A 69,792-nucleotide genomic window follows, 5' to 3' on the forward strand; every position below is an offset into this window, starting at 1 on the left:
CGGTCATTTCACTTCTCTGCTTCCTTTGCTTCGAGGCAAGGCTCCATCCTTTCCAGCACCGTTGGGGACAAGATGGGCTCAAGGGGAGTCCTCCCTGTCTGCGGTGGGTGCTCCCACGAGTCATGGCTGCCTGCCGGGTTGGATTCTCCAGGCTTTGCGCCGGCTCTGCGCTGGCTCCCATCTGGGCAGGGAAGGACCTGCTTTGACCTTAGCTCTCCAGGGAGTCCCCAGCAGCTCCCACGCCCCCGCCGCTCGGACGCCCTGCCATGCAGAAGTTTTGGTTTGAGTCCTGCTGGGGGCACTGCCTCTACTAGCCCCAGGCGAGTGACCTGATTCCCCCGACAAATGGAGGCAACTCACCTACCCCCCCCAGGCAGCACCCACCTGTCCACCCAGTCCCCTCCCGCCTCCGTGTTTCTCCTTACTCCCGGGCTCAGTCCTTTGACTCCTGCTCCACTTCTTCACCGAGTCATTCATTCCCTCTGCTGCCCAGTGCAGGGTGGACACATGGCAAACCTATTGTCCAGAGGGCTCGCTCGCTCATGCATTTGCTGCCTTACCCAAGCTTTCTCTTGGCTTTCCTGAGCCTGCCCTCAGACCTCCCTGTGCACACCAGTTCTGTTAGCAGTAGGCGCCCCAGGCAAGAGGCAGAGAAGAGAGTTCCAGGGACTAGGAGGGAAGCTGGGGGCTGCTCTGCTCCAAGGTGTGGGGCCTCTCGGAGCTGGGCTGGGAAGAGCCCCAAGGACTTGGAAACGTGGGAGGGGAAGGTTGGAGGTTTCATTCATTCATTTAGCACCAGGCATCCTGGAGCCCATGGTGAGGTGGGAGGGGCCATGAAGGCGAAGGGGCAGGAGGAGGGCCAGGCGGAGGAGGCCTAATGTTCAGGTGCCCCCCAGGCGCTGGCCAAAGCAAAGAGAGAAGTCCCAAGCTCCATCTACCCAGACTGGACCCAAGGCTCAGCTGGTGGCTGGGGCGGGAGGGACTTGAGGGAGAGCCCCCTGGTGGCAGCATACCCAAATTACCGACTAAGCCTTGCAAGACTGGCCGCCTCTCCAGGAGGAAGCGGAGAGGGGTCTGTGCCTGCCAGGGGGAGAACGGGGGAAGCAGCAAGGAGCAATGGCCGCGTCCACGGGGCTCCTCCATGGCCCCCATGAGTCTGTCTGGCCCCCAGACTCTTTCCCCCCAGTGCTGCTAACCGCCATGCAGATCCCACTGAGGGAACTTCCCGAAACTGGGCCAGCCCCGGGGTGGGTGGGATTCGGAATGGTGGAGGCCAGGGAGGGTGGGCGGGGCTCACTGTTAACCCTTCCGTCCCTGGACCCGATCCAGTGGAAAGGCCCATCTCTCCCCCACAAACCTAAGGATGAGGGGAAGTCAGGTTGCCTGGCGGTGGGGAAGGGAGCAAGGTTTCCTTGGCCATGCAAGGAATTGTGGAGAGCCAAAACCACCTGAAGAAGCCTTTGACTTCTTGACTTCTTCCCGTGGGCATGGCGCCTGGACTGGGTGCCTAGACAGGAGCTGGGGTCATGGGTCCCACCGGGCCAGCCATGTAGACCCTCCCGGCTCCCTGCTGCCGGGCTACCTGCCCCCACAGTCAGCCTTGACTATGCTCTGTCTGAGCGCCTCTTCCGGCCCCTGCCCATCACACCATCACCAAGGATACCACTGGCAGTGACTGTGGGAGTCCAGGCTGTGTCCAAAACTCTGCCCACATTCAAATTCCTTTCGTCTTTGGCACAGGTGCTGTTGGAAATCCACTTTGCAGATGGAGACACGGAGGTCCAGAGAGGTTAAGAAACTTACCTGAGGGAACACGTCTCACAGGTTACAAGTGTCAGAGGGTCACGCCCACCTTCTTAATTCCAGTGGCAGGGGCAGGAGCTGGGGTGGTGTCCCTAGCTGCACTTTCTTCTCAAATTTTTCAATTAATTTACTTTTAAAACTTATTTGAAGGGGCTGATGTGGCATACCGGGTAAAGCCACCGCCTTTGGCACCGGTTCGAGTCCCAGCTGCTCCACTTCTGGTATAGCTCTCTGCTGATGGCCTGAGAAAGCAGCAGAAGATGGCCCAAATGCTTGGGCCCCTGTCCCTACATGGGAGACCTGGAGAAGCTCCTGGCTCCTGGCTTCAGCCTGGCCCAACCCTGGCCATTGTGGCCATTTGGGGAGTGACCCAGCAGATGGAAAATGCCTGTTTGTCCCTCTCTGTCTTTCTCTGTGTGACTCTGCCTTTCAAATAAATAAACAAATCTTTTTTTAAAGAAAACCCTTATTTGAGGAGCTGGTATTGAGGTGAAGTAGATTAAGTCACCACCTGAGATGCCAACATCCCATATCGAAGCTATGGTTCAAGTCCTGGCCGCTCCACTCCCAATCCAGCTCCCTGCTAATGCACCTGGGAAAGCAGCAGAAGGTGGCACAGGCGCTTGTATCCTCACCACACAAGTAGAGTCCCAGGCAGAGTTCTGGGCTCCTGGCTTTGGCTTGGCCCAGCCCTGGCTGTTAGGACCATTTGGGAAGTGAACCAGTGGATAGAAAATCCACCCCCCCCCACTCTGTCAGCCAGCCTGCCTTCCAAATAATAATAAACAATTCTTAAAATATTGACTTGAAAGGCAGACACACACATACACTAGCACAGACACACGGGGCGGGGGGTGGGGGGAATCCCGTTCACTTGTTCACTCCTTAAATGCCTGCACAGCTATGAAGCTGGACCAGGCTGAAGCCAGGAGCCAGGAACTCCATCTGGGTGCTGGGTGTCCCCTCACCTGCTGCCTCTCAGGGTGTGCGTTGGCAGGAAGCCGGCGTCGGAAGCAGAGCTGGGACTGAAACCCAGGCACTTTGAGGTGGGCGTCCCAGGCAGCATGCTCACTGCTGCCCCCAACACTGCCCGCGGCCGCGCTATCAACACCGGTTTCTATTCATGACCTGCGGAAGGCAGGCTGCTGGGCGGTAGGAAAACCTGGACGGTGACAGAATGCCGTGGGAGCCCCAGGCTGGGGCAGGGTTGGGGGTGGGGGAAGCCGGCCACCTTCAGCCCAGGAGCCCTGTGGAGTGTGTGTCTTGCACCAGTGTAGCTGCGGGCCCGGGACGGGGCTCCCCACGAAGCTGCATCCCTGTGTGACTGACATCCTCGTGGCTGCCCAGCCCCACTGCCCGGCTCAGCACTTCCCTTGCCCAGGAGGCCCCTTGCCATGTGCTGCCTTCACATGTGACCCCGCCGTTGCCCAGCCCAGCCTGCAGATCCGCATCTCCTCTGCCTTGGCCCCTGCCTGCCCAACTTGACCACGCCTCCTTCCTCCAGGCCGCGCCTCTCCCATGGGCCAGCCCTATGGACTCCCCGTCCTGAGCGTGCCCACCCGTGCCACTCTCGCCAGTAAAGCAGCTCTGCCTCCCCTCCCCAGCCCCATATCCGAGCCCATGTCATTCCCCCCACCCAGAAAGTCTCTCTCCGCTGCCCTCCACCTCGACTCCCTGACACCTGTCCACCTCTGCAATGCCCCCTCTTCCAGGAAGCCTTCCGTGTCCTCTCCTCCACTGAGGATTCTTTTTTTTTTTCTTTTTTCTTTTTTTGACAGGCAGAGTGGACAGTGAGAGAGAGAGAGAGACAGAGAGAAAGGTCTTCCTTTGCCGTTGGTTCACCCTCCAATGGCTGCTGCGGCCAGCACGATGCAGCCAGCGCACCACGCTGATCCGAAGCCAGGAGCCAGGTACTTCTCCTGGTCTCCCGTGTGGGTGCAGGGCCCAAGGAGTTGGGCCATCCTCCACTGTACTCCCTGGCCACAGCAGAGAGCTGGACTGGAAAAGGCGCAACCGGGACAGAATCTGGCACCCCGACCGGGACTAGAACCTGGTGTGCCAGTGCCGCAAGGCGGAGGATTAGCCTATTGAGCCGCGGCGCCGGCCCCAAGGTATCCCTGAAGGCTTTTCCTTGGAGTCCTGTGCTCTCTTGGAGTCCCAGAACAGCTTCCTAGCTGCTCTCCTGCCCTCTGTCTTGCCCCGCTAAAACGTGTTCTCCATCCCACAGATAGAGCGAACCATGCAGCATACAAATCCAGCCTTCCTGGCTCAGCCCTCCGATGGCTCCCTTTCGCTCTCAGGTGAGAGACAAGCATCTTAACCTGACTTAGGAACTACTCATGGTCAAGGACCTTGCTGACCTCACCCGAAGAAATGTGGGGTTTAGAATGAGGACCTCAGGCCGGTGCCGCGGCTCACTAGGCTAATCCTCCGCCTTGTGGCGCCGGCACACCGGGTTCTAGTCCCCGTCGGGGCGCCGGATTCTGTCCCGGTTGCCCCTCTTCCAGTCCAGCTCTCTGCTGTGGCCCGGGAGGGCAGTGGAGGATGGCCCAAGTGCTTGGGCCCTGCACCCTATGGGAGACCAGGATAAGTACCTAGCTCCTGCCATCGGATCAGCGCGGTGCGCTGGCTGCATCGTGCCAGCCGCGGCAGCCATTGGAGGGTGAACCAACGGCAAAGGAAGACCTTTCTCTCTGTCTCTCTCTCTCACTGTCTACTCTGCCTGTCAAAATAAATAAATAAATAAATAAATAAATAAATAGAATGAGGACCACAGAGAAGGGCAAACCTTACCCCCTGAGAAACCCAGTGTAGGTCAGAAGCTATACCAGGTTCAGGGTCTGGGAAGGCAGGAAGAGTCATTTCTTTTTGGAACCGGGGTAATGGGGGTGGTCTCTGACTTTGGACAGAGTCCCCAGCGCCATGATCAGAACAGCGGTGGAACCCAGCAGAGCACGGCGACATTAGGCTGGTGCTGCGGGACCCAGCTGCTGCTTCTCAAAGGCCCCTGCCAAGGTGAGAATGCCTGCCACCTGTCTCGCTCGGGCTGTGTCACTGCAACAAAGTCCCCAGTGCCGGGCAATGCCTACAGAAGAGAGGCTTGCCATGGTTCGTGATTTGCTGGCTGAGAGTCCCAACATCCCGGTGCAAAGATCTGATGAGGACTCCCGGTAAGAGCGTCCCATGGTGAGAGAGGAAGCAAGAGACAGGGAAGGGTTTGCTATTCTCTGATCCATTCTCTAGGGAATTTACCCATTCCAGGAGAGCAGCATCAGCTCCATCTGGGGTGGTCATGACCCAGTCACCTCCCCCCAGGACTCACCTCTTCAAGTTCGCACCATCTTTCAAAGCTACTGCACGGGGTTCCAAGCCCCAACATGAGTTCAGCAGGGGACAAGCCACATTCAAACCACAGCAGTGTCTGATCTGCAGCATCTCCCTCAGAGGACCTGTGGTTGTTTTCTACAAATGGATGATTCTGCTGGATTCTCTATTCAGTGTGGTTCTTAAATTTAAACATGTATCAAAGTCCGTCATGTCCATAGTTTGAAAAATCAACTAGTGCTTTAGGGCTTTAATAGAAAATAGCAGCCCACTTTTCTATCAATATATTAATTTTTTCTCCTATAAGAAAATTTTGCTCTAGTTATTCCTCCCCATACATATACAACCCCCTTCCTTTCAGGGAGTTCTAGTTCTATAAAATAAATTTGGCTAAATTCACATTTTAGTTTCATATTTTTAGAGGCTTACAAATATCCACAGCTGAAACTTACACTATGATGATCTTTCCTGCCTTGTGCAACTTTTGTTTTCACTGAAGTTAGTGATTGCCTTCAGTTTCCAATTGCTGGGTTGCTCTGTACATAACTCTAATCATCCCCAAACTCAGCCAAAGCTGTAAGGTCCCTGTCGGCATATTTTTGCATTGCTGTGTCTGGAATGCTGATCCCTATGTGATCTGCCTTCATTACCCAGGGAAGTCCACCCCCACCCCCATCCCTGTTCTGTGTGGAGCTCTTGTTCCTACATCCAACTCTTTGTCTTTCCTGATTTACTCTCATTTTGGTGCACACATCCCCCAGTTGCCTCTTGAGAAAAGTAAATTTTGAGAGCGCGCATAATGCCCAGTTTCACCGTGGCCCTTAGTCTTCATTAGTTTGCCCATATACAAAAATTCCCTTGGAATGTTGCTCCACTGTCTTTCAGCTTCCAGACCATTGCTGAATAGCCCAATGCTACTCTTTAACCTTATCTTTTATATGTTACTTTTTTTAATCTCTAGAAATGTCTCCAATTGATGAGCCATTTTGACTTCCTGTTCCTCTGTAAACATTTCTGCTTTCTTTACAGGCCTAAATAAATCAACCCTTTCTCATCTTCATTCAAATTTCCAGAATTTTGTCGGTGCCACCTGCATCCCACTCTTTGTCCTAGTAGTTTTTTTTTGCCTTTGAAAATCTCTATGCCATCCTGCGAGAATGTTTTGGAGTGAGTATAGATGAATATGTGTGCTCCATCAATTGCATTGGACGGAGGGAACCCTTCCATGCCTGGGTTGGGAATGTGCCCTGGCTACTGGTGTCAGTGACATTAGCCAGAGCTGTCCCTGTGGTGACATGATGACTGAGGCAGGGTCTTGGAGAGGCTAGGAAAGGAGAATGTCTCAGTCCTGGACGGGCAGTCAGATTTGCAGTAGAGGTGGGAGGTCTAGCCCACACTAGGGATTGGGCAGTGGGCACATTTACATGACCTGGCTCTGCTCTGGACTTGGCTTCTCCCAGAGTCCCTGAGGCAACTCTACTCAAGCCACCAAAAGCCTGTTGGGTGTTAACTGGTGCCATGGTGCATGTGGCAGGGATCTGGGAAGAGGCGCTCTCACGGGCTACAGGGCATCCCCTTCAGGAACTCACAGACTGATGGAGGAGGCAATGCTTCAGATAATCAGATGGAGGAAGGCAAGAAGGAAGAGAAGGCGAATGTATTTACCGGGACACTTTTGAGAGCGTAGGACAGGGCCGGCACCATGGCGTAGTGAATAAAGCTGCCATCTGCAGTGCTGGTATCCCATATGGGCGCCGGTTCAAGTCCCAGCTGCTCTACTTCCGGTCCAGTTCTCTGCTATGGCCTGGGAAAGTAGTAGAAGATGGCCCAAGTTCTTGGGCCCCTGTACCTGCGTTGGGACCCTAGAAGACACTCCTGGCTCCTGGCTTCAGATCAGCCCAACTCCAGCTGTTGCAGCCATTTGTGGAGTGAACCAGTGATGATGGAATCTCTCTCTCGCTCGCTCTCTCTCTCTGCCTCTGCCTCTCTGTAACTCTGCTTTTCAAGTAATAAATAAATCTTAAAGAGAGAGAGAGAGAGCACGCGTAGGGCGTAGGGTGTGTGGAGTAATTCGGCAGGTGCCATGGGTGTCCTGGGGTTTGCTCTGGGCAAGCTGGCACACAGGCCCTCCTCCTACTTCTCCCAAGATCTCAGTGACTCCCTAAAATGGTGTCTAGTGATCGCCTTGTGACAGAACAGTCACTCCATGAAGGTGCTCATGTGCTCAAGGTCACAAAGCCAGAGCTTGTATTTGACCTCCAACAGCTCAGATTCCTGAGGCCCCAGCCTTTCCACGCCTGGGGAATCGAGCGAGCAGACCATGTCCCGGGATCCGGCCCCGCTCCAGGGCCCCATCCATGGTGCCCAGGTGCATGCCTGCACGAATCTGCATGTGTCATATCAACACGGGAGCGTCAGGCCACCATCCGCCTGACGCAGGTGCAGCCCGCCAGAAAGGCGGCTGTGTGAAGATACCCACTGCTGATGCCACAAGGATACACACGTGTCACTGCGCACATATATGCACATCTGTGTCCCCCCCTCCAGCACGTGCACACGGGCTTCAGGCTGGGGCTTCCAACATGACAACCACCCCCCCCCAGCCTGTCCCCTGGGAACCCCTGCCCCCTCACCAGGGGTGGCAGCCTTGGGTCCCAGCCTTTGTGCAAATGCCAGGCCGTAGCGCACTCTCTTTTCTCTTCTCTCTAATTGACTGTTTTCCCTGCTCGCTGGGCCTGCAGGAGCCTGGGGTCGGCATTCAGAAGGGCTCTCCCCCCACTGCCCGGCCCCTCCGAGCTGGGCTCCCGGCACTTTTAATCTGGTTACTTTTCCATCAACACACTGGGAGAGAGCCACAAAGGGCCACAATCGTATCCGTGGCTGTGGATGCTCAATTAGCCACATAACCTTTAGGCTCTTTCGCACTCTGCCCCCCCACTCCCCTCCCCCCTGGCCCCGGCCTCCGGGCACCGCAACCCCTCCTCCAAGCCAGCTGCCCCTAGGAGTCTGACACCAGCTCAGGCGCTCAGGAGCGTCCCTGCCAAAGGCCCGGCCTCCTGCCCAGCGGAGTCGCCCCAACTTTTAGGGTAGAGAAGCCATCAACGCACAACCTCCACGCCCTTTCCATCCGATCCCCTGCCTGCCCTGGCCCTGGAGACCCCTGCGGGCCAACTTCTAGCAGGCGCAGAGCGAGGGGTGCCCCTGGCAGTGGGCACCCCGCAAAACTCCCCGCTTTCCGGCCCTTGCCTGGGGCGGGCAGCTGTCACTGGCCGGGCGTCCCGCTCTCTCCACTGTACCATGCTAATTTTTCGAGGGGCAATTTTTCGACAATGAGTCCTGCAGCCCGAACAGAAACTCTTTATGGTGCCGGCCCCGGGGAGGCCGCGGCGCTGCCAAGCCAAACAAAGGCTCATTGCTGCGGCCGACCCTGCCCGCGTCGTTCAGGGCGGCGCGGCCCGCGCGCGGTGACACCTGGCCCGCCGGCCCCTGGCGCCTCGTCAAGACATCAATCACGGCGCGGGGCGCCCCGCGTGTGCAGGTAACCGGCCGGCCGGGCAGCGGGGGCCGCCTGGCAGCGAGCGCCCGTGTCTGGGGAAGGGAAAAAAAAAAAAAACAAGCCCCAAAGCTGGAGCGCTTAATTAGGCTGATATCATCCCGCACAAATGTTCCTCGGAAAGGAGCGCTTCTGGGCGCCAAAATTATTTTGTGATTAAAAGCGAAAAGGCAGGGCAAATGATTGTGGCTGCGCAGAGCTGCGCGGGGCGGGGCGCAGGCGGGAGGCGCGGGCCTCCAGCCACCCCAGCGGGGCCCGGCGCGAGGCGACGCCTGCAGCCCGGTCTGGCATGTTGCACGGCCTGGGAGCGCCGGGCCACGTCCGCAGCCCCGCACACGTGCTCGTTGCTCCACTTCCCGGACGAGGAAAGCCGACTCAGAGGGGGACAGATTGCCCGGCGTCCACAGACGCTCAGGCGCGAGGGGGCCACTGCCCTGGAGGACACCGTGCGGGGACGCGGCCGCCCTTCTCTCCTGCAAGTCTTCCTGCATCACGGCTCCGGAGAGGAACGAACTAGGAAAGCCTGGTCTCAGGCCACGCCTCCTTGGCGCTTCAACCAATCCCGGGCCGGAAAGACCGCGTTGGCTTCTGGCCCCGCCCAGCGCGGGACAGGTACAGCGCGCAGGCGACCCACGGCGCTGCCTAGGGTTGCAAGGAGTAAGCCAGCGGCGAGCTTTGGCTGCCTGGCAGACCTCGGCTGGATCTTGCTCGTACCCTTTCCTCGCCCTGTGACCTTCTGAGCTCCAATGGCCTCCTTGTAGCCTGGGTTAACGGTAGCCCCCAGCTCAGGGCGCCCTTTGAGTCTGGAGCGAACTCTTTCTGCACAGCAGGCTCGCTCCAGGGCTGGCCAGGGGCGCACTCAGAAAACTCTGGAGGCAGGCCTGCCCCACCAGCAGGGCCTGCTGGCTGTGCCCGAGCTTCGCAAGTGTCCCCTGCCCCTCTGGTCATCTCGGTCCTTGCGTGGGACGCGGCTCCCTGTCTTTCCCAGGATTCAACTGTGAAAGGGCCAGGCAGGGGATGCCCAAGCTGATCCAGTCCTACAGCACGGCACTCCTGATTCATTGGTGCCCATACTACACTGGCTGCTAAATATTTTTAATATTACCCCGATTCTATATACATTTATATATATATATATATGACAAAATGTTGGCAAAGACACTGAACATGGGCCAAGTCTGATTCAGTCAATGCCAACCATTCATTCAGGCCCCAAGATGCATGTTTGGAGAGCTTGTCACGATGGAGTCCCTGATGCACCTGTTTCTCTGCATGGTTGCTCACAGACTCAGTTGTTCGTTGTGCTGCATCCATACCACCTGCATTCCCAGACCACTTATCATGGGCAAGGGGCACCAGATGGGTGTGGTGCAGACTCCCTTTTGAGGACCCCACTGTGCACTGTGGCGCACCAGGTGTGCAGAACATCTCCAAACTCACAGCAGGTGGGTGGCCGTCCAGAGAAAGGAGTTCTGGGTGTTCATAGGGAAGGCTTGGGGGGGGTGGGGGAGCTTCCTGAGGAGGGGGCTGCTGAATTGAGCTTTGGAGGATGGACAGGACAGGGACATGAGGGTGAGGGGCTCTCAGCAGATTTGGGCGGGCCCATGGAGGTGGTCTGAGGTGCATTTGAGGCAGATCCAGGCTGCGACAGTGCCTGCTGGGACAAGAGCATAAGATTTGGGGCAACTCTGCATTCTAATTTTATTTCTTAATTAACCTGCTAGGGGCTGGGGCCCAGACAGGTGCCTCAGCTATGCAATGAGGCCAACAAGCCTGCTTCCTGCAGTGGTTGCAACTTATTCTGGGAGGAGTGGCACTGTGCGCCAAGAGTGGGACACACAGTAGGTGCTTTGTCACACAGCACATGCTCAGCCAAGGGCTGTTATTGCTCCCGGAAGATGGAAATGGGGACCAGAGAGCAGAGGGGACACAGGCAAGGATAAAGGCTGCTGTGACAGCCGAGACCTCAGGATGAGGGGAGAAGGGCAGGCCCTGGAACAAGGACCCACTGGGACAAGCAGGGTTGCAGAGCGGGCCAGGTTGCTGTGACGACTCACTCCAAAACGTAGTGGCTTCCAGCATCGACAGTCTCTGGGTTAGAAATCTGGGAGCAGCTTAGCCGTGCAGTCGGGGTCTCTCGTGCCGTCAAGGAGCCCCTTGGGGGCAGGCAGCCGTGGAGGGCGATTTCCTTGTGGACAAGCTGGCTTTGAGAGTGGTGGTGGTGGGCCCAGCCAGGGAAGATCAGGGCACTGGCAAGGACCTGGGAACATTCTGGGTGTTGTCATCATGCCGATTGCAGCTCCTGCTGTTCTTGCTGCTGCGGCCACTTCTGAGCTCACCCCCTTTTCGTTCCTACTGTGTACCTCACAGGAGCCAGGCTGGGCGCTCCTGTGTGCGTGCTCCTGTTCAGCCTTGCAGGGACTCTCTGAGGTCAGGGAGTTACCCCATTTGCTGGATAAAGAAACTGAGGCTCACTCTGCCCTTCTGGCTCAAGCTCACTCACTGCCGCCTTTGTAGCACCAAAGCAGCCAAAAGCAACAGCCTCACACCAGAAACAATGAACGTGATGGCATCCTGATAAAACTTTATTGACAAAAACGGGCAGCAGGCCAGATCCGGCTTGGGAACCATGCTTTGTCGATCCCTGAATTGTTGCAAGGCTGATTTAAAATTTCCTCTCCTGTCTGTGGTAGACACAGAGAGGAGCCACCAAGGTCCCCTCCAAGGACAAATGTGCTGCCCAACTGTTGGGAGTGTGGCCGGCAGGCGGCTCCGACTGTCAGCTTCCTGGCGGTGGCCTCAGCCACAGGGAGCTGCCACAGCTGCGGCCAGGCTCTCCTCCAGACGACAGCAACGTGGGCTTAGTCATCCTGACCAGAGCTTCCTGCTGTTTGGCCAAGGCTTTACTGGGCCTGTACCGGGGGTGTCCAGCACTGCTCCTGCCATTAAATATGCAATCCTTAGAGAAAGCTTTAAAAAAAACCCCAAATTTGTAATATGGGTGATGAATGGATCAATACTGCACCAGTGTGGTGCAAAGAGCAGCTGCTCTGAAGGGCTGGAGGAAGAAGGGCAAGGCAGTCAGGGAGGGCTTCCTGGAATCGGGGGCATTTGAGCTGTCATTAAAAGATTATTTCCCCAGTTAAGCTGCTGTGGCAGGTGCTAGGTGGGCTGGCTCCTCTGGGACAGTGTGCCAGGGGCATTTAGTCGCACGGGGATGGATAGAGATGGTGGTGTGAGGATGACAAGGCCACGCTCCTCTAAGGAAGGGTCTGTTCTGAGACAGAAACAAGTAGAGTGCTCACGGGGGTGGGAGGAGGGCGGTTCTCATCCGGGGCAGGGCTTGGTGCCACGGCCTGGCTGATGCCCCTGGGAATTCTGCACATGTCCACGATAGGTAGTGGCTTCGTGGCTGGGAGCCCCTCGGCCCTTGAATTTCCAGGTCTCAAGGCATTTCTGATTTTGTACTGTTCCCGGAGCCGGTTCCAGAAAACACTAGAAGAGCCCACGCCCCAGTGTACCCACGCCCCCTACATCATCCTCAGTCAATTGTTGCAGAGCATCTTGGGCCAAGCTCTCTGCTGAGGCTGCCGGGGAAGTCAGCCATGGCTGCTCTTCTCAAAGAGGTCGCTTGCAACGAGGGACACACCTGGGGATGATGTCACAGGATCCAGGGCCTCTGGGAAGGGCGCCTAGCCAGTGGGGGCGTGCAACAGGGTGAGTGCCAGACACCAGACACCTGGGGAGAGGGCTTGGTGTGGGCACAGGGGCCAGGACCCCCTGGGGTGAGGGCGTGGCCAGGGTGAAGCTGGAGGATGAGCTTTGTCGCCAGGTCACGGCCGGCCCGGTCACCACAGGGGAGTCTTCTTGTTGGGTTCCTCGATGGGACTTGGAGCCCCCCCAAGTGGTTACAGGGACAATTAGGGGTCACTCCCAGGGGCAACGGGAAGTCACCCCAAGAGCCATTACGTCTTTTGTGGTGCCCGTTTTATAAACGAGAGCAGAGGAAGTCAGCAGCCAGGCCAGTTCTGCCCCAGGTCAGGTCGCCCCTGCCTCTGGCTCCGGAGCGGAGTTGTCTTCAGCCCCATAGCTTGGGGCTCTCTCTGAGCTGCACCTGCTGGTCGCACAGGAACAGAGACATTTCCCCCCCGGGCCCCGAGGCCTCTGGGCTCAGGTGCACCTGGGTACCCAAGACACCTGCTCCCACCACAGCCAGACCACAGACATCCAACCATGCACCATCTGAATGGCCTGTGAGAGAGACGGCCCCCGGCACCTGGCAATGGTCCTACGATGTCAAAATGTGGGGCGTGAGGAGGAAGGATTCCAGGGTGAGCGAGGGAACACACCACAGACCCAGACGCCCCATGCTTGGAGACTCCTAGACCCCAATGTTCCTTTACCAGGAAATTAGCCAGAGGCAATAGCCATGGCTGTGCAGTGACACTGGTGGGACCAAGCCTGTACTGGGGGATGCCAGCAAGGCAGGGCCACTCTCCAAGGGGCAAAGAATCAATGTAATGACCATGCAGTATCTTGAGTCGCCCCAACTGAAACATTTGGGATCAGGAGAAGTGCTTTGTGTTTGGGATCTTCCAGATCCAGCAATCTTTGCAGAGATGGAATGAGACATCTTGGGGATGGGCTCCACGTCTAAGCATGACATCTCTTAGCATCTCATGTTTACCTTATTCGGATAGCCAGAAGGCAGCCTCCCACCATATTTTAATAGTTTTGTGCGTGAAATGAAGCATCCGGAGTGGCGTTCAGGGGGCCTCGTGTCGCTGCAGAAAATGTTCTGAGTCTGGAGCAATTAGGATTTCAGAGTTTCAGGGTTAGGGAAGCTCAGGGCGTCAGGGGAACCTGGAGATCTGTGGGATGTCCTTATACAGAGTCCTCTCCTTGTCTCTTGCTGGGGTTGGGGGCGAGGGGGGACGTGCAGGGCTGTCCCATGCTCCGAGGCTGCCAGCGCCTTACTCTGGCTCTGTGGAGGGTCACGACCAGGTAGCTGCATGATTGGCTGTAGAGGACTGGGCAAGGTAACGAAACCCTGGGAACAATGCCCATGCCAGCCACAGAGGATCAGATATGCGACGCCAGGGGATGCTGGATGATTCGCCCAGGGTAATTGTTAGGAAACAAGTGAGATACTTAAAGTTTGGGGACACAGAGCAACATCTGTGTAGTAGGTACCAACACCATGCTTGTTTTCACAAAAGATTGATTTATTTGAAAGGCAGAGTGACAGAGAGAGATCTTCCATCCACTGGTTTACTCCCCCAAATAGCTACAACAGCCGGAGCTGGACCAGGTTGAATCTAGGAACCAGGAACTCCACCCAGGTCTCCCCATGGGTGCAGGAGCCCAAGGACTTGGGCCATCTTCCATTATTTTCCCAGGCGCATTAGCAGAGAGCTGCATGGGAAATGGAGCAGCCCCAGGATTCAGACAGACACTCTGATGTGGGAGGCCGGCACCGCAGGCGGCGGTGTAACCTGCTGTGCCACAGCGCCCGCCCCCCAAAAACCGTTCCTGTAATCCACGTTGGTTTTCTGATATTTGCTTGCTAAATGCAAAGGCATAGAGCAGCCTGCAGGGCTGTGAGAAGTGGACATCTCAAGCCGCTGGAATTATAGGTGGTGCTTGCTGTGTTGTATGTATCTGGTCACTCTGATGTGTTTTCCTAATGTTCGAAATGGATCTACGTGCCTGTGGTAATTCATGTCAAGGGCAAGGTTTGCAGTGAGGCAGCAGCCCAGCCCCTGCAGAGTTCAAGGTGAGGCCTTGACCTGCCTCTTCCCAGCTGGGTGGTGTGGGGCGATGGTGGGGTGGGCTCAGTGCTGCAAACAGAGCGGCCCAGAGCGCTATCTGTGAGCATCTCTAGGCACAAGCGCTCCCATTGAAGCAGCTGGTATTTCTGGAATGAGGTGCCCCACGCCGGGAGAGGGAAGGAAAACACACAGCCCACAGGCTTCAGTGCTGGTGTCCTGCCTGGTTCCCTGCCCTGGGGAGCTCCGCACACCGAGCCAAGCCCCCTGCAGCGGGCAGCCCTGCCATCCCGGCTGGTGGGGCCACCCCCAGGCAGCCCCGATACAGCAGCTCAAGGGAGGCGCCCAGGAGAGCCAGGGGATGCCAAGCTGAGACTGGGAGGCAAGTGGTCGTCTCAAGGCATCAGGGCTGGACTGGCAAAGCCGAGCTCTCCAGCTGTCCATCCTCCATTGCTCGCCAAACTTTGTTCAGCCTTGGAGCACAAGCCAGTGTCTTCGGGAGGTGATGTGGATCCCACCATAGTTAGTGTTCTCTGAGGGCCTTCCCTGGCTCAGTCTCTTGGGAGCTGGCCTCGCTCCTAGGGCATCCTGGCCTGGAGAGGGGAGACCTGGCTGGCACGTGCACCTGTGTATGTGTACGCATGCATGCATGTGTATGTCCATGTGTGTGCATGTATGTCCATGTGTGTGCATGTATGTCCATGTGTGTGTGTTCATGTGTCTTCAGGCATGTGTGTGTGTGTGTGTGTGTGTGTCAGATAAAGCAGCCCAGACTGCAGCCCCAAACCAACTTCTCTTCCGATCTGCCATGGCTTGTGTCTAGTGCCAGATAATAGCAGAAGAGGGACTCAGTGTTGCCCTGAGTTAAATGAATAGTCACCGCCTCTCTGCCCTGTGCCTACTGCTATTGCAGGCACAGGGTAGAAGGTGGCAGAATAATTTAATCAGGGATATTCTTGGAAAACAAAGTAAAACTATGAAGAGTCTTGGGATAGATGGTATACTTGTGGTTGTACCAGGGAGTCAGTATATGATACCTGTTGTGATAAACAAGAAGGGCTTCCTGATGGAGGTGGGCCTGAAAAGTGAGATCAGGAAAGGCAGGGGAGGCCGCTTGGTGGATGTTGGCGGTGAGGCCCGGGGCTGCGTGGGGCCGCAGGTGCTTTGGCAAAGGCCAGGGCTTTGGGGTCAGGCAGACCCTACAGCCATCCTAGCTCTGCCCCATTAGCAGCTTGCTGACCTTGGCCAGGTTTCCAAGCCCTTGGTGCCACTTCACTCATCTGACAAATGAGGCTGGGGATCCGGTGTCCTCCAATGGGATCTTTCTCCCCGCCAGTGCCAGGCCCAAGAATGGCAAGGAAGCAGCCAGTGGGGCTCTGAGATCAGGGTGTGGAGGGAGAAGGAGCGCGGGACCAGTTTACCGCCTCCCAGATGTGAGACCAATGGGGAGGAAGCTGAGGTGGCCCGTGCTGCAGGTGCTATTACCCAGATGAGCACCTGACACTCCAAGCTCATGCACGCCGGCCCCGGGCCTCCCTTGCTTTCCTCCCCGTCTCCACCCCCAGCTGGTGCAGAGGGAACCTCCCCAGCGGCAGGGCTGCCCCGGGCCAGGAGAGACCTCCAAGCACCTCCTTCCTGCACAGGTTACCCCCTCGGCCCGCAGCGGGCGCAGGATGATCTCTTTCTTACCTTGTGCAGGTGTCCACTCCACCCTGGCGCCTTGTTATTTGATGTCCGGCTTTTAAGACATTGCCTCAGCTTCCTTATCTGTAAAATGGGCATAATACTACTCTACTCAGTTATCAGGGCGGAGGGGGTCTGTTAAGGGTTAGATAATAGTTTAGGTTTCCCCCAAAGGTCTATGCACTGGGGACGTGGTCCCCAAAGTCGTACGGTAATGGCCAAAGGGAGACAGATATATTTGCGGTGTGTAGCACTCCCACTGGGGGGAGTGTCCCTATAGGTCGTTCTGGAGAGAGGGTTGGCTGTTTGAGCTGAGCGTGGCCCAGCAGCTCTCTCTGCCTGCCTTGTGGCTCACTGTGACCCTCCCACCATGCGTGTTCCACCGCCCCCAACATATGCCAGACTGCGTGTTTATTTTGAAAGTCAGAGTTACAGAGAGAGAGGGAGGGAGAGACAGAGAGAGAGACAGAGAGAAATCCATCAGCTGGTTCATGCCCCAAAAGGCCACAATGGCCAGCACCGGAGCTGGCCAGGAGCCAGGGACTTCCTCAGGGTCTCCCACATGAGTACAGGGGCCCAAGTACTTGGGCCATCTTCCTCTGCTTTTCTCAGGCACACTGACTGGGAGCTGGATGGGAAGAGGAGCAGCTGGGACACGAACAGGCACTCCTATGGGATGCCGGCACTGCAGGTGGCAGTTTTACCCTCTACTCCACAGCGCTGGCCCCTCCAGCTTCTTCAAACCTACCTCATTTCAGACTGTGTCTCCAGGGCTGGGGTGGATGCCCCTCCAGGCTGCAGTAGGGAGTCTCTGGACTGTGCTAGGACAAGGCTGGAGACCCTTGGGGGAGTGGCCACCTGCCTGTGGCAGCAGGGGCCTGAATGCATAGGGCTCCTGGCCTCTGGAAATGGGACCTGAAGGGAAATGGGGCAGGGTGGTGCTCAGGGGTTCTGGGCAGGGGGCAGTGTAGCCTGGCGCCTGGCTGGAGGAAGAGGCCCGCAGGAAGGGTTGCTCAGTTGACACGTATGGCACTCAATGGGAATGGCGAGCTCACTGGTCCCAGCCTGGGGGATCTGATGCCCTTGAGAGGCAGGTGGCTGGCTCAAGGTCACAGAAGGAGACAGGGCACAGGATCTGGGGCGTGGCGGCCAGAATCCCAGCAGGGAATTGTTCTCCTCCTCCAGGGGCCTCCCACAGGGCAGCACTGGGGGACTGTGGTCAGAAACAGTTGGTATTGGTCAGAAATTAGACTCTGGGGGCTGGCGCTGTAGCATAGAGGGTTAAGCTGCCACCTATGACACCAGTATCCCACATGGACACTGGTTTAAGTCCCGGCTACTCCACTTCCGACCCAGCTCCCTGCTAATGTGCCTGGGAAAACAGCAGAAGATGCCCCAAGTGCTTGGGCCCCTGCATCCCCCTGGGAGAGCTGGAGGGAGTTCCAGGCCTCTGGCTTCAGCCTGGCCCAGCCTGGCTGTTGTATTTGGGGAGTGAACCAGTGGATGGAAGAACTCTACTCTCTCTGTGACTGTGCCTTTCAAATAACTAAATATGTACACTTTTTTTTTTTTTTTTGACAGGCAGAGTGGATAGTGAGAGAGAGACAGAGAGAAAGGTCTTCCTTTTGCCGTTGGTTCACCCTCCAATGGCTGCCACAGCTGGCACGCTGCGGCCGGCGCACCGCGCTGATCTGAGCTTCTGGAAAGACAGCCTCCCTTCCCCCACCAGGCTCACCACCCATGTATTTTGCACAGAGGTAGGTGCCCTTGACCTCGGGCATGTGTCCATCAGGGCCAATTGCAGTGATTTCTGAGCGGGTCCTGGTGGGTGGGGCAAGATCTGCATTGGAGGTCGGATTGGCTGGTTTGGGGGTCATCAGGGGTCTCACCTCCTTGAGCATCCAGCTCCTACCCCACAAGCCCAGTGCAGGGCAGGGGCTGTGAATTCAGTGAATCGAGGAATGAATTCGTGCGTGGGTTGTTACACATGCAGAACCGGGACAATTCACACGCTGGCATGTCCAGATCACCGAGCAGGTGGCCGCCGTGTCCGTGCGCACAGGACCACATCTGGCTAATGGCACAGCTTCCTCCATCGCGTCACCAGGCGGGCAGCCGTTCAGAAAGTCACATGGGAGGCCGCATTCTTTCAGCACAGGAGCCGTCACGCCACTTACTGGAAAGATGTCAGACAGACGTGGCCCGTCCACAACTCTCTGAGCCAGGGGGTGAGGTCACACAGTAGCTGTGCCAGAGGGTGCCGAGGTGAGAGACCGCCTGGGCCCGCCATCCAGGGACGTGGCCTTGGCTGTGGCTTTGATAAGCAGGGTGTCCTTAAAGCAGCCCGGGACCCACGGCCGATGACGACGAGGAGTCACTCTGCTGGACAGGAAATTCCTCAGCCTCAAGAGCCATAGCAGGAGACTTGGAAACAGCCAAGAGGAAGTGCCGTGAGGGCTTCCACGCGGCCAGAAGTGACGAGCCAGCCGGGAGACTGTGGGAACAGCAGAGTCTGGGCAGAGAAGCCTCTGACCATGCTGCACCCCCATTCTTCTGGCCCAGCCCGGCTGTTCCACCCCGGGTGTTCCACCCCGGGTCTCAAGGTTGCTGTTGGTTGGGTTGTCAGAGGAGGCACTGTCAAGGTCAGATCTAGTCTCTCTGACTCTGGGAAGGTAGAGTTTACCTGGACTATAGAGGGGAGGGACTGGGGGTGTACCAGGCCGCTGCATGGTCAGAGCAGGTGCACAGGTGGAAAAGCCAAGAAGGGATGGTAGGGGACAGGAGTGGGAGGATGGACCACCCAAGACCAGGGAGGCTTAGCCTGGTGGGGCAGGAAGTGAGCGGGGGAGACCAGAGGAGTGAGACTGTGTGAGAAAGAGCCTGAGAGAATGGAGAAACGGAGGCAGCCACTCAGCCGCCATGAGGCAACAAGGGCCATGGGACAGTCAGGTAATCTGAGGCGTCACACCCAGGGGCAGGGATTAATGGGCCTGTGACGGGGGTAATTTTCTGCTAGGCAGTCAGGGCGGGGCTTCTATGGGCCAAGGTGGGCAGCTGGGCCAGAGGACTAAATACCAAAACCACTGTGAGGAAGAACAAAGGGAGAGAACGACCTGATTCCTTCCAAACCACAGCAATCAAGACAAGGTGGTACTGGCAGAAAGGGTGGACACGTAGATCCATGGAGAGCGCCCGGTGTCCAGAAACAGATCCACGTGTGTGAGTCGTGGTAATTCATCTTCCACCAAGAGATAAGGACAACTTCCTGGCAACAGGAGAGCCTTTTCAGCAAATGGTCTGGAGCAGTCAGACATGCGTGTGCCTGAAAAACAGCTTTGACCCACCCCTCACACCACGTTTCAACACGGACTCAAAACAGATGCTAGGTCTAAATGCGAAACCTAACGCTACGAAGTTTCTGGGGTAACATCTCCGTGATCTAGGTCAGGCAAATGCACAGTTCATAATAGGAAAAGCTGATACTGAGTCTGTCACCGCGTGGAACTTCTGTCCTTTAGCACGACATTATGGCAGGTGCGTGGTGCAGTGGTTAAGACGCTGTTGTGAGGCTCACCTGTCACGTCAGTGTGCACAAGTGAGTCCAGACTCCACTTCCACATCCAGCTGTTTAAAAAAATCATTTATTTATTTGAAAATAAGAGGTACAGAGGGAGAGGGAGAGACAGATAGAGAGATCTTCCATCCACTGGTTCATTCCCGAGATGGCTACTATAGCCAGTGCTAGGCCAGGCTGAAGCCAGGAGCCAGGAGCTTCTTCCAGGTCTCCCATGTGGGTGGCAGAGGCCCAAGCACTTGAGCCATCTTCCACTGCTTTCCCAGGTGCATTAGCAGAGAGCTGGATGGGAGGCGGAGCAGCCCGGACTCAAACCAGTGCCTATATGGGATGCTGGTGGGCATTGCAGACTGCGGCTTTGCCCGCTACACCACAAAGCTGGCCTGATTCTAGCTTTTCTTACCCTGGGAGGCAGCACACACATATGAGACCCTGAGTCCTTGGCCCCTGGTTTCAGCCTGGCTCAGCCAGGCTATTGTGAGCATTTAGGGGGCTGACCAGCAGATGGGAGATCTCTGTCTGTCTCTCTGTCTTTATCTCTCTGCCTTTCAAAAAGAATTTAAAAAATAAAGACGCAGTTAAATAAATGAAAACAGATTTGTGTTCAGAAATACATAAAGAACTCTCCGAAGTGGATGGTGAGAAAAAGCCCGATTTCAACAAGGGGCGAAAGAAGACGTGCTGGGGGCAGGTAAGCGCATGAAAAGATGGTTTTAGTTCTCAGAGATGTGCAGATCGGAGTCCCAGTCAGCTACCACTACGCACCGATTAGGATACTACAACCGACGCACCAACCGACAAACCTGCCAACAGCAAGGGCTGCCGACGGTGTGCACCAGCTGTGACCCTCCTACATTCCTGGTAGGAATGCACCAAGGCGCAATGGCTCTGGAAAGCAGTCTGCAAGTTTCTTAAAAAGTGCAACACACCCGACCCTGCGACCCAGCGATTGCTCTCCTAAATCGTTACCCAAGCGAAACGAAAGCTTACGTCCTCGCAAAAACGTGTCTGCGAATGCTAATGGCAGCTTTATTCATAATCAACAACCACAGGAAACAGCCCTGATGTCCATCCAAAGAGGAAGAGAGATAGGCGACCCGTGGTCCAGCCGGAAAACGCTTGCTACCCAGCGGCAAAAAGAAAGGACTCACCGACTCACGAAACAGCATGAGAGAAACTTAAGTGCCTTTTGCCAAGTGAACGGAGCCAGAAACAAAAGGCAACATATTGTACGACTCCATTTATAGGCGTTCTGCGAAAGATGAAACTCTTGGGGGCAGAACGCGAATTGGTGGCTTGCGGGGTGGGGAAACCGGGCTCAGCGCATGGGAGGGCAGAAGTTTTTGGATGGATGGAGCTGTTCGGTTTGAGACTGTGGGGGCTGGAAGCATGACTGTGCATCTGCCAAAACCCACGGGGCTGCAGCACCACACACAAGTGGATTTTTAAAAATCCACCAGGCTCTTGGGGGAACCCCTAATGGAATGCAGACACCGAAGGAGGAGGGGTGGGGGACAGGGAAGGAGGTGCCCTAAGTCACTCTGGAACTACTCGGAGCGTTTTGTTTGGCTATGGTCAGGCTGAGTGAAAAACGCGCTCTTCACAAATGTCTCCTCGCTTGTGAATTCATTAGCATTCTGAAGCCACTGTGCGGGCATGCCGGGGTTGGACAAATAAGTAAATCTATTGTGGATGGTGACAGCCAGGTCTCTCACCTCAGAGAAAGTGCCCACAAATAATCAACAGAGAATGCTAGAGAGAGCCCTGTGATGTTGGGTTGGGGCTGGAGGTGTCAGTATGAACACGTGTGTGTTCACACCCGTGTGGTATGCATGGATTACTCTACACCTTTCCCAGCTCTGTCTGCAATGAGGGCCCTGAAGCAGTGACTCCCAGTAGCAATTAGCACACATTGCACTCCACTCTCAGTTTAAAGACCGTTCTCCAATGAAACAAAACAAAGGGGCCGGCACTGTGGCACGGTAGGTTGAGCCCCCGCCTGCGGTGACAGCATCCTACATAGGTGCCGGTTCGAGTCCCAGCTGCTCCTCTTCCAATCCAGCTCCCTGCTGGTGGCTTTGGGAAGGCAGTGGAAGATGGCCCAAGTGCTTGGACCCCTACACCGATGTGGGAGACCTGGAGGAAGCTCCTGGCTTTGGATCAGCCCAGCTCCAGCCTTTTTGGGAGTGAACCAGCAGATGAAAGACCTCTCTTTCTGTCTCTTCCTCTCTCCATAACTCTGCCTTTCAAACAACAAATAATCTTGTGTTTTTTTTTTTTTTTAAAGAACCAGGTGATAGTTATAGAACTGAAAAATCCAATAGCTGAACTAAAAACTCAGTGGACGAGCTCAGCAGCAGAGACAGAAAAGGCAGAGTGAACTTCAAGGGATGCCTCTCTGACCAGTGGAGAGAAAAACAGATGGAAGAAGGAGGAAGAAAGAAAGAATAGAGTCCCAGGGACTTGGAGGTTAGCCAGGGTCTAACTACCACATTGTCAGAGGGCCAAAAGAAGAGGAAAAAGAGGGTGGGGCTGAAAGACATTCTCCAAGAAACAGTGGCCGAAAACTGCCCAGGGCTGCCCTGAGACCCGAGCCTACAGAAGGTGGGAGAATCCTTTTATGGACTAAATGTTTGCGTCCCCCTGCCCAGTTCCTATGTTGGAAATCTACCTCCTAGTGAGAGAGCATCAGAGGGTGGGGTCTTCAGGGGTTGACTGGGACTAGGTGAGGTCATGAGGTTGGAGTCCCCACGAGTGTGCACAGGCCTGCTGAGCGCAGGCTTCCTGTCCCAGAGGAACTCCTGGGAGGACCTCGTCTGTGACCTGGAGGTGGGATCTCTCCAGATGCGGGCTGTGCCGGCGCCTTCCTCGTGGACTCCAGAGAGAAATGCGTGTTGTTTAAGCCGCTCAGTGTTTTATGGGGTATTTGTTACAGCAGCCTGAGCTGATGTGATCTCACATATGAAAAACCCAAAGAAATCCATACCAATTATAATTAAACTTCTGAAAACTGAAGCAGCCAAAGGCGGTGTGGGGGGGTGGGGTGGAGGGATGACACCTTAAACAATTCAAATGACAGCATGACAGCAGATTTCTCATGCGGGAGAAGAGAAGCCAGGAGAAAATAGTACAACACATTTCTTTTTCAAAAAAAATTTATTATTTATTTGAAGAGAGAGATTGTGCCTCCATCTGCTGGATCACCCCTCCAGGAACTGCAAAGGCTGAGGCTGGGCTGGCGCCAGGCTCGTGAGCTGGGAGCTCAATCCAGGTGTCCTGCATGGATGACAGGGGCCCGATTACTTGTGTCATCACTTGTTACCCCGCAGGGCCCGCCGTAAGGGGACCCTGGCACCGGGAGCTGGAGCTGGGGATCAAACTCAGGCTCTCCAGTGGGGCAGGCAGGCAGGCACCTTCACTGCCAGGCTAAACCCCGTCTCTGTCTAAGATACTCCAAGTGCTGAAAGAAGAGAAAGAAAGATTTAGAGCCACGGTTCTAAGCCCAGCGCAACATCCTTTGGGAATGAAGAGGAAATGTAGACATTTCCAGATGAAGGGAAGCTAGTGCTCTGTCACCAGCACATCTACCCTAGAAGAATGGCTGCGGGGCCTCTTTAAAACACAAAGGAAATGAGGAACGGGATCCTGTAATCCAGGGAGAAGGAAGGGATGCAGGAAGCTCCGGCGTCCACGCTGGCCCTGGTGTGCTGCGTGCGCGCCTTAGCTGGGTCTCACCCTTGGAACTTGACTGAGTGCATAAGGAGCTATTTGAAGCTTCTGCAAAAAGAAAGAGACGAAGCCTTGCCTGGATTTCAGTCATGTTAGTGACACCAGCAGTAAGCACAACAAGCTTTAGCACGGCCGTCTCTCAGCGGTGCCCACCATGTGTGAGGCTGCTCTGGGTGTCTGCGTGCTGCTCCCATGGGCTTGGCACTGTCACTGCCCCCACTGGTTCGCAGATGCAATGGGGAAGGCGCAGAGGGACTTCCAAGTAGCCGCGTGTTCATGAAATGCTTCCGGAATTCATACCCTTGTCCTTGGTGTGAACCGTGTACTTGGGGGAGGGCACTGGCACAGTGCCAGGCATTGCTGGGTGATGGGTGGAGGTGTGTGCTTGTGGCTTCTATGTCATTTGGTTCAACTCCCCACTCGGTGTGGACCCAACGTCTTCTGTAGCATCCCTGATGAAGGCTCCTCCACCGTGAACACCCGAGGCGTGGGGAGTCCCTCCCTCTCGCTGCAACCCCTCCCACCGTGGGGCAGCTCTGGTCCTCAGAAGGGACAGAAGGTCCTTATTCTGGGCCCAGCTCTGCCTCCCCTCTCTGGGCACCCACTGCTTCTCGTTTTACCCTTGGCTGCGCTCCTGTCTCTCCCACACCCACAGGTTTGTCTCACCAACGAGAAAAGGCCTCTCCTTCCCTTCCGTCAGTTTTCCCTTTTGGGAATTTGAGAGCAGGTTGGCCAGGGAGGTTAGAGTCCACGACTCAGCTCCAGCGTGGATAACGAAGGCAAGGGCTGCCTATGGGGGCGGGGCGTGGGAGAGGCGCTCGGAGCCCTTGGCTGGCTTTGAGGCATTGCAGATGCAAAGGAACAAATCACAACAAATGACTGTCTGCTGTGAGGCTGTGCATCGGGCTGAACGCTTTCCTTATGCCATCTCGTCTGAGCCCTACCACACTCTCTAAGATGTCCCCTAAGACCCCATCTCTTTTTTTTTATATTTATTTTTTACTTGCGAGTCAGAGTTACACACACACGCGCGCGCACACACACACATACACACAGAGAAGTCTTCCATCCGATGGCTCACTCCCCAATTGGCCGCAACGGCCGGAACTGGGCCGATCTGAAGCCAGGAGCCAGGAGCTTCTTCCGGGTCTCCCATGTGCGTGCAGGGGCCCAAGGACTTGGGCCATCTTCCACTGCTTTCCCAGGCCACAGCAGAGAGCTGGATCGGAAGTGGAGCAGCTGGAACTAGAACCGGCGCCCATATGGGATGCCAGCGCTTCAGGCCAGGGCGTTAACCCGCTGCGCCACAGCGCCAGCCCCTAAGACCCCATCTCTTACAGAGAGAGGAACCAAGGCACACAGAGGTCAAGTTGTATGTGCAGGGTCACTCAGCCGACACCAGAAGCTACTGGGACGCAGATGCCAGTGGGTCTGGGGAAGCTGGCCCTCATGCCCCGCCCCCCCCCCCCCCCCAATGCTCCGGATGCTGGACCCAGGCTGTCAGGTGGAAGCTGCAGGCAGACAGGCAAGTGTCTGCAGAATGGATGCTCGTGCCAGAAGTCAGCAATATCGGGCCGAGGCAGCCAAGTGCCGATCGGAGGGCTCCGTGACTCGGACAGGCCTTTGGACCACACTCACACGGTGGCATCTCATGAGGAGCATGTGACCCGGGCAACCTTTAAGACGACCAAGGAGGGGTGAGGCATGGGAGGGGTGCAGTTGGCAGCACCGCTGAGGCCAGATGAGCTTCAGTCGGCCACTGGGATCCGCCCCCTGCCCTGTCCTGGGGCCTGCAGCTCTAAGTCTCTCCCCAGATGCTGGGGTTTTCTGAACACTGAGATCCTTAGGGGCGAGTTTCCACCCTGTTTCTGGGAACCAGGCTCCAGACGCTAGCAAGGGGAGAGGGCTGGTAGGCCTTGGTGTAAGGGGCCATTTGCCTGGGGAGGCCCAGCCCCAGCACCTGCTCAGAGAGAGAAGGCACCAAGGTGGCCCCTGGAAGCCCCTTCTTCATCCTCACTGCAGTTATCCCTGGGAGGCCAGAGTGGGCGAGCACCTAGAGACGGACAGGAAATGTCAGGGCACATCACCTCCGATGGCTTCCGGGGGGGTCCCAGGGAACCTGGTCCTGTGGTCAGTGAGAGCTGATGGCCCCAGTGGACAGGAAGAAGTGGCATGTTGGGGTGGTAGCCATGAGCAGAGAGGGTGTTCCAGAGCTTGCCGGAGCCTGTCCCCCTCACCTGCTGTACCGGCCAGGCCTCCCCAGGTGTCCACACACAGGGTGACAGGACGACACTGAATCCGAGCCCCAGTTCTTTCTGCTCCAAGGAGCTGAGGCCTGACATGCAGTGCTCCCTAAGTTGGGGTGATGGGTGCCCAAGAGAACGCAACTTAGAGCACCCAACATGGGTTCACATCCTGACTCCAGCACCTCCGAGAGAGACATCTGCAGCTGGTTATACAATAAGCACTCTGTGGCTCAGTGGCCCAGAGCAGGTAAAACCCTTAGTGGCAAAGGACCTGGCTCCGAGTCAGCTCTCAGCAAGCGGCTGCCATTGTCACAAATCTTTTTGTTATGTTGGCCATGGACAACGGTGGCATCTGTAGTCAGGGTGCGCAGAGCCTTGTGGGAAAAAAGGAAGTCCAGGCAAAGTGGCAATAAAAGCCAGGAGGGTGATCCCCACGCAGCAACGGTTGATGGGGTGAAATGGGCACTTCTACAAACACGGTTTTTAATCGTTGCAAAACCTCCGCAGTAGGTGTTTTTGTCCATTTTATTTTAATACGGCAAGATGAGCCTCAGAGAAGACATGCAACTTGCCCAGGATCACACAGTAGGTATGGGGGAGACGGGGTGGGAGGAGGAGACATTTGCTCTTATTCAGGCCTGGGCCGCCTCCCTCCAGGTCACCAGAGACTGGCTCTGGACCCTGGAGCAGCGTGGCTGCAGCATGCGGGCCTCGGATTTCTCTCCCGCTGAGCAGGCCTGTGAATATCAGGCCCTGAGTCACAGGCCCGTGGCTGAGAATGAGCACGCATCTGGTCTGCTGCTTTTGTGCTCATGGGATGGAGCCCGTCCCAGGACAGTGTGGGGTTCATGGCGGATGCGAGGGCAGATTTGTGGTTGGCCCATACCCACTCCGTCAGCCTGCACGGAGCTCTCCTGATCCTGTGGGGTGGGGGGGCATACTTAGATTTTCCTGTGCTTCCAGATCTGCCCTCTGCAAGCTGTCACCTGGCACCAGAGTGGCCAGGCAGGTGGGAGGCCTCCTGGGAGCGGGCAGTGGTGGAGGGGTCCGGGAGAGGGAGGCAGAGGGTGGAGAGTGGCACGGAGAACGCCCTCCACTTCTGTGGCTCTAGAACCCTCACTGCGGAGGCCTGACCCAGCCCCTTCCCAGGCCAGGATGCTGAGTGACTGTCTGAGCGCAGGCATCTGGTGAGCATCAGGCTGCAATGGCACCGACCAGCACAACCAAGGCCCAGGTCTCACCTCTTCTACACATGGTATCCCGCCTGGAGCTTCGCTCTGGGACCAGGGCACCCTGCCACTGCCTGCAGAGAGGCCCATGCTCATCACAAGTCTCCCCTTGGCCAGAAGGGGGTCGGCTCAGCTCTTGGAGAGCACCTCATGTCTTGTTAGATGCACAAGAGGGGCCCAGAAAGGCTGAGTGCCTTGGCTGGGGTCACAGAGCAAAGGGGGCCACTGAGCCAGTCTGACTGCAGGTGTCCTGAGCCGCAAGCCTGCGTGGGGAGGGGCTTGCACACTCTGCTCCCTTCTTCCCAGGAAGATACCTGGTTACACAGATGCACGAGGTGGGGGCGGGGAGGGGGCAGGCAGAGCGTTGACCAGCCCCACCATTCAACTGTTCAAACACCCAGTGAATGGGTGACACTGAACAGCCCAGTGCCCCACCCTCCTCACTGGAGCACCTGGGGCAGCCTGGGGCTCCTCCTTTGTCTGCAATGATTCCCCAGCGGAAGAGTGAGGTGGGCCGACCAGGTCGCTGGTGTTCCCCCCCCCCCCCCCGGAATTCCCGGAGCTCTCCGCGGAGCTGTGGGAAGCAGCCACCAGGCTCGGCTGTCCCCATCCGTGAGACCGGGCTCCGTGCCCGGCTCGTTGGACGCCTCAAGAGAGAGACGCACGGGGAGGAAAGGGCTTGCAAAGAGGGCGGGCACAGGAAAGGCAGGAATTGTCCCGGGGCCTTTGTCGCTCCCCGGAGCTGCAGCGGGCGACCTGCTCGCCAGCCGCCAGCCGGGGCCTCGCTTTCCCTTTAAGTAAGCGTTCTCCCCGCGCGCGCGCCCGGAGCCGGGGACTCAAAAGGCCCGGCCCACAAAGGGCCGGCCCCCCAACCCCCCCAGACAAGCTGAGAACAATGCGGCCTGTTTACCTGACAGATTGTCCGCTTTCTTTTCATCTCGTAGGAAAAGGGCTCCCGCGGGGAGCCGCTAATCCCAGGGTAAACAGATGACCTCGCGGTGCTTTCTCCCGGAGGTGGGGTCCTGAGCGCGCAGCGCCCCGACTGTGCCAACAGACCCCGGAGGCGGCGGGCCTGCGGGGGCGTGGCCCGGGGCCGGCCCGGGAGGGGCCTTTCCCTCTTGTCAGTTCTCTTTTCTTCCTTTGTGACTGCCGATTGAATGGGGACAAGCTCAAAGGCGAGGCCGCGGAAGGTCAACGCCAATTTGCGGGAAGAGGCTGGGGGGAGGAGAAGGGGCGCGATCCAGTGTGTTCGGGAGGCCTGACCTTCACCTGGAAGCCGCCCCTGCCTCTTCCCCTTCCCCGGGGCTTCTCTGCAGACAAGGCCTAGGGCAGGGCTGGCTGCCAGCAGGTGCTCCGCTGAGCCCCAGTGTCCTCATCGTGAGGGAGGGAGCGACCCGAGGCCCAGGCAGGATCGGGGCATCAGAAGCCAAGAGAGTAGGAAGGTGCTTTCTGGGCCTGGGCGCAGGCAGTGCCAGGACAAAGGCGCTGTGTGGGACAGCGCGGGGCATCGAAGGCTTGTTGTCTGCGGGTGGGAAACCCCGTGGCCCCGCTTCCCGGCGGGGCGGCCTTGGGCGAGCCGAGCCGAGCCGGGACCTCGCTCGCTCTCCAGTTTCCTCCTTCACAGTAGAGGCCGGGCAGTCCCGCATCAAAAGTCTCTCAGGAAGATGAAAGGCGCTCGATACATAGTAGACACTCAGTACCCAGTTCCTCTGGGTTTAGCACCGGGCAGGCTCTTCCCCGTTCCCTGAGCGAGGCTGGAGGGTTGCGCCCTCCTCCGTGACCCTGACCGCAGGAGCAGAGAGCGCCAGCACAGGCCCTCACCGCCATGCAGCCCTCAGCCTGCACCGGCGCCCTCGCCCTGGCTCCCCCCAGCTGGGTCTGTTCTTGGCTTAGGTTGCCGATGACTACTTGGGTGCCTGTGGCCCTGAGGAGCAGGCAGGAGGGGAGCGAGCACGTAAAGCAAGTTCATGGGTGTTCCCTTCACAGCAAAGCCGGCTCGCCAGGGCTCTATTGCCCTCACACAGTAAGAACTCTGGACACTTGCTAGTTCTGCTCTGCTACTGGTAATGCCAACTTGGACTGGGCTCTCCGAGCTTTCTGTCTCCGCCATCTTGCCTCGTGGTGGTAAGATGGTGGCCTCAGCGCCGTGGGAAATGCGAGGGTCTCCTAGGAAACCCCCTGTTGTGGTGTCTCATTGGCCAGAGGCAGGTCACATGACTATCCTGGCAGCAAAGGATGCTGGGAATGGAACGCCTGCCCCTGTTTATCCAGCGTCTACCGCAGAGCCAGGTGAGGTGGTGGGCGTGTGGGGGTGGGAGCGGGCCTGGGGTCGCCCGCGGGAGCCGCAGCCAGGGGGGAAAGTCACGGTCTTGAGACGCCGGTGCCAAGGGCAGAGAAATGCTTACTCAATAAGCAGTTAGATTGATTTGCTTTGACATTCTGGGCCTGAAACCAGAGATGCAGAGATAAAAGCCACTCCCTGGCCGACCAGAGTGAGGGGGAGAATAATAATAGTAATAATAGCAATACGGAAGCCAAAACTCAGCGAGCACGTACCCTGTGCCAGGCGCTGGGCACTTTCCAGACTTGATTTATTGCATGCCCACGGAACTCCAAATGACAGTGCCGGGGAGGAAGCTGGGGCCCACGGAGCCCGGGCCTGTGCCCCAGGCTGACTGCAGTGGGCTGGATGCCAGAGCCCCGCAGCGGGCAAGGGCGTCGGCTTCTCTGGGGAGGAAGTGGGAGGCCCCCCAGAGGCAGGGAGACTTAAGTAGGGTCCAGAAGCAGGCATCGGAGTTCCCCAGCCAGACATGGCCCGCCAGGTGCCCCAGGTGAGAACACACACGTGATGTTGACAAGATCTGCAGTGCCCCGTGGATCTTTTTCAGAAATTCCTGTGCTGAAAATCAAAATCATACTTTTAAAAATCAGGGAATGGCATGGATAATCAGAGAACAGTCCAGATACAGAGAGTGAGGTTCTGTAATTTACAAAATAGCTAAGAAGATGCAAAAAGGCCAACACCCCAACACCCTAGCATCTGATGCTGGTGGTGGTGGGGTGGTTGAAATAGCACGCTCGCTTCAGAAGAGCAGTTTCAGAGGGGTTTTCAAAACAAGCCGTCTTGCCGTTCCACTCTTAAAAAAATCAATGCTAAAGAAGGGGCAAAAGCAGGCAGGTGTTTTGGCTGCCGCACATAACTTGCTGCTATAGGAACTCGTCTTCCCGCCCCGTGTCCCAGGTGTGGAGCTCTCATCCCAGGGCATTGTTGGCACTCCAGGACATGATGCTTACAGGTGACCTTTTCCCCTCTTGTGAACGAAGAGGATTGTGGGAAAAAAAAAACCAAGCAGACTGTGAAAAGAGAGCCGAGACGTGAGAAGAAAGTGGGACAGTTCCGCAGCATCTGGGAAGGGCCCCCAAGTTCCAAAGGCTGGCCCTGGGCTCCCGTCATAGCGGTACCCTGTGAAGCGACATGTTTTCCCCAAAGTGTCTGTTTATCCAGGGAAACTGAGTCAAAGCAGGGCTGTGGCACAACATGCTGAGCCCTTAGCCTGCCTGCAGCCTCTGCATATGTAGGGCTGTGCCTTCCGGAAGGAGCCTAGCAGGCTATGCAAACCCCAGGTCATTTGCACAGTCCCAGGAGACACAGGGGTCTTGAAAAATGTCTAAGTTTGGTTTTCCCGGCCAGGTTTCAAATGGGATTCGAAGAAAACTTTGAATGTGACGTTCTCACACATCCACATTCGCGGGAAAAATCGCCTCTCAAGGTAAATGAGTAGAGTCATTTTCTCACCTTTGATTTTTTTTAACTAGTAGGTAAATATTGTCCGGAGGTAGATACCAAAGTGCCCTGGCTTGTGTTCCCTGCGCTCCAGGCGCATACCTGTGTCAGTGTACCGAACCTGCCGGGAGGCGCAAGAGCTTTTGTGAGTGCCTGTGTTCTTGGAAGTTCTTGGGTCCTGGAGACTCCTCTGGTCATTGTCTTGTTCACCTCCGTGTCCCCAGGGCCCTGCATCGTGGCACTCACTCAGCGAGTGACTGGAAGAATGAACACATATATAAATGAATGAATGAATGCGTGAACAAGCAGTACCTAGCGTTTGCATTAAAGGGTCTGATGAGGCCCGTCTCTGTCGTCCCTACCCAGACCCTGCTGGCAGCGCTTACGGGCTGTGCACATGGCCGTGAAGTTAACCCAGGCAGGCACACACTCAGGGAGTGTAAACAGCCCGCCCCCCCGGGGCCAGGGCTGCCTGGCAGCCTCGCGGGCAGCTTGCACAATCCTGTGAGCTGCTGTGAGTCTCATTTTTAGGGCATGGAGTCATCTCTGCCGCGGGCCTCTCCCTCCTCAGTCTGGATCATCTCTTGGCAACACACAGAGGAACTGTGTGTCTGTTGTCAGTGGGAAAAAGCTCGAATCCTCAAGCCTTCCAGGAAGCCCACTGGGATTAGCCAGAGCTATCAGTGGACTCAAGGAGGTGGGAACGGAAGGGCCGCTCGGACATGCCCCAGGCTGACCTCCTCATTTTGCAGATAAAGGAGCACAGGCTGAAAGTGTGGCGGGGGGTGGGGGGGCCCTAAGGCTACTGGCAGTGTGGCAAGGGCTGGCACAGCCTGGGTGTCCTGGGATGGCAGCTGGCTTCAGAACCAGCCAAATGGAGCTGCGCATTCTGGCACAGCCAGGAGTCCAGCCGTGTGAACTTGAACCGGACACGCCTTGCCGGGTCTCAGTCCCCTCCTCGTCCCGTGCTGCTGTGTACCTCGTGCTTTGGCGACCTCACGAGGCGCCGCCGACAGGCAAGCACTGAGCACAGTGCCCGGCTGAGACTCAGGGCCTCCTGCTGCCCCCTTCTTGCCCTTCCTCTCCAGTCCTCTCCCCCTCACCAGGTCTGGGCGTGCAGTGCCATGCTTCCCTCGAAACTCCTACTACCAGGAAACTCACATCCCCTCTGGGTGGTGCTTGATGCGATCGTCTCCATCCGCCCACGTCCTCTCCTGCTTACTCCGTCTTCTCCCACTTGCTGAGTGTGCCAGATTCATTCATTCAGTTTTCTCCCTCCTGTCTTCCTACGGACCGTCCTGGCTCCTGCTGTGTGCCAGGCACCTGCTGGGCAGAGACGCTCATGGCCAGCACCTGCCCGTGGGGAGCTCGTCTGCTTCTCAGGAGAGGCCACAGGGACACCCCTGTGGGTGGGGCGTGAATGGCAGGGGCAACGTCGTGTGTCCTCAGAATCCTGTGTCGTAGCTCTATTTCCTGGAACAGTGGTCCCCCTAAGACAGCGTCTTGGTTCAGGGCTGCTACACCAGATGACCGTCGACTGGGTGGCTTATCCAATGGGCATTTATTTCTTATAGTCCTGGAGGCTGGAAGTTCAAGATCAAGGTGCCGGGGGGTCAGGGTCTAGCGAGGGCCTCTTCCTGTGTAACAGATGCCTGCCTTCTTGTGTGTGCTCACGTGGCGGAGAGCAGAGAGAGCAAAGACAAGCTCTGGTCCTTCTTTTTTTTTTTTTTTTTTTTTTTTTTTTTTTGACAGGCAGAATGGACAGTGAGAGAGAGAAACAGAGAGAAAGATCTTCCTTTTGCCGTTGTTTCACCCTCCAGTGGCCACCGCGGCCGGCACGCTGCAGCCGGCACACTGCGCTGATCCGATGGCAGGAGCCAGATACTTATCCTGGTCTCCCATGGGGTGCAGGGCCCAAGCACTTGGGCCATCCTCCACTGCACTCCCTGGCCACAGCAGAGAGCTGGCCTGGAAGAGGGGCAACGGGGACAGAATCCGGCGCTCCGACCGGGACTAAAACCCGGTGTGCTGGCGCTGCAAGGCAGAGGATTAGCCTAGTGAGCCGTGGCACCGGCCTCTCTGGTCCTTCTAATAAGGTCCACCGCATCCACCACAAGGACTTGGTCCTCATGACCTCATCACAGCACAAGGGTTTCCCCTCCGAGTGCCATCTTATTGGGGGTTGAGTTCAACATACGGGGGCAGGTGTTTGTCGCCGTGGTTAAGACGCTAGTGAAGGTGCATCCCACCCGCGTTGGAGTACCAGGTTGGAGACTTGGCTGCACTCCTAACCCCAGTTTCCTACCGACGCAGACTCTGGGAGGCCGTGGTGATAGCCCAAGTGGCTGAATTTCTGCCGCTCGCATGGGAGACGTGGATTGCGTTCCCGGCTTCAGCTTCAGCCCCATCCAGCCCCAACCTGGGGACTGAAGCAGCGGATAGGATGGGAGCTGCCTCTCTTATTCCCTTCCATGACAAAAGGCCCTTTGTGGCTGCGATAAAGTCAGGCCCTTGGGACAGGCACATGGGGCTGCATCATCTGGGTGTGCACGAAGGTCCTTCTATGGGAAGGCAGGAGGTCACGGAGGGCGGAAGATGCTATTCAGTGGCTTTGAAAATGGAAGAACGGGGACCGGATGAGCCGAGGGATGTGGGCGCCCTGGAAACCATCAGAAGGCAGTGGCCCTGCTGACGTTTTGATTTTGGCTGCCTGGTGGCCTTGTGACCCTGCCAGGACTGGAAGAGAGTGTGTGAATGTTGCTTATGCCCAGACGAGTGTGTTCATTGCTTACAGAAGCATCAGGAAGAAATGCAAACATGGGTGACCGTGCTTCCTGGTGCCCCTGCAGTTAAGTGGTCCCATGGCCCCAACTCTGGTTGATCAGGGTGTGAGCAGGTGACACCGTTCTTATAGGCCGAGGCGTCACCCTCTGCTGCAGGAGCTGGTGAGGCACAAGAAAATGCAGCTATCGGCCCCTTGGGTCCCCAAGTGATTGTGTGGAGCATGGAGCAGAGCCCCCAGCAGAGACTTGTGACAGGCCTAGAGAGGACAGACAGGCGCTTCCGGCAAAAGCCGCAGCGTGAACAAAAGCCCGGAGTAGCTGGAGGAGTCTGCCTGGGTGGCCCCAGGACGCGTGGGGCCATGTGGGCGGGGAGCAGGCGGCCAAGGTCAGGTAAGGGGCCTCTCCGGGCATGTTCTCTCTCCCTGGCTGTGCTCCCGTGGGTTTGTTCATCCTCCTTTCCTGCCGTGTGCACCTGCCGAGCGTGCAGAGCACCTGTGTGCACATGTTCGTGTGCCTGGAGCACAAGTTTGCACACGTGCACCTTCCTGAGTGATTGTGGAGAGTGTGGTTCTCCGGATTGTCTCTGGGTCTAGCTCTGGCTAGACCTGGACATACCGGGTGTCAGTGTGAGGGTGTGTCCTGTGCCGAGGGGCTGCAGAGAGCGTGGCATGGTGGGACAAGACAAGGGCGTGGATGGTCACATCGGAGTGAGCGGAGACACTGTCAAACTCACTGGTGAAGCAGCCGCCGGCGACACGCCCCTTCGGGTGAGTCCTGAGCCCCAGGGGCCAGCCCGAGAGCCGCACAGTAACTCATTAACACGCGTCACACCAGAGCGGCTCACTGTGGAGGACCAAGCGTGAACTGTGTCACATCGGGGTGGCGTGCCCCTTTTCTTCCCCACATCTCTCACTATTTGGTCACTGCGATCACCTAACTCCTACGAACAAGGCGTGCCGTGGCGGTGTGTGACGTTGAAGCGGAAGCTGAGTGTGTGTTTGTGGGCACGTGGGTTTCTCTCACGCTTGCAGCAGCTCGTGTGAGCTGTGGCCCTCTGGCGGGGTCCTCAGGGCTGCTGTGCCCCTGATGGGTGGGGGAGCCCGGCTCCAAGACAGGGACTTGTCTCGCTAAGGTCAAGTGCAGGCCAGGGTGGTCTCAGTGAGGTCCCTGTAGGTGGCATGGCATAAGAGGAAATGTACCTTCCAGCACCCAGGGGACCTGCCTAGACTGTCTGAATGGGGGATACAGTCTAAATCCAGCCAGGCCCGGCTTTGCGTGCCCTTTCCTGCCACCCTGCGGTTTGCTTAAGCAAGCACCACACACTTCGGTTCTCCCGGTCAGGAGGCTGGCTCATCCTCCCCTTCCTGCCAGCCTCAAGGGAGCTGGAATGTGGGGTGAGGGGGTGCCTCGGTGGCGCTGGGAGTCCCCAGGGAGCACGAGGCCTGGGTTACCTGAGTGGTTTCCTCTTCCTCTTTAGGGGCTTTACGACTGAGCTTACTCATTCTTATTCTTTTGGTTTTTTGCGACAACCTTTGCACCTGTCACTCGGGGCTGTGAGAGTCTCCTCCCACCCTTGGGCCCCCTTGCTGCAGGGTTACTAAGGCCTGAGGTCAGAGCCTGGGTGGGATGTGTGGCCGAAGGGCTTGGTGCAGCTGCTTTTCACCCAGCCACCAAGTGCACACACTGCCTTTGCAAAAACAACTCCCTCTTTGGCACAGGGCAGTGTTTGCCCTGGGACAAGGCCCTGAAGCCTTGCATGGGCCCTGTTTATTCTGGCAAAAACCACAGTGAGATCTAAGCATTGTGGGTACATTGACCTTCCTGGATTTCTTATCATGCAGCCTGCCCTGCCTGGGAGCCAGCAAAACACCAATGGGTGCCCAAGAGGAGATCTTAAGGAGTTCTGGAAAGATGACTCCTGCCCCCCTCTGCCCTCCTGCCGTGCAGTGGGGCAGGCAGCCCTGGACAGGGCCACGAGGCTGCTGGGTGTGAGGTCGAAGGAACAGGTGAGGTGGATGAAGCCGACCCTCTCCTCGAGCTGGCCTGACCCTATGGCCTACTGCGAAATTTCCAATCCTGAGTCCCCAGTGCTGGCTGGCCTGGTCCTCTCCCATCATCCAGAACATGTCTTGCCCTGTCAAGCTTCAGATTTTTGCCTGGGTCCTGCCCTCCGTGAGCCACTTTTTTTCTTTTTAAAAGAAAATTTATTTTTAAAATAAATAGTTTATTTATTTGAAAGGCAGAGTTGCATAAAGACAGGAGAGACAGGTCATCCATCTGCTGGTTCACTCCTCAAATGGCTAGAATAAACAGGCCGAAGTCAGGAGCTGAGAGTGTCTCCAATGTAGCTGGGTCTCCAATGTAGCTGCAGGGGCCCAAGTTCTTGGGCCATCTGCCACTGCTTTTCCCAGGCGCATTAGCAGGGAGCTGGATCTGAAGTGGAGCAACCGGGACTCGAACCGGAGCCCAGATGGGATGCTGGCCTCACAGGTGGTGGCTTAACCTGCCACGCCACAGCACCAGCTCCAAGCTATTTTTTTTTTAGCAACTCTGCAATTGAGATCCCGCCTGATGGGTTGGACCCACCACTGGCTGGGTGAGTTTTGGGAGAGGGACCGGGTGAGGGACAGACTGTGCCCCTCACTCTCTGTGTTTCCGTGCCTTCCCTTTCTGTAGGCTCTGTGAAGCTTAGGGGGCCCCTAGCGTGTTTGTCTTGGCATGTGCAAGTGAGCCGCAGGTAGACTCAGAGCTTGGCGGCTGGGGAATGCTGGGGGTGGGGGCAGGGACTTCCAGGCTCAGGGCTCCCTAAAACCCTGGATCAAATCCCAGCTCCCAGTCTCACGGCCTTAGCAAGTGGTCCCGAGCTTCCTGTGCCTGAGTGTGATGACCCTAAAGGCAGCTCCCTCCTTGGGGGGTGTAACCAGAGCGACACCAGGCAGTCCCGTGGGAGGGTGCCTTTCCCCCGTCCTCCGTGTCACTTTGCGGAGACCTCAGAGAAATGGTGGCCCGCAGTGGCCTTTGCACTCCTGATGCACCCTTCGTCGAATGCCCTCTGCGAGGCACCTTCCTGCCCCTGTTTCACAACAAATCTGTGCGTTGTTATTGTTTATCCTCTGCAGATGAGGGGACCCAGGGAGGTGGGGAGGCCAGCGACCCAAGGTCACACAGCTGATGGGCGGCGGGAGGAGGGTTCAACCCTTGACCCACTCACCCGGAGCCTGCAGGAAGTGCCTCTCCACCCCCTTGTCTCTTGCTGACCCCAGCCCTCCACCTGGCCCAGCTGCTAGTGCAGAGTGAGCTCAGGGATGCCTTAGGGTCTGCCTTGTCAGACCCCCTTTCTCAGCTCTGCACCCCAACTTTCCACCATTATGCTTCATCTGTGTGTCTGCAAAATTTCGGAAGCCCCTTGTGGATAACACCATCTACCGACTTCTCCCAGCCGTCCACACACCAGCACCAGTATCCAAGGGAAACATGCCCGAGCCAGGGACCTCTGGACAGGAGGAGGAGGGGGCTGCTTCTGGTTGAGTCCTAGAGTGGCCCTCCAGAAACCCAGGCTTGTCATCAGAGCAAGAAAACGACATGCAACCGGGAGCAGAGGGGAGGAGGAATGGCGGTGAACTGAGTCCCTTCCGGGTGACCCTCGGAGAATCCTGTGAGTGCTGTCTGGATCGGTTCTCTCAAGAACTTGGGCAGGGGCATCCTGATTTTATTTGGCAGAGAGCAGACAAGGCCCAGAGATGTGAAACAGCTTGCCCCGGGCCACAGAGCAGAGGCAAGATTCAACCCAGGCCCGTGCCAGCTTTCCAATGTGCCTGCCCAGGGTTCCTGAAACTGGAAACGTGGCTATGAGCAGGGATTTGTCTTCAGGCAGAGCTAGAAGAGAGGTGGAGGGAAAGAGCCAGAGAGAGAGAGAGAGAGAGAGAGCACGAGTGCCTTATTTCCATGAGTCAGGGGCCCTCAGCTGCAGGCCAGCTGCCGCCCACCTGCTATGGCCAGGGGCCTGGAGGTGCTATAGCACGCTTAGTCATCGCAGCGGGCAGCAAAACAGCCTCGGGACTGCCTCTGGCCTTGGCCCTGAGCTTGATGCCTGGGGCGCGTTACTCACTTCCTTCCCAGGACCCTGTGTACCCCTGGGAGGGGCTCTGGCTCCTGCTGGATCTCCGAGTCCTGCACTTCCAGGGGTGGCTGCCGATGTGACGGGCAGTGCTGAATCACTCACGTCCCCTCGCTGGAGACCAGGCCAACCCAGCTGCCCTGTGTCATGAGCACAGGGCACCTCCATGGAGAATGTATAGGACTCCTGGCTCCACTTGGCTCTCCTTGGAGAACAGTTAGACATGTGGTGAAGTAAAGGGAAGAAAAATAATTTATCCAGGGACGGGCACTGGGTCCCTTCCTTCCCAGCCCTCCACATAGGAACTTCATAAAGTTCACGGCTAATGGAATTCAAAGATACGTTTATGGCCAAACTGTTTGAAACCCATGAGTGGTTTTTCCTAAAACGAATTGTCCAAGAGCCTTTTGAAGACACCGCCCTGGCCAGCGGCCGCGGCTCACTAGGGTAATCCTCCGCCTGTGGCGCCGGCACCCTGGGTTCTAGTCCCGGTTGGGGCGCTGGTTCTGTCCCAGTTGCCCCTCTTCCAGTCCAGCTCTCTGCTGTGGCCCGGGAGTGCAGTGGAGGATGGCCCAGGTCCTTGGGCCCTGCACCCGTATGGGAAACCAGGAGGAAGCGCCTGGTGCCTGGCTTCGTATCTGCACAGCACGCCAGCCGCAGCGCGCCAGCCGTGGCGGCCACTTGGGGGGTGAACCAACGGAAAAAGGAAGACCTCTCTCACTGTCTAACTCTGCCTGTCAAAAAAAAAAAAAAAAAAAAAGACACCGCCCTGCCCCCCACTTCTCTGCAAAGCATTCATTCACCTGCAGTGGCCTCTGACGGAAGCAATATCCCCTTGGCTTGATAACATAAAAAGTTCTGCTCCAGCTCTGGCCGCTAACTCCTCACAGGAGGTATCTGCTCCTAAGGTGAGAAGTTGTGTGACGACACCAGCTTTAATGCCTGCATGGGACGCCATCTGCAAAACCCTGCCCCAGAAGCTGGCCACCTTGGTCATTGCCAGTGTCTCCCCAGCGTGAGTACGTGGCTGCGCACTGCTCCAGCTCCAAGTCTGAATTCCAGGTTCTTCTTCCTCCCTGCGCAGCTGCCTGGAGGCGGAAGGGTGAGGTCAGAGGGCGGGGCACTGTGCGAGCCCCTGGCGGGCTGGCCGCAGCCCAGGACCCCTCCGGGCAGAGATGAGGAAGCTGCCTCAGGGGACCTGTGTGGTCCAGCCTGGAGCCTTGGTTCTGAGCTGGATCGCACAGCTGAGCTTTGATAGGCAGGTTGCAGGGGCCTGGGGAGGGGCGGGGGACAGAATCTGCCTTGCCTCTTGTCTGCCAGTGCCAGAGAGGCAGAGTGACCTCCCCAAAGCCACACGGGGGGCCAGAGCTGCGTGTCACACAGACTCGGCGCAGCACCTGTTGCTGTCTCTCTCAGAGTTCCAGCTGACTCTCCCCGTGGGCTTGGGTCCATGTGCGCTGACGTAATTCCTGAAGCATCGCAGGGCAATTTTCACGGAGGATGGTTTTGGCCCACCCCTACCTGCTGCCAGCCTCCTTCTGAACTATATTTAGACTCTGCCCGCTCCTGCCCGCCACCTCCTGCCTGCACTGGCGCGGGAGCCTCTGACTGCTCCACCTGCTCCCACTCTTGCTCTGTTCTCCGCTCTGCCATCAGACCGATCTTTCCAAAACCCCAATCCCGGAGCCCGTGTTTAGTCTAGCACTTAGGATGCCCGTGTCTTAACCTCAGGGCTGCTGGGTTCCGTCCCTGACGGTGGCTCCTGTCTCCAGCTTCCTGCTCATGCCGATCCCGTGCTAAAGCCATCCCATCAGCTTAAGTAGCTGGGCCCCTGACACCACGTGGGAGACCTGGATGGAGTTCTTGGCTCCTGGCTTCAACCACCCCCCTCCCCCAGCTATTGTGGGCATTTGGGGGGAGGGTGAAGCAGCACATGGGAACATATGCACTATCAAATAAATACATCTTTTTAATTAAAAAATACATGCTGTACTTGTTGATGCCAACCAGTGTTGGGTAGGGACCTGCTGTGGGACAGCCCCGGGCTTGGCCCACCTGTGGCTTTTGTTTGCAAGAAACTTGGTGGCTAGAGAAAGGGCCCCAGATGTGCTGGTGCCAGGAAACTTGTGTCTCTCTTCTCAGCGCTGGTGACACGGGGACCCCTCTCTCGGGAGGAGCCCAGCTTCCTCTGGTATAGCCATTTCTCCTCTGTGCTTCACCCACAGCAATGCCCCCTAAATTAACACAACCGCTGGAGCTGAGCAGATCCAAAGCCAGGAGCCAGGAGCTTTTTCTGGGTCTCCCATGCAGGTGCAGGGACCCAAGGACTTGGACCATCTTCTACTGCTTTCCCAGGCCATAGCAGAGAGCTGGATCAGAACAGGAGCAGCCAGGACACGAACCAGCGCCCATATGGGATGCGGGCACTGCAGGTGGAGGCTTAGTCCACTACAACGCAGCAGCAGCCTCAGCCCAGGGAAAAAGGACCTGGAGGTAGAGACAGCCCTGAAATCCATGTCAGGAGAGGGCTGCTGCCACCCAGCACACAGTGGATGGAAGAGAAACCCAGGCAGAGCCTGTGCCCCCAGGACCAGGGGCCTGCTCGAGGGACAGGGTGTGTGCGTGTGTGTGTGTGTGTGTGTGCACGTGCGCTGAGTGCTGAACACTCTGGGGTCCAGGGAATGCTACCAGGGCACCTGCTCAGCCGCACATAGCCCTGCCCAGTCAGCAGCAGCCCTGGCTTTCGGGTGCCTTCCACCAGTGCCCTGACAGCCTTGGCGGCCTTGTCGCTGCCTCCCAGGGCTGAGGACAGCACAGCTGCACATGGCAGCAGAGGCCTCCTAACCCCACGGGAGCGATTGCAAGGTGGGTGCTTCACAGGCAGGTGGGCAGGTGGGCAGTGAGCAGGGCTTGATGGAGTCCTGGGTGCGGGCAGTTGCCCCCCAGGAACTGTGCCACTGGTGGGAAGGACACCTCGGGGAAGCCTGGGCGGTCTCCTATCAAGCAGAGGCTCAGGGCAGAGTCCGGCCCGTGTGGGAGCACGGCCTGGCTGCCTAGGGTGCGCAGCTTGCTCAGTCACCAGATGCTGCGCTCCAGCCGGAAGCCAGGCCTCGCCCTGGAGAGCTGCAGGGAGGCTCAGGGGAAGTGACGTGGGGGCGTCTCCGACCAGGACATGCCGAGGGTCGCCAGGGCGGCCACACTGCCCGCCAGAGCCACAGTCCCGGCAGCCCCTTCAAGGGTGAACTGGAGATAGAGGAAGCTTCCACGTCTCCCCCACTCCCTGGGCCCCTCCCAGCTGTGACGGTGACGGCTGCAAAGCTGCGCCCACCTGGGAGCTCGCAGGAGAAGGACCAGGAGCAGGGGTAGAGCATCCCATGAGGCCTCTCACTGCGGACTTCCCAGTCCACCTTTCTTCAGCTGCAGCCAAGTGCAAGGGCAGAGGGCCCTGGCTGGAGAATGTCAACATTGCAAAAGACTGGTCTCCTCATCATGCAGCAGGTTAAGCTGCTGCCTGAGATACCAGCAGGCCATATTCAAGTCCCGGCCGCTCCACTTCTGATCCAGCTCCCTGCTAATGCACCTGAGAAAAGCAAGGGAGTGTGGCTCAAGTGCTTGGACCCCTGCACCCACATGGGAGACCCGGATGAAGCTGTTGGCTATTCACTGTTGGCTTTGGCCTGGCCCAACCCAGGCCATTGTGGCCATCTAGGGAGTGAACCAGCCAGGGGATGGAAGATCTGTCTCTCCTCTCTGCCTCTCCTTCTCTCTGTAACTCTGCCTTTCAAATAAATAAGACAGATTAAAAAAAATGCTAGTCTTCCTATCCAATTTGCCTGTCCCTGACCCCGCAGGGCACTGGACTTCTTCCCCCTTCTTTCTACCACGGGCTAGCCTGTGCTCCTGCCATGGGCCAGCCTCTGTTTCTACCACAGGCCGGCCTGTGTTTGAGGACCTGCAAAGACAAGGGGCTCAGACCGGGGGAAATCAGTTCCTCCCTTGTTTAGACTTCACTCGGCAAGGGTGAGGGTCTGGTTAGAGCGGCTGACCTGAGGCCAAGCAGGCAACCAGGGAGGACAGGTGCCAATGAGAGGCCCATGGCACCCAGAGTGAGGCCACCAGAGATGGGGGGCAGGTGAGCCGTACCACGGGGAAAGCCACTTGCTTGGCTGCACAGAACACACGTGAACATGCCTGAGCCACACGGGGTTGTACAACAATCAGGTCCACCATGCAACTCCTCCAGAGCTGTTATGCTCCTACTATATGCCCAGTCTTCTTGATCTGGGGCCTCTCAGCGTGTCCACACGGAACTGTACTGGCCAGGAGCTGAGTGTGCTACCAGCTTCCAATGGTCTCTAATGAGTAATGAAAGCAAATAAATTTAGTTTCCACAAACACGTGACTGACCTCAAGAGCAGCGAGGTGGCCAGCGTGGTGGTGCAGCAGGTTAAGCCACTGCTTGTGACAGCAGCACCCTGTATCCGGTGCCAGTTCCAGTGTTGACAACTATGCAACTCTGATCCAGCTTCCTGCTAATGTCCCTGGAAAGGTAGTGGGTGATGGCCCAAGCTCCTGGCTCCTGCCTTCAGCCTGGCCCACATCTGGCTGTTGCAGCCATCTGGGGAGTGACCTAGCAGATGGGAGCTCTATCTCTCTCTCTCTCTCTCTCTCACTCTGCCTTTCAGATAAATCAATAACTATGGCATATAGTTCAGTCTCAGATCCAGCAGGCCACAGACTAGTGCTGTGAGGCACCCAGATTCACTCAGTGGCTCCTTGGGCCTGGCTCTGCCCCAGTTCAAAGTCTCTTCTGATGTCCGTGATGCCCGCTGGGGCTTGCGTGCTGATTCCTGTCCTGGATGTACCAGGCACCCGTGAAGGTCAGATTCCAAAGTCAGCTTTGTGGAAGACCTCCTGCCACTCCCTCCCACAGCTCATCTGCAGGTGATGGGATGGGTACAGAACAGATTCATGAGAACACAAGTGAGGCCCCCTCACTTGCGAGGTGTGTGCCACTGGGTGAGAGTTCTCAGGACCCGCGGAGCACCTGCCTCTGGGTTTGCAAATGGATACAATGCAAACAGCCAGACAGAGGCTTTGAAAGGGATCAGAAGGGCTCGCACCCGTGAGAGACTCAGTGTGGGGTCTTCACGTGTGTCCCAGCAACACTGGTGCTTATGGAGTCCAGGGTGGCGTGGGGGGTGCTTCCCTCACTGGCACCCTGAGAGGGAGCTGTGCACCCCCCATTCTTGGGGCTGAACTTCCACCATATCAGGCCAGATTCCGCACCTGCCCACGTGATCCCAAACCCGCACCCCTCGTCCTGCCCTCCACACAGCCTGAGCTTGGCGTAGCCCCCACACCCCACCACCTGGCCTTCCCTGAGAAGGTGCGGCTGCTTGGGCAGCTGGAGGCTCTGGGGGCTTGAAAACAGTCCTGGGGGCCCCCTGAGCGTGTTCACCCCAGCTGTGCTTCCCCACCAGGCAGGGACATGGGCAGTCACCTGTCCAGGGAGATGCTGGCCCGAGCCCTCTGGTTTAGTTCACGCCAGGGTGTCTAAGAATCCTTGCAAATGCTTTCCCCAGGCGACAGAACCCAGAGTCCACCTTGAACTGGCAATCTAGTGTGATTCATCAGCCCAGCACATGCAAACCAGTTTGTGAACAAGATAATGTTCTGTCTCTGTGAATGGAGCAACTCCGTGTGCACTGGTAGGGAAAACCACAGGTGTGCCTTCACTCAGCCGTTAAGGGGCTGAGGTCACCTGGTGTTTTTCACACCACCTCCCCCAGATCCCTGGGCTTCTGGAAGGTGGGCCCCAGAGGTGGCCAGAAGGGTCCCCAAGCAGGGACACTGTCCCCCAGTGCGTAACTCTGTCATCACAATGGATGGACAGTGACGCTTCCTGGATGGGGGTGTTGCATTCGGGTTTAAGGAGGAGGAAGGTGAGGAAGGCACCAGATTAACTGAAATCCAAGGTCTCCAAGTGCAGGATTCTTGTCAGAGAAGCAGCACTGAATGGGCTTTGAAATCAGACAAGTGAGCCGCACAGGATGGAGAGAGAGCGATGTGTATGAGGCGGGAGCTCGCCTGCCCTGGGACCGTGACTTTGCTCTTCCTGCCCTCTGTCTGTCCCTTTGTGCTCCACTGGATGGGGTCTCAAGGCTGCCTGTGTCTCTGTGTTTGAGGTGCGTTTCTGCCTGCCCCTCCCCTGCCCTCCCTGCCCTGGCTCTGGTCCCTAACTGCAAGCTGCCCGTTTGCCTGCTGCTCCTTGGAAAACATGGCAATGAACTCTTCTGTGGGCGGGAGGGCAGGGAGCAGCCTGTAGCCGGGGCCGCTTGCCCAAGCTCTCAGGCGCTCTCTAGCTAAGGGCAGCCTTTATTTCTTCCTCTTTACTGAATCAAGAAGTAGTTGAAGCTGGCGCTTGTGACACCTAGTCCCAGCTAGTTCACATGGCATGCTAAGCCCTGCAGATGGTGGGCGCCTGGGTCCACACGGGCGTGCACGCTCTCACCGTCCCCACAGGGCTGGCATTGGCATTGCTGAGTAAACACGGCGCTGTTAACCGATGGACACCTTGATGCATTCGTTATGATCCTGGCCTCTTCAGACAGCGCCATGGGTGCGGTGCGGTAGGAACCCCTCGGTGGAGGGGCCCTGGGCTCGGAGAGGGTAAGGGATTAGCTGGGTTGTCAGAACCTGCAAGTGATCTGGGATGGACTTTAGGTTCGGGCTCTTTCTCTGATGCCACCCTGGGGCTCTCAGCACACGGAACCTCAAGGCCAGGAGAGGAGAAAGCTGGGTCAGGTTAGGAGGAGGTGTAGGCGGGATTCCCCTTTGCATTCTGGAATTTAAAGTTCCGGAAGGTGGGGGTGAGGGCAGAGTTAAACCAGCCTCTGGAACCCAGGCAGTGGGTCACAGCTGGCAGCTGGGCCTGGGCCTGGGGAGAGACTGGCAGAGGGTGATCCAACAAGCTGGAGAGGTCTTGGTGATCAAAGATCAAGCAGGACAGGGCCCAGAGGTCACCCACCTGGACAGTGACCCACAGGGAGGAGAGCTGTTACCACCTGCTCCCATAGTTCTGCAGTTGGAATCTTGAACTGGAATACGGAGTGAGCTCTGGCCTGCTCTAGGCCACTCTGTGACATGGAGACTGAACCCCTACCTCCCAACTGCTTCCCAAGCTCTTCTCGAAGATTCCTCCATTCTCGAGTCCTTTGTGCCCGACCTGGGTTCTTATGTCCCCAGGGGACTTCCCTACATGTGAGAAGCAGCAGCCCTGGGCCATCTGCAGCTGCCTGCCCTGGGGTTATACACAGAAGCTGCCTCAGGAGCATATATCCTTCGCATCCATGGGTTTCTTGCAGTTGTCCCCTGATCTGGGGACATCAGGGTCCCTGGGGCCACGTGGAGATTCCCAAGATGGATGATGGTGGGAAAGATGAGGTCCTTGGAGGCGGAGTCTGGTTATTTGAACCCCAGAAGGACCCACATAGGCCTCCAGGGCAGGTTTTCCATCTGCCCAGTGGATGCCAATGAGGGAGTGCTTAAACAGAGAGCCTGCCAGGGAGGAGGGCCCCCTCCTGGCCTCACGGTGGCTGTCCGGGCACCGCCCTTGCACCTGCTCGGGTGCTGCTCGTCCTTGCCTTTGGCTGGTCTTTCAGACTCCCCAGTCAGCGTCATCCTCTCTGTACCCGCATCGCCTCTGCCCGCGCTCTGGTCCTCTTCGTGCCTCATCACTAGCTTCGCCCACTGGAACCCGGAGCTCCCTAAGGTACCGGCACACATCTGCCCGCATGGCTGCCCTGGCTCCGGACCCGCCTCTTCCCAACATCCTTCAGGCCAAGTGCCTGCAGGCCTGGCTTGGAGGAAACCTCGGGGGTGGGGGGAGCGTATGAGCGTGCGTGCAGGTGTGTCACTCAGCACGGAGCTCCAAAGCTGAGCAGGCCCAACTGGGCCTCGGGATGCTCCCTCCCAGAGCCTTTGCCCTTTGCCTATCCCCCGCTCTCCTGCTCAGGCCCCTGCAGCCCCGCCCCAGGCTGTCACCCAGACTTGTGTGCTGAGAAGGTTTGTTGAGGGGTAGGGCCTAATGATATCTTCTCCAAGCCCATGGTGCCCCAGCGAATGGGCTAGACAGGGAACCGACATCTCTCTGCGAGGCCCCCTGCGCCAGGCCCTGCACTCAGTGCTTACCGAGGCAATGTCTCACTCATTGTAGGAAGTGAGAGCAGGTGAGGACACGGCTGTCCCCAGCCCCGGCACCTGTGTCCCTGCTCCCCGGGCCTGGAGCTCCCGTGAACAGAGACCACTGGGAAATTGCCTGCCTGGGAAGCGGCGCTCTGACGACACTGTCGGGACCCTGAGAGCTGAATGGGGGGTACCCCCTGGCCAAAGTGCAGGCTCTCCCCGCCCGCGCCGCCGTGGGCTCTGACCTGCTGCCGAGTACCACCAGGTTTCTGTCTGTCTCCACATGTCAGGGGCTGTTTCTAGCACTGGGGGCTGAGGAGCTTTCAAACCTGGGTACGGCGCTGAGACGGCAGGTGAGGGCTCAAGTGTGGGCGCTCCAGCTCCGGCCCTTGCCGGCCGCGTGCCAGCCCCCGGCGGGCCAACCTCTGCAGCCTGCTGGTCCTCAAGGTTGTCCTCAGAGAGCAGGGTGGCCGCGGAGCTGCGGCCATCCCTGTGCATATGAAGCTGTGCCCCGGGAAGGCCCGGTGACCTCGTTATCAGCATCAGTTATGGTCGTTATTTGCGGCGTCCATGGTCATGGGCAATAAACACCAATGTAAAGCCCCTGGCTCCCAGCCAGGCCCATGACCGGCCCTAGGTAAATACAGTTTCTCTTCCGTCTTACCACTCAGAGCCCCCTCAACCTGGTGGGTAAATCAATGCCTGCTGGGTGATTCCCCCAGAGAAGAGGTAGCCCCCCGACACGCAGGTTCCTGCTCCCCAGTCTAGCGGGGCCCCCAGAAGCGTTGCTGCCTATCAGCCGGCTGTGGCTACTATGCCATGATCCACGGGGCGAGACGGGGCGGGGCGAGAGGGATGTCCGCCCTGCTTCCTAGACAGCTGGCCATGAGGCCTGAGCTCAGGTCATCGTGCTGGCCATGAGGTCTGCTCTGGTGTGCGGATGTCTGCTGACGGTGTCATCCTGGGGACACCCGTGAGGTGCTGTAGATCCTCAGTCCCCAAAGAAAGCAGGTGCACCCGCAGGTTCTCTCCTCTGCACAGCTCCCTAAAGACTCAGTGTCTCTATTTTTTCTTTTCAGCTCCCTCAGTGCAAATATCATTAGCAAATCGAAACCCAAGCTGTGTGTGTATGTGTGTGTGTCTCTGTGTGTTTTGCTTATCAAGGTCAAGAACGGTTTTTAAGATGGAAGTTCCCACACAGGGCCTGCAGGCCTGTTGCTTGTTTGGTTTGGATGAGCGTGAGCTGTGGCCAGCATGGGCCCTCCTATTCTTGGAACCCTGTATGTTTGCAAAAGTCCCAGAACCCTGGTTTTGGAAGTCACCCACTTGTGTGTCACCTGTGAAGGAACCACCTTACAGAGGTGCTCCCTTCCCTCAACTCAAGCCACTTAAGCGCCTGTTGGGGTCCCAGATCTGCCTCAGCTGAGCAGGGGCACACAGGGAGCAGAGGCAAATGGAGAAACAGCCAGTTAAAGGCCTCAGAGTTAGAGGGGCATCCCCGGGGCCTGAGCCTTCTAGGGTAGGCAGAATGAGGCGTTCAGAGAACTCCTGCCTGGGTGGAGCCAGAAACAGGGGCTGGGAGTTTGAAAGGCTTGTGTACAACCCAGCTGTTTACAGAGATCCCCGGAGTTAAAGGAACAAGGATATGAGGCCTGGTGGAGTGGCCGCTGTCACCACTCTAGGGGAGTGTCACCACCTCAGGGCCCAAAGGGGCAGGGGAGAAAACTGGCACAGGAGCTGAGTTCCAAGTGTGAGATGTGGGGGCCGGCGTTGTGGCGTGGGGGGTGAAGCCTCCCAGCCAGCAACACCAGCATCCCATATGGGTGCCAGTTTGAGTCTCAGCTGCTCCGCTTCTGATCCAGCTCCCTGCTAATGAGCCTGGGAAAGCAGTGAAGGATGGCCCAAGTCCTTGGGGCCCTGCACCCAGCTGGGAGGTTGGGATGAGTTCCAGGCTCCTGGCTTCCTCCTGGCCCAGCTGTGGCCATTGTGGCCATTTGAGGAGTGAACCAGCAGATAGAAAATCAATCTCTCTCTCTCTCTCTCTCTCTCTCTCTCCTGACTCTGCCTTTCAAATGAGCAAAAAGTAAATCAACCCCACAGTGTGAGATGTGGAAGGAGGGCCCACAGCAAAGCCCATGGCTCCCAGAGACACCATCCACCGTGCCCTGAGTGAGACGTGAGAGAGCGGGAGCGCAGGCTTGACTCTACCCCCCAGTCTCCCACTAGTGGCTGGACCCAGCCAAGGGTGGGGTGTCTAGAGGGTATGCGCCCCCCCCCCCCCCCAGCAGGGAAGGTGGTTAGAGGGTAGGCTCCTAACCCAGCTCTGCCATTGGTTCTTCACTGGAAAACCATTGTTGTTGTTGTTGTTGTTTTTTGACAGGCAGAGAGACAGAGAGAAAGGTCTTCCTTTGCCATTGGTTCACCCTCCAATGGCCGCTGCGGCCGGTGCGCTGCGGCCAGCCCATCACACTGATCCGATGGCAGGAGCCAGGTACTTATCCTGGTCTCCCATGGGGTGCAGGGCCCAAGCACTTGGGCCATCCTCCACTGCACTCCCTGGCCACAGCAGAGAGCTGGCCTGGAAGAGGGGCAACCGGGACAGAATCCAGTGCCCCGACCGGGACTAGAACCCAGTATGTCAGCGCCGCAAGGCGGAGGATTAGCCTAATGAGCCACGGCGCCGGCCGACCATTGGTTCTTCACCAGACGACCATAGGTTGCTTTGCTCTGCTCAGCCTCTGCTTCCTTCTCTGGGGTAGGAGGACACTGGCCAAGGCTTTGGGCTTCTGAGCTTGCTGAGTACCTTGCTCAGGCACACAGGGACCCCGCGGAAGCAACTAGCTTCTGTCTCAATGGCCAGCCCCTCTCGGCATAAGGCCCACAGCCCCCCAGGACCACTGGGGACCCACCCCTGGGGGCTTGGAGCTAGGGTGAGGGGACTCTGACCAGTGACCCCAGACTGTCAGAGCTGGCGCACAAATGCCACCGGTTTCACTGATGATCAGACAGAACATGTCCTTGTAACAGAGCTTCACTGGAACGTTTCCAAAAAAATCGGGCAGTTTAAAGAAACACGAGTGGTTTTGGCAAAAACCCGTGGCAGTGGTGGGAGGGTTCATTCGGCAAGTGATTAACAACCAGAATGAAAGAAAGAAATCACACCGACTCCATACATACTCTCGCAGAAAATGAAAGAAGAAGAGCTGTTTTCCGGTCCATTTTATGAGGCCAGACTTAACTTTGATGCCAAAACCAGAGAGAGACATCACAAGATTACAGACCTCATGAGCATCAAGGCAAAAATTCCTTAAATTGTTTAAGCAAGTTGTATCCAATGATACACAAAACAGATAACATATTACGACCAAATGGGTTTCTCGCAGGAATGCAAGTTGGTTTAACACTTGAAACATGAATGAAATTCAGCGTATTCATGGACTCACTGAGAAAATCTGAGGATCAGCTCAGCGGATGCAGAAGGGACCAGTGACAGAGGCTGACGCCCATTCGTGACTAGGACCCTCGGCGAACCAGGACCAAAGGCAGGCCATCCACGTGACACAAATGGACCCCCCCCCCCAGCCGTGGTGCCAGCCCCTGTGGGGTGGGGCTGCATGCTTTCCCCCTAAGATCAGCAATAAGGAAGCTAGCAACACGCCCCCACCCCAGCACGGCCACAGCAAACAACAGATTTGAGCTGACACTCAACCAAAGACGATATGGGGACTATGAATCAGCACGTGGAAAAAAAAAATCATGCACATTTCAACTACAGGACATCACCAGATACCTCGTGGAACACCCCTTGATTCAGATCAATTGTATCTTTAAGAAAAAAGGGTGCATTTATTTATGGGGGGGGTGGAGAGAGAGAGAGCTCTGTCTGCTGGTTCACTCCCCAGATGTTCTCACAATGACCGGGGCAGGACCTAGCTGAAGCCCAGAGCCAGGGACTCAATCCAAGTCTCCCATGTGGGTGGCAGGGGCCCAAGTACTTGAGCCACCACCTGCTGCCTCCAGGGTCCAGCTCGTTAGCAGGATGCTGGAATCAGGAGCAGAGATGGAGCCTAGAACCCAGGCACACCGATGTGGGACACGGGCAGCCCAGGTAGTGGCTCCGCTGCTGTGCCGCAGGCCTGCCTCTCCCTGATTCCATCTTCTCCTTAAGTAGCTGCCCTGCAGGGGACTTGGCTACACTGACCGGGTAGGCCACACACCATGCCCTCCCCGCCCCCCACCATGCCGCCTCCTGGGGCACGTTTTCCTTTGGCGGTGATAGGCGTAAAGGAAGAATGCTCACCATGTGAAGACAGCGAGCACTGGTGCCAAGGAGAGGCAGATGTGGTGGTGGGAAGGGTCCAGAACCCGTGGGGAGACCAGGTTCCGGGCCTCCTGGCCTGTGCTAATTCCTGGGTCACCTCTCCTGACCACCAGTCTATGCCCCTCCTCAGATTTTTTTTTTTAAAGATTTATTTATTTAGGAGGCAGAGTTACAGACAGGGAGAGGGAAAGACAGAGAGAGAGGTCTTCCATCTGTGGTTCACTCCCCAAATGGCCACTGTGGCCAGAGCTGGGCCAATCTGAAGCCAGGAGCCAGGGGCTTCTTCTGGGTCTCCCACACGGGTACAGGGGCCCAAGGACTTGGGCCATCTTCTACTGCTTTCCCAGGCCATACCAGAGAGCTGGATAGGAAGTGGAGCAGCTGGGACTCGAACCGGCGGCCATATGGGATGCCTGCACAGCAGGCGGTGATTTACCCACTGATCTTGCATTTTCCCTGCTTCAGCCCTAGAATCCTCCGCTTCTCTGAGGCTCCCTGGACACTGTGGCCTGCAGCTACAGCACTCATTGCTTCCGGCTTGAGTCATCTACGAGGGCTTTCCGGCAGACAAATCTAGAAGATAACCAGTTTTATGAATGGACATTTCCAGTTCAAGTTCATGATTACAGGGATTTGAACCTTGCTTATTTTATCGTACAGCTGTGTCTCTTCTTGATTATGCTGAAAGTCTTGGTTGCTGACCATAGAAATATTATTCCTGTGTGGTAATGCAGCAGCAATGGTTCATAACTCCGGGGGAGGGGTCGGGACCCTGTGCGTCCTTGGATTGGGTGCAGAGTGGGTGGGTGGACATGTGTGCATGTGCACATGAGTGTAAGGACCGGATGTACGCGTGAGTGTGTAAGCTCATGGGCATTTTCTTAGTCTTCACACTGTCTTAGAGTTTTTAGTCTTGGTGTCAGGGACACGTTGGACCTGAGGATTCTGGGGGTTGGGCACTGTCCCATGCCCTGGAGGGTGCTGAGGGAGCGTCCCTGGCCAGGAGTACCCTCCCAAGGTGCCAATCAATCAGCCGCGGCTGCCTCTCCAGATATGGCTACAGCTGCCCCTGGTTCCAGGGCTTCGTCAAGAGTACCGAAAGCATGATGAGGCCACGGGACGCATTTCGGGCACAATGGGGACCGATTTGGGAAATGCTGTAGAGAGATCGCAACAGTGAGTGCACTGACTTGTCAGGGCTGTCGCAGCCACGGGTCCAAACTGGGTGATGACAGCCCCAGAACTCAGCGGGCCACCGTTCTGCAGATGAACGTGTCGGCTGGATGGGCCCTTCTGAGTGCTGAGAGGGAGACCGCTGGCCTGGCCTCTTCCCGGCTTCTAGACCTTTGCTGGCAACATGGGGCACTCCAGGCTCGTAGACGCACTGCCCTGACTTCCGCCTTCTCTCCCGTGTGTGTGTGTGTGTGTGTGTGTGTGTGTGTGTTGAGTAGGACTACGCCAGCACCTGATTTTGCTCCAGGGTGGCTAAATGAGTTGCCACAGGCAAAGCCCCTGCTCCTTGATGGGCAGGTGGTAAGTGCTCCAGGAGAGTGAAAAGGAACGGGCACCACCGTCATCGCTGCTTTGACCACTTCCGGGGCTCACCCTTCTCCTACGAGAGTGAATCTGTATCCCCATTTTCCTAACGAGACGTGTGAGGTACACGGGCCTTGGCGACCCGACCGGCACTCTCTGGGCCACAGGCTCACTGCTCCTCCATGCCGCCTGGTCCTCTGTTCTGGAAGATTGCAAAGTCCCTTTGCCCCCCGCCCCCAGCCCTCTGCCAGCTTCCCCCGGGGGAGCAGGGCCCCCGCCTGGGTGTGAGGAGCCCTGTGGCTGCCCTGGCGCTCAGCCGCCCACGGCTCTGTGTGCTGAGCGCAGCCCAGGCATCTGCTGGTGCCGCCCCCATGCACTGGGTGTGAAGCTTCTGTGAAACAGGTCCCGGGGACCCTGGCCAGTGTCCACGCGCACACAGAAGGCATCCGCGAGGTGCCTGTGCCAGGCTCTGCTTTGTCGGGGAAAGTCCCTGGAGGCGCTTTTTTGCTTCTTTAGAGACCAGATTGACTCGAGGTTCGGGATCGCCCGACCCCACGCCACAGAGCTGGGACGCGCGCTCCAGGTCTCTGTTCCAGCACAGCCGAGTGCTAGAGGCGGAGCCCACTGGCTCACGGACGTGCTCGCAAGCTTGGGCTGTGTTTGCAGTTTAAATGCAGCCACCTTTGGGGTCATGGTGGTCCTCCCCCTGCCCACAGCATGCTGGGAAGCCAAGGTCAGGAACTGGGCAGTGAGGGTGGGGGGGAGGTCTGGGTGGCTGCCCCTGCCTTGCCCCCTCCTGCCCCCGGTTCTCAGTGCCACTGGGCTCTGGTCACCATGATCGCGCATCTCTTAGCTGCCTCCTTTCTCAAGCCTTCAGGGTGCTGCCCTGGCTCAAGCACCCCTCTTCCTCCCAGCTCAACTCCCTGCCACCCTTGCAGTGGCACTGGCACAGCTGCTGTCCGGTGAGGCCCACGGAGCCCCAGGGGCAGTCCCTGCAGGCCTCCGCTCCCGTGCAGCCCTCCCTGCTGCGTGGAACCCTGCTCCACTTTTTGGGACAAAGCCATGCACATCAGCCACCCCACTCCTGGGGTCAGGGACCCTGCTAGGATCCGTCCCCTCCCTTAGCACCCCCTGCCATATTCCCAGTGCCGCGTACAAGGCTGTGGAGACCCCAGCGGTGCTTCCTAGATGTTTACCCTGTAGACAGACGGGTGACTGCTGCTTCAAAGAGAGGGAGCTGGCCTTGTGCTCCCCTGTCACTGCCTCCTTGGGCTCAGGGCTATTGGGCCAGGCCATTGACCTTGACCCGCAAAATGGTGGCCATGACAGCTGGCACCTAAGGACATCTCCTGAGCCCTGGCATTCCTTGGGGTATTTGACCTCTACTCACTGAAAAAATTGTTTATGTATTTGAAAGGCAGAGTAACAGAGAAAGGGGGAAATACAGAAAAAAAAGAGACATCTTCCAACCATCTTCCCTCCCCAAACAGATGCAACAGCCCAAGCTAGGAGCCAGGAGCTTCTTCCTGGTCTCCCACGTCGGAGCAGTGGCCAGAGGACTTGAGCCATCCTCCACTGCTTCCCCTGGTGCATTAATGGGGAGCTGGATCCCAAGTGGAGCAAGCATGCCGGGAGCCCGCCCTCCTACATGGGAGGCCAGTGTCTCAGGTGGTGGCTGAGCCCTCTGCCTCACAACACCAGCCCCTCTCATCACATTCATAGTCTCCCCCGTAACCTATGAGAGATGCTGTTGGTTCATCCTAAGTTTTAAAACTTTTTATATCCAAGTAAATTTGAACTTGAACAATGCTGCAAAAATAGTTCAAAAATCCCCGAATCTCCTCCTCCCCCACCCCAGTTTCCTCTTATGCATGGCACCGAGGTCAGAACCAGGGCACCGACAGAAAGAAATGAGCCTGCTAACGACCCCACAGGCAGTGCTGGGCCCCGCCCCACAGCTGGCACAGGACCCCACTTAGCAGGTAGCGGTCCTGCCCCGTGGGCCCTCCCATCAAGGACAGTCCCCCCTCCCGCCACTTATCTGGTCTTTCACAGCCTTGGCACTTTCGAGGAGCCCGAACAGCTGTTCTGTAGAGACACCTGTCCATGTATGTTTGCCTGATGCGGCTCATGCTTAAATTCAGCTTCTGTCTTTTGGGCAAGGAAGCCACGGGGGCGTGGCCCTACCCCACCCGAGCAGAGCATCCTCTAGGCAGGAACTGGCTGTCGCATGGATGTTATTTTCAAGATGAGTCAGCTGCAGCCCTGGAGTGAAAAACCCAACGTCAGCTGGCCGCGGTCGAACCCTCACCGCCGGTGCCTCTGGTCAGCGACACTTGGCCCTGTGTCACATCCCTTATAGAGCCAGGGTCACTGCAAGGGGTCTCAGCTCAGCAGCCAGCTAAGAAGGGAAAGCCCAGGGGACGGGGTGGGGGGAGGGGTGTCACAGACGGGAGGCCAAGGGCAAAGGACAGAGACCGCTCCTGCAGAGCCAGGGAGCACCCAGGCCCTGGAGGCCAGCACTGGGCCATGTGGTGCCTGTGACCCAGGCAGGCAGGAGCAGGCCTCGTTCTGGGCTGGGCCCAGACTAAACAAGGCAGCCACCCAGGCTCTGGTTTGGGTAAACCCCCGGCCCAAGGCTGAGGCTGGCGATAGTGGCGGTGGTGGTGGTTGGGGGGCATGGCGGCAGCCTTGCAGGGGGCGGGGCAGTGCTTGCCCTGGGGTCACGCTGAGGGACAGCCTGGGCCCCATGCCAATGCCTGAGGCACACCAAACAGCCAGCACAGGCCCTGCCCGCCAGCTCTGCTCCCAAGAGGAGGGCACGAGACTGTCCCCGCAAGGCTTGTGATTCTCCAGCTCCTGTGGCTCATGGAGCCAGCTGCCTGCATCAGGGAGCCTATACTTTGAATGCACCTTGCCCCGCCCCCAACCTGGTCCCTGGCCCACCCCCTTCTTGCCGGTTCCCCAGGGACCCTGTCTGGGACTTTGCACAGAAAGCTGTGGGGACAGGAGAGCTGCTCACCCTCATTGCACAGCCCGGCCTGCTCCTCCATCTTCCACAGCCTGAGGGGGAGCCCTCCACGGCGTGGGCTTTGCAGACCTTGACCTCCAAGCACTCTAGGCTTCCTCTTCAGCCTTGAGCCGTGGCCTGTGTGCCCAGGATAAGGGACACCATGGGGGAGGAGCGAGTTCCTGTCCCACAACCGCAGTCACAAGGAGGGCAGGGATATCAGCCCCACTTTACGGATGAGGAGGAGACCGCATCAGGCTAACACTGACTCCGCTTTGCCCCTGCTTTGGGGTGCAGGACCAGCACAGCTGGACAGTGGATGCTGCCTGAGCCCCCAGGCCTGCAATATCCCCACCCCTTCTCCAGACACCCCCGACACACACACACACACACACACACACCGCTCAGTCTCTAGCTTCAATCCTACTGCGAGGGGCCCTCGTTTTAACAACTCCTTGTGTTTTTCCGTGATTTTGGGCACTGGCCACCTTCCTGGCATCTACTGTAACCCAGAGTCAAAGGAGAGGCTTTTATGTGACATGAGCTCCAACCGGCTCACAGCTTCCACCTGATTTCTGCTCTCCCACTGAGCCTGAAGCCACAGTTGCCCCCCGCTGTGACACCTGGACACGGAGTCTGTCACTAGGGGCCCCGGTGTCCCCACTTCTGCAGGCCACTAAGTGTGGGTTGCCTCACATCCCTTCCAGCCAGTCTGAGCCGGGGCCCTGCGGGGACAGAGCCAGGGACAGGCAGATGCTTCTGCAGGTGCACGTGGCCCAGCGTCAGCACCTCTGGGTACGGTTGTCCCCGGCTGTACTGACCTTGGTGCTGTGTTCGGCACTGCGCACGGGCATCAGGTGAGAGTCCCGTGGCGCAGTGGCACAGCCTCATGCTCACATGGTCCCTGATGGCCCGGAAACATCCTTTGGGGACTGTCCCTGCCATCTGGTACCTGCATCTCCCGCCTCTGCTTGTGTCCCCTTGCGTCTCCCCTGGCCCTGTGTACAATGACCTATGCCCATTGTCACTCTCTTCTCTGGTCACCTGTGCCCTTCAGCTGTTCACAGCTCAGTCCTGGCCTTTGCAGGGTTCACACCGCTGTGGATTCTTGGGGCAGCCTCTCCCATCCACTATGGCCATGCCAGTGTCTCTGTCCCTGCGGGCTGGACAGTGGGGACTGTCTGGCTACTGGGCCCATTGTCACATGCCCACGCCGCCTTGCTTCTCTGTCTCAAGGCTGGGCCAATGCCTTGCCATAATGCGGTCCCCTAGCCCTGCTCCCCAGTCACAGCCGTCACCAGCCAGTGCACGTGTCAGTGCTACTCCAGCAGTGTACCCGGGGAAGGCTCCTGGGTTGTGGAATGGCAGAGAAGGGAGGCCCGCAGAGCCAGAGCTGTTTGCCCAAGACCCCGGAGCCTGTGTGGCCCGCGTATAAATCATTGCTGTGCTTTTCTGGTACGATCATGCATCGCTAATGACAGGGATACGTTTTGAGAGTGCGTCACTAAGGCATTTTCTCGTTGTGCAAACTCCCGCAGCGCACGCTCACACCAGCCCAGCCGGAGACAGCCTGCCGCACACCTGGGCCACACCGGGCAGGCAGGCTGCTGCCGCTTTCTCCACTGCCGGCATTCTTCAGCTGCCTTCACAGCAGAGCTCCCAATCTCCCCACTCACCGTCACGTTACGTAATGAACGCCGACGGCTGAATCACTGGACCCACCCAGAGCCCGCAGCCACTTTAACACTGTGGTTGAGTCCGGCCTCTTCTTTCCTCGTGGCTTTTGCTTGGGCTGTGACCCTCATGGCGCTGGGAGGGCTGTGTTTGCTCCGTACCTGACACAGGCTCGTCTCTAGCTGTTGGGAAGCTCGGTGCCTCCCCACAAGCACTCTGCTCTTGTTCTCCCAGACCCTAGCTATGTTGGCGTGGCGGGTGCCTGGCGGGTGAGCTGCAGGCATCCCTGATTCTCTGCTTTCGGGGTCCTGTGTGGGGAGCAACTCGGACTGGACTGAGTTACTGGAATTAAGACTTATTCTATGCACCTGCTCTCCCACAATATGGTGCTGGGAGAGGAGGAAACAGCTTCTACGCAGCTGCCTCTTGCCAACTTGAGTGCTGACCTCCAGGAGCTGATCCTGCTCCTGATTGGAGGAGAGCAGCGTACTTGGCGTGTGGGCAGCCGAGTTGGGATTGGCGGAGGAGGACTATAAAGGAGGAGAGAGACAACATGCACCAGGAACATCTAAGGGGAACATCTAAGAGGAACACCTGTGCAGCCCCCGAGAGAGCCGGCCGGCGGTGTGCCGCTCCCCCGCGGAAGTGGGGAAAAGTGGCAGGGGGAACCGCCCTTCCACGGAGGTGGAAGGGACGGTAGCCAACCCGGGAAGAACCAGCAGCAAACCCGGGGAGGGCCGAGCAGACAAAAGAACAGCGCAGGGTCCTGTGTCGTTCCTCCATGAAGAGGGGGAGCGACATAATGGTGCCGTGACTCGGATATGAAGCCTAGGCAGGGCTTAGTGTCGTTCCTCCATGAAGAGGGGGAGCGACAGTCCTGAATCCCTTTTCATTCCATTTCCAGGCCAGTCACTCAGTGTAGCCTCATAGTGGCAATGTCAGAGTGCATTTTGAACACTTGGGGGTCCCAGTGAATGAATGAAATAACAGATCACACACAGGAAACAACGGTACGACCAAGATTCATGGCAAAGGAGACACATGAGGCTGCTCCCCGCGGTCATCCGTGTAATTTGCTCTTACAGAAATATCAGTAATCATCATTGGGGTAGTGTCTTCTGAAGGAAGAATTTATAAGAATCTAGCAATAGTACCGTATTTCATAGAATATAGGACAGTAAGGTCTGTGCATTCTTAATTCTAGGATTAAGTGACATACTCCTTATAAAGCAGTTGAAGTAGTGCCAGGTTATAGTAAGTCTTCAATAAATACTGGCCATTATTATTATCATCACTGCTTTCTATTAGTTGAACCATATTAAATTGCCATTTTTTGGTAGGCTAGAAGTGGTAAAGTTTAGGCAATTTCATATGGCTCAACACAGTATATTCCCCCACCCAAAAATTGGCTTCCCTGGTTCATTAAATGGAAGTATTTTAAAAGCAACCTTACACCTCTGCTGTATATAGGAAACGAGTTGCTGAATCAGACTTTATGTGCACCTATATACAGTGAAATACGGTACTACCACCAACTACTTAGTTGTTCTTCCTCATGAAGATGACACCCCAAGGCTGCCCTCTTCTTCTCTGGGTAGACAGAAGCAAGAATGCCAAGGTTGCCGGTTCAAGTCCCAACTGCTCCACTTCCGATCCAGCTCTGCTGTGGCCTGGGAAAGCAGAGGATGGCCCAAGTCCTTGGGTCCCTGCACCTGCGTGGGAGACCCAGCAGAAGCTCCTGGCTCCTGGCTTTGGATCAGCTCAGCTCTGGCTGCTGCGGTCATCTGGGGAGTGAAGCAGCAGATGTAAGACCTCTTTTTCTCTCTGGCTCTACCTCTCTCTGTGACTCTGTCTTTCAAATAAAATAAAATAAATAAAAAAAAAAGAATGCTGAGGTTAAGAGCACCTGAGCTCCAGTTTTTCCTTTGCATAATCGGAAGAGTTTTAAAACTTAAAAAAGTGGTGAAGGGAGGGGCCGGCGCTGTGGCGCAGTGGGTTAGCACTCTGGCCTGCAGTGCCAGCATCCCATGTGGGCGCCGGTTTGAGACCCAGATGCTCCTCTTCCTATCCAGCTTTCTGCTATGACCTGGGAAAGCAGTGGAAGATGGCCCAAGTCCTTAGGCTCCTGAGCTCGCTTGGGAGACCTGGAAGAAGCTCCTGGCTCCTGGCTCTTGGCTCCGGCTGTTGTAGCCAGTTGGGGGGTGAACCATCAGATGGAAGACTTCTCTCTCTCTGCCTCTCCTCTTTCTGTGTAACTCTGACTTTCAAATAAATAAATAAATAAATATTTTCAAAAATATGTAAATATATTTATTTATTTATATATAATACATAATATATTATATTATATAATATATAATAAATATAATTATAAAATATAAATATAATATTTAATAAATATAATAATAATATATAAATATAAAAAATAAATATTTTTAAAAAAGTGGTGAAGGGATACTATTCCATCCAACTGTAGATGTCACCCCAGGGCATCCCATGCTCCTGGAATCTGCCCACTGAGTAGCCCGTTTGGTGGAGATGTCATGCAGTTGTCTTGAAATGCAGTGGGTGTTACGAATTCTGAGACAGGGCCTCAGGCACCCTAGCTCATCACTGCCCCAGGCCTTCTCCTTGCAAGGCCCAGGCCACCGGCCCATTCTATGACTTTCCTGATGGGGACACAGAGACTCGGAGAAAGAGAAACACCCAGGCTGGCCCAGCGAACCTGGCAGGACCACCGAGAACCTAGATCTCCATTCTCCCGCCCAACCCAGCAAAACCCCTCACTTCCACTGCTACCAACCTGCTCCCCAGACAGCAGCAGGGGCCTTGGGGCAGGGGGGCTCCCTGAGGGCCTGACCACCCGGCCCATGATTGCTCTTGGTCAGCTAAGGCTAAGGCTTCCTCGTCCCGAGCCCTAGCACAGTGCCTGGCGCTAAAAATAACGCTGGATAAATCATCCAGCAGCCACCACGCAGCCATGGGAGGCAGAGACCTTCAGCCCATTTTATAGAAGAGAACAGTTGAGGCTCAGAGGTTACAAAGTTTACCTAGGGTCACAGAGCTAGTGACTGGCACAGTGGGGCTCAGAACCCAGCTCTGTACAAACCCACACTTGTTCCACCTCCTGGGACTGCCCCTCCTCCTAGGGCTACAAGGGCTCAAGGGGACAAAGAGGAGTCTCACCAGCAGAGAGGGCCTGGGGTGCCCAGAGGGTAAGGGAGGGAGAGCTGAGACCTCCTGACCCCTAGCCCCATCCAAGCTGCAAACGCTCTGGTGCTGCCTCGCCCTCCACCAACAACAGCCTCAGGGCGGGACTTCCTGGGCAGCTAATGCACCTGCCACCTGCCCACCTGCCATCCGGAGCCTCTGGCCTGCCCTCAGCTGGAGGCTCCTCCCTGACTTCCCTCTCTCTCCCCCAAGCACCTGCCTGCTCTTCTTACAGCCACCACCCTGGAAATCCGACCACGCCGCCCCTTTCAGGTTAGCGCCAAAGTCCTCACCCTGGCCCAGCAGGCCCAGCCAGCTTTGGCCTCATCCTCTGGGTACCCCCTACCCTTCCCCACTCTGTGCCCTGTCCTGGATCCTCCAGGCATCCGCCTTCCATAAGCTTTTCTCAGCCGTCCCCGTATCCTGCAAAGCTCTGTGCCCAGGCACCTGCACAGCATTAGCTTGGGGGACCCTTTCTGTCCTTGCCAATTGCTTCTCTCCACTGCAACATGAGCTCCAGGAAGCAGAGTCCTGAGGCTTTGCTGGTGCCAATCTCTGAGCACCCACCCCACGCAACACCCGTCACGTGGGTCCAGCTCAGCCCACAGCCTGGCTTGGGCCTGCGCCCTCCTTATCCCACCTGGGGCCCTACAGACAGGACAAATGACAGGTGTGTCTCCTTGGGTCGAGGGTTGGGGAATGAGCCTGGAGGCTCCCACACAGAGGCTGCACTCAGGGGAAGCACCGCACGCCCCAGGCTGTGGCACTGGAGGGAGGGAGAAAGAAAGACCCCAGGCAGGCTAGTGCCGGGCCTTCTCCCCAGGGGTGATGCACACTTCATTTAATTCTCATGGAGCAGGGAGCTGGGGGCCCCTTTGAGTGCCGATGCCCTCATGGGCAAGGCCAAGTATCAGACAATACATGGAGGAGCAGTGTGCCGAGCCCGTTGGCCCCACTGTCAGTCTTGCCCAGATTAACAACTTCATCCGTGCCTTTGTTGATATTGACACTCGGTTGCTAGGTAACATGTTTACTGCCCGATGAATAGGCCTCAAGGGCCAGTGGGGGCACGGTCAACAGATTGGCAAATAAGGCGGACGTGCCATGACTTGATGTGCCTGCCGTGGTGCCCGGGAGCCCTGCGGGGACGCTCATCTCTCCAGGGTCACAGTGACCTTGTGCCCAGGTGGGGCAAGTCCGGGAGAGCTGCTCTGACTCTGCCCACCCCCCCACCCCCGCCTCTGGCCCTGGGGCCCATCCTGATGGTGACAAGGATGCTCCCAGCCTCTCCGCCCTTTTGGCAGCACTGCGACACTGTCGGGCCGTGCAGAGGCCCTGTCGATGGCACCCCAGCACCCCTACCATCCTCTGCTCTCCACCCCGCTTCACCCCTGTTCCCAGGGGTGTGCTGTCTTGCAAAGACCCCGCCACCGGAAGCTGGGGCACCTTGTCGCTTTTGAGCTGAGAGGCAGGGGATAGGACACCCAATCCCTGGGACTGTAGGGCTGTGAACTGAGCCCACAGTGCCTGCCCTGCGAGGCCAGCAGAGTGGCCTCAGGAAGGGGAGGGACTGTCATTTAGGGGTGACAGCTGAGTGGCAGACACTGGCTAGGTGGGGCTAGGCTTTTCCTGCAGACCCCCAGCCCCCTAGGAGCAATTGCCAAGGAAGCACAGTGCGGGTGCAGGAGCGACACGGTGTCAGGGTCCCCTGCTCAGATCCCAAGCAGGGAGTTGATCCCAGGGTCCCCACCCCCAGCCGCCTGTGACCCAAAGGTTTGGCAGAAAGCGGTCAGCACAGCCAGCAGATTGTGGAGCGCCACTGGGACACCTGCGTCCCATATCCAGGTGCCTAAGTTTGAGTCCCAGTTCTGCTCCTAATGCCAGTGTCTTGCTAATCCGTATACCCCAGGAGGCAGCAGGCATGGCTCTAGTGATTGTGTTCCTGCTGCCCACCTGGGAGACCTGGCTCTGGCCTCAATCTGGTTGGCTGTGGACATCTGGGGAGTAACCCAGCAGATAGGAGAGCTGTCCGTGGGTGCCTCTCTGTCTGTCAAATAAACCAGTATTTTTACAAAGGAAACGAGAATGATCGGAGACAGCGGCTCTGCACACAGCCATGATGCCAGCAACGCACAGTGTGAGGCCCCAGGGCGAAAAATGAGAGTGAGAGAGCAGTGAGCTAGGAGGATGAGGAAGGGGGCACCTGGGCCACACAGAGCCCGGGGCCTGAGGGCTGGCACTGTCCCTGCCCAAGCTGATGCGAATGCAGCAGGTTCCACGTCTGACGGTGGACCTTCGTCCTCCATCGGGCTCCAGCCAGCTCTCTGGAACTGTCACTCTGAGTGGAGGCCCAGCCATGCCACCGTGTCATATAGGATCTGGATGAAAGGACCTGACTTCACACACGGCAGGTTCCTGCACCTGTCTCCGGCCGCCTCTGCAGCTCCGGGCCCAGGAGCCTTTGGTTTCGCAGAGGCCACAGAAAGGAGACAGTGGATGCACCTGCCTAGTCCCTCCTGCCAGCAACACACCGAGTGCGCATGGAGGGGCGGGTCTGGGCTGGCCTCGCTGGGGAAGCCACCGTGAAGTTGAGATCTACAGGATGAGCTGGAGAAATGCAGGGGGCCGGGAGTGGGCTGTCCCTAAGGTGGGCGTGGGTGGAGGGCGGATCAGAAGGTTGGAGGAACTGGGAAGAGCCCAGCTTGGCCGCAGCCCCAGTTGGGGGGAGACTGCCAGTCTGCCGGACTCCCTACTCTGGGGCCCGGGGTACCCCTGACTGCTGCCTCCATTGAGCTGAAGCACCCCAGTCCTCCAGCCTGCTCAGAGGGTGAAGTGGCTGTGTGACCGACGCTTCCACACGATGGACAATGTACCCTATGAGGCCACAGGCTTTTCCTGTCTCTATCTGCATCAATCACTTTCTAAATATGCACTCTCCTGACCTAAAGAGAACTGAACTTTATCACAACATTGTTTTATTTTCAATTCTATTTATTTGAGAAACAGAAAGAGTAAGAGAACACACTTACCTGCTGGTTCGCTCCCCAAATGCCTGTAATGGCTGGGGAGCTAAAGCTAGCATCTAAGAACTCAACCCAGGGGCTGGGGCTGTGGCGCAATGCCGGGAAGCTTCCACTGCATCCATATGGGTTCCAGATCAAGTCCGGCTGCTCCTCTTCCGATCCAGCTCTCTGCTATGGCCTGGGAAAGCAGCAGAAGATGGCCCAGATCTTTGGGCCCCTGAACCCGTGTGGGAGACCTGGAAGAAAGCTCCTGGCTCCTGGCTTTGGATTGGTCCAGCTCTGGCCATGTGGCCATTTGGGGAATGAACCAACAGATGGAAGACTTTCTCTCTCCCTCTCTAACTCTGCCTCTCAAATAAACAAATCTTAAAAAAAAAAAAAAAAAGACCTCAATCCAGGTCTCCCGTGAGAGTAGTGGGGGATCAATGGCTTGAGGCATCACTGCTGCCTCCCAGGGTCTGCATTAGCAGGAAGCTGGAGTCAGGCGCCGGAGCTGGGAGTCAAATCCAGGAGGTCCAGTGTGCAACGCAGGTGTCCTAAGCAGCCAAATGCCCACCCCTGATAACCTGATAGTTGATCATTAATATCAGTTCTTGAACTGAACCAAAACAGTACATCGCTGAGAGGCAAGAGAACTGTTTGCCCCCAAGTGGACGGACCCTCTTAGTCTAGTGGTTAAGGTGGCCACGTCCCACACTGGAGTCCTGGCTACAGTTCCCAGCTCTGACTGCTGACTAATGCAGGCCCTGGGAGGCAGCAGTAATGACTGAATAATTGGGTTTTTGCCTTGCACATGGGAGACCTGGATTGGGTTCCTGGCTTTGGATCCTCAATCCCCAGTCATTGCGAGCACTTGGGGAGTGAGCCAGAGATGAGAGCTCTATCTGTCTGTCTTCCTGCCTCTCTTTCTCTCTCACTGTCTGTGAAATAAATTTAAATACACACACACCACACACACACACACAGGTTTTCATTTTGATGAAATCTGATGTGTCAACTTTTTTATGTTTTGTGCTTTCATGTTGTATCTAAGGAATCTTTTCAACCCAAGGTCAAGTTTTCTCCTAGAAGTTTTATAGGTTTAGGCTTTATGTTGACATCTAGGATCCTTTTTTTATAAATTTATTGCTGACACCTAATCGTACATATTTTGAGGATACAAGGTGATGTTTTGGTACATATATATTGTGTGCTGCTCAAAGCAGGGTAATTAGCATATCTATCACCTTAAATATGCATCGTTTATTTGTGATGAGAGCACACAAAGACTTTGCTTCTAACTGTTTTGAAATACACAATACGAAGGGTCTTCCAAAAGTTCATGGGAATGGATGTGATGAACAACTGGATTTCATGGATTTCAAAAAGTTTTTGCACCAAAATAAACTTATCTCTTAATCCCATTTCCTACTCATTTGTTAAGTATGTTTATGCCTTTTATTGGCTCCAGTTATCCTGCTATTGGCCTGTGATCCATTTTGAGTTAATTTTTGTTGAAAGCATGAGGAAAGGTCCAAACTCGTTTCTTTGTGTGTCGATCTCAACCATTTGTTCAGAGACTCTTCACTGTCTGCCGCCATCTTTGTCGAAAATCAGCCGACCATACATATGGAATGCATTTTGAACACCTGGTTTCTTCCCATTGGTCTATGTGTTTATCTTTTTGCCAGTACCACACCATACTGATTTTTGCTGCTGTACAGTAAGTCTTGAAATCAGGGAAGATGACTCCATTAACTTTTTTCCTTTTAAGCTTGTTTTGATTCTTATAATTTCTTTGTGTTTTCATTAAATACTTTAGAAAAGAATTGTCAATTTCTAAATTTTTAAAAAGATTTATTTTACTTATTTGAAAAGCAGAGTAACAAAGGGAGAGGGAGGGAGAGAGAGAGAGAGGAAGAAAGAGAGAGAGAACGAGAGAGAGAGAAATCTTCCATCCACTTCCCAAATGGCTGCAACAGCCATGACTGGACGAGGCCAAAGCCAGAACCAGGAACTCCATCCAGGTCTCCACGTGGGTGGCAGGAGTCCAAGCACTTGGGCCATCTTCTGCTGCCTTCCCAGGAGCATTAGCAGGGAGCTGGATCAGAAGTGGAAGCCGAACAGCCAGGACTTGAACCGGAGCTCCGATAGGGAATGCCTGTGTTGCAAGCCACTACTGCTGTGCCACAACACTGGCCCTTCAATTTCTAATTTTTTAAAAAAAATCCTGCTAAGACTTTGAGATTGTGTTGAATCTATAGATCAACTGGGGTAGATCTGATTCTTAAGTCCTTGGGGGATTTTGATCAACATTTTAATTCTTACTGCTGCCCTGAGTCACAGCACTTGAAAAGGTCAATTAAAAACCACAGGTAAAGGACTGGCGCTGTGGTTAAGTATCCTCCTGCAGCACCACCATCCCATATGGGTGCCGGTTTGAGTCCCGGCTGCTCCACTTCTGCTCCAGCTTCCTGCTAATGCACCTGGGAAAGCAGTGGAAGATGACCCCAGTGCTTGGGCCCCTGCACCCTCCACCTGCACCTGGCTGTAGACCTCAGATCAGCACAACTCCAGCCTGTTGAGGCCATTTGGGGAGTGAACCAGTAGATGGAAGACCTTTCTCTCTCTCTCTCTCTCTCTCTCTCTCTCTGTAACTCTATCTCTCAAATACATAAAATCTTTAAATACACACCCACACAAGTGCTTGAGCCAATCTAGAGTGGAGGGAGGGGGGCGGGAGTAGCCGACCAGAGATGGAGCAGCTAACGCGAGACAGTCCCACATCTGAGATGTCACCCTCAAGCCGACTTTGCAGGAAGCTCCATAGCCCCTGGAGCTGAGGGAAAGCCGGGCACAGGAAGCCCTCTTTGGTGTCAGTGACGTGGCTGATGTCCTGTTTCTCAACAGCACCCCGACAGCTCGTGGAGAAGAGCAGGTGTTGGCAGGGGCCGGCGCCTGGGCTGTGAAGCCACTCAGATTTGGGCTCAGCTCCCAGCTCTGACGCTGTGAGCCGTGTGACTCCGGGCAGGCCACTTCATCTCCCTGAACTTGGCTTTCCTCGGCTACACCCTGAGCTGAAAGGTTGATTTCAGGAAAAGATATTATTTTGCAAGTCATATAAAGTAAGAGTACAATAAGCAAAAATTACTAATTATTATTATTATTATTATTAACCCCATCATTGTCATTGTTATTATTAGCCTGGGATGCAGCAACACAGACAGGAGTTGAAGGCTTCGGGCAGATGGGCCCAGGCTGGCTCCACTAAGCAGCAGCTGGGAACCTAAGGTGTCATCACCCTTGGACCAAGCTTTCCATTCAAGAGGGGAGAGGAGAGTAGGAGGCAGGGGTCAGGGAGCTTATGGGGTCAGGATGCTGGCTTGGACCTCGTGAGCCTTCATCTACTGGGCAGCCAGTACCCTTGGCTGAGAGGCAGGCCCTGTCCTGTGAGGCCACCACCGCCCAGGCTGTGTCCTGCGGGACTGAAGAGGAGGGACGCTGGTGGTGTCCTTGGAGACAGCTTAAAGCAGGTGTCCCACAGAGTATCTGCTTGCCCCGCTGTCAGAGAGGGCCATGGGCAGGGGCCGCCTGTGGCGCCCGCATCCTATATGGGCACCAGTTTGAGGCCCGGCTGCTCCTCTTCCAATCCAGCTCCCTGCTGATGGCCTGGGAAAGCAGTAGAAGATGGCCAAGTCCTTGGGTCCCTGCACCTGTGTGGGAGACCCGGAAGAAGCTCCTGGCTCCTGGCTTTTGGGGAGTGAACCAATGGATGGAAGACCTTTCTCTCTGTCTCTCCCTCTGCCTGTAACTCTACCTCTCAAATAAATAACAAAATCTTTAAAGAGAGAGAGGTGTGTTACAGGGGGAGATATTGGTTCACCCAGGAGACAAGCTGAGGAGGGCCCTCCAGGTGGCTGGAATGGCACAGGGCAGGGGTCCCAGGTAAGCATGGAGGGCCGGAGCTAACGCCTTGGTGACACCACAGCTTAGGCTGTACAGGGTGACAGGAAGGGAACAGAGGCAACCTGCAGAGAAGGGGGCTGGGATGCAGGCCAAGGTGCTGCCCACCTGGTGAATGGGAGGTCAGTGAGGGTGGGTGGGGTCCTATCAGCGCCGGTGTTGGGAAGAGAGTCTGCAGCGAACCACTCGGGGAGAAATGCAGGTGCAGGAGAAGGGACGCTCGGGTTCCCAGACCAGCAGTGCCCTCCGGGCTGTGTGTCCTGGCCCCAGCTCCTCCAGCTGCCCACAGGTCCTGCCCTCAGAGGCTACAGCCCTCCTTCCTGCACCCACCCATCCCCCGCCCCGCACAGTCTGGCCCCTCAGGTACAGCCCCAGGAGGCCCAGAAAGCAAAGCTGGTGAGGTCTTCCAGGGTTACGGGAGGAAGGGCTCCTGCGCGACGCTGCTAACCGTGGCCTGGCTGCAGTGGCTAAAGCCCTGATGCCATAGAGTCCAAGCCCCGGCGAGCTGCCCCATTAATATTCCTTCCAGGGAGCCTTGCCAGACAGGGAGGAGGTAGGGGGCAGATGGGGCACTGAGAGGCCAAGTAATCTGCTTAAGGTCGCCCAGCAAAGCAGCAGCAAGCTGGACCAGGCCCCAAGCCTCCAGATGTCCAGTCTGATGCCCTGCCCACTGGACCATGAGGCCTTTAATGAGGCCACCTCCACAGGGGCTGCGGGCTGGCCCTCTGCCCGGGGCCCGTGACTTGCCAAGCATCCCAATCAGCCACTCTGGAGAGGCCTTGCCCTTGGCGTCCAGGAGCAGAGGCCGGCCGTGAGCGTGCCAGCCGGGACTGGCAGTTCCGCGCGGCAGTCCCTGTGTCTGAGCATGCCCAGCCCAGCCCCCTGGCCGGGCTCGAGGTCCAGAAAGAGGCCAGGCCTACCTCAGGGGCTGGTGTGTGTTTGAGGGTTGGGGGTGGTTACTGCAGGCTGTGCCATCATAGGGCTGGGCCTTGGTACCTGGTCCAGGGTCTGCTCCCACAGAGCAGGGGAACCCCAATAAGTCCGAGCTGCTGAGTCTGTGGTCAGTGCAGGTGGCATCCATGGCTAGCACTTTCCACCTCTATTTGCCATCCCGCAGCCCAGAGCTAGGGGCTGCCCCGGGGATCCCTGGACCCAGCCCTTCGTGGGTAGAAGACAACTCTGAGGGTCAGAGAGGACACACGAGCAAATGCTGACACATGCAGAACGCCCCTGCAGAGTCCCGCGAGGTCTCAGCATTGTCGCCACCCCAGGAAGGCCCCGCCAAGCCGCTTCTGCTCGGCTCCGAGGGGCTGGCTCCCTGCTCCACTCTGGGCCTTCTTAGCCAGAGAAGACCCTGCCTGGAGCTCTGAGCAGGAAGCGCAGAACCAGAGCCCAGGCCGGTGCAGCCTTTCCCGTGGGGCTCCTCCTGGATGGGCTTGGGAGGGGAACAGGGAATCCTTCCCCGGGGCAGTTGGGGGGAGGAGCGGGCGGAAGGATTTAACAGCATCACCAGCGCCCTGGGTTTGAGTCCCAGCCCTGCCACCTCTTCCCAGGGTGCCATCTGCATTTGGGAATTGGAGGGTGACACACACATCTCCTCTGTTGCGAGGGCCCTCCTGGGGCCAGCTGGGAGGTGGGGCCCAGGTGCTGGGCGGGGCTACAGGAGCAAGGATCTCCTGCTGCTGCCTGGCCCAGCCAGGGCCCGGGGTGCCATTTTTTTCCCAGGGTTTAACCTCCCCCTCCCCTTCCTCTCTTTGGTTTCCAATCCCACCCCCACCACCCCCAAACACACACCTCAAAGAGACTCAATTCATTAATCCCCTCCTCCACTCCACCCTGGGCCCTTCCAAGAACCTTCTGGGCCTACCCCCACTACCGCCCCAAACACACACACACACACACACACACACACACTCCCGCCTTGTCCTCGGCCCAGCCTTTTTTTAGGGTGGGAGTGGAGAGCGGATGGGAGCGGGTCCCCAAAAGAAGGGGCGTAGAGTAAAAAGAGCACACGCCCCCTCCCCACAAAACCCCCAGCACCCCACACTCCGCTCCACAAAGCTGCAAATACACAGCAAGCCGGCATCTGTGTGGAATAATAACAGCGGGTGTGGACGTGTGGTTCTCACAGGGCATTTGGCTGAGCCCGGGCAACGGGAAAGCATGCATAGTTAACGCTCCTCACCGTGTGAAAGCCTTTGTCACGGCACCGGCTCCGCCAGGGACCCAGGGCCCGGGGCTTGGCAAGGGCCCGAGACATTTCTTGGAATGATTTCTTGTTCATCACTGACACTCGTAATGAGAAATTTATACACCGTCCTAAGCGGATAAATTAATTTCAAACACTTTAGACTTCGGAAGACAATGGTTCCTGGCAGGACCCTTTATCACTCATTTTATTAAAAAAAAAAAAGAAGAAGAAGAAGAAGAGGAAGAAGAAGAAATGAAAAGAAAGAAGGAGGAAAAAAAAACCCTTAAGAGATTCCAAACAAAATCCATGTGCCCGGCTGGCTCTGGGGTTCGCTGTCCATGGCTGGTGGGGGGGACCTGCCGGGTCCCGCTGTGGGCCAGGGGCCCGTGGGCCACTTTGAACTGTCACTGAAGGTTGCGTGGCCCCTGGGGCCTCTCCCATCGCCCCTGGTAGGGCACAGCTTCCGCTCAGCGCTGGCTCTGCTGGAGGTTGGCATTCTGGGCAAAGAGTGAGGTTTCTCAGGCTGCGATGGGGAAAGGTAATTAAATTGTGGTCATGTTTCCATTCAGAGCCCGGCGTGGGTGGAGCTTGGGGACTCGGCACGCAAACGTGTTCTTGCTGTCCACTCAACACACAGGCCAGACTGGCAGGAGCCCCTGCCAGGGCTCCCAGGATGTCCTGAGCATCCCAGTCACCCAGGGTCAGGCCTGCTACACTCCTCCTGCTAGATGCTGCAGGGTGCACCTGCTGGTGGCCCAGCTGACCAGTGTGAGTGTCAGAGGGAAACAGAACAAGATGCTCCTGCCCGGGCGAGCACACCCCAGGATCGAGCCGAGGCCCAGACCCCTCAGCGCCCTCCCTGGAATGCTGAGAGCAACAGGAAGGTGCAGGGGGCACTTTTCCCAGGTGGAAAGGGGATTCTTGCTCAGCCACATCCTCCCTGCTCATCAGAAGTGTCCAGAGCTCCGGGGCTTTGCACCTGCCTGCCTAAGCTTGCCTCCTGCAGCTGCGGGCTTGCAGCCCCCCGACACCGCCCTGGCCCCAGTTCACCCAAACACCACCCACTCCAGAGGCCCCCAGTGGCCTTGGACAGGCCAGAGGGCTC

The 69,792-nt window shown here is 56.8% G+C and overlaps 2 long non-coding RNA genes across 4 annotated transcripts; one reads left to right on the forward strand and one right to left on the reverse strand.

The window, feature by feature from the left end:
- Nucleotides 1-22,842: 22,842 nt before the first annotated feature.
- LOC127491627 (uncharacterized) lies at nucleotides 22,843-28,072 on the reverse strand. Its single transcript, XR_007920445.3, has 2 exons — nucleotides 27,820-28,072; nucleotides 22,843-22,981 (listed from the first exon to the last, which is right to left on the reverse strand). It is a non-coding gene; the product is annotated as an uncharacterized LOC127491627 (long non-coding RNA).
- Nucleotides 28,073-29,060: 988 nt separating this feature from the next.
- Nucleotides 29,061-58,619, forward strand: LOC103348738 (uncharacterized). Of its 3 annotated transcripts, none has more exons than XR_016231633.1 (4): nucleotides 29,061-29,198; nucleotides 30,601-30,679; nucleotides 57,920-58,126; nucleotides 58,394-58,619. It is a non-coding gene; the product is annotated as an uncharacterized LOC103348738 (long non-coding RNA). The 3 variants fall into 3 exon arrangements; XR_016231634.1 differs by having other exon boundaries at nucleotides 57,924-58,126; XR_517026.4 differs by lacking the exons at nucleotides 57,920-58,126; nucleotides 58,394-58,619 and adding an exon at nucleotides 50,567-50,834.
- The last annotated feature ends 11,173 nt before the right edge of the window (nucleotides 58,620-69,792 follow it).

Source organism: Oryctolagus cuniculus, chromosome 3 (assembly GCF_051225735.1).
Source record: "Oryctolagus cuniculus isolate XC-2025 breed Fujian yellow rabbit chromosome 3, ASM5122573v1, whole genome shotgun sequence".
Taxonomy (NCBI): Eukaryota; Metazoa; Chordata; class Mammalia; order Lagomorpha; family Leporidae; genus Oryctolagus; species Oryctolagus cuniculus.